At 36.4% G+C, this 72089-nt stretch overlaps 3 protein-coding genes and 1 pseudogene across 3 annotated transcripts; all 4 read left to right on the top strand.

The window, feature by feature from the left end:
* The first annotated feature begins 20478 nt into the window (after positions 1 to 20478).
* Positions 20479 to 22004, top strand: LOC124097173 (olfactory receptor 1B1). Its single transcript, XM_046451414.2, has one exon. It carries the CDS (start codon positions 20509 to 20511, stop codon positions 21460 to 21462), a length of 954 nt encoding a protein of 317 aa, XP_046307370.1. The 5' UTR covers positions 20479 to 20508; the 3' UTR covers positions 21463 to 22004.
* A 6179-nt stretch (positions 22005 to 28183) lies between these two features.
* On the top strand, positions 28184 to 30977 carry LOC124097330 (general transcription factor IIF subunit 2-like; annotated as a pseudogene).
* An 8997-nt stretch (positions 30978 to 39974) lies between these two features.
* Positions 39975 to 41748, top strand: LOC124097329 (olfactory receptor 1M1-like). The gene has a single exon (XM_046451765.2). The coding sequence runs from the start codon at positions 40283 to 40285 to the stop codon at positions 41264 to 41266; it is 984 nt and encodes a 327-aa protein (XP_046307721.1). The 5' UTR covers positions 39975 to 40282; the 3' UTR covers positions 41267 to 41748.
* Positions 41749 to 60175: 18427 nt separating this feature from the next.
* Positions 60176 to 61114, top strand: LOC124097384 (olfactory receptor 1J21-like). Its single transcript, XM_046451844.1, has one exon. It carries the CDS (start codon positions 60176 to 60178, stop codon positions 61112 to 61114), a length of 939 nt encoding a protein of 312 aa, XP_046307800.1.
* Positions 61115 to 72089: the final 10975 nt, after the last annotated feature.

The following is a 72089-nucleotide window of genomic DNA, read 5'->3' as shown; positions in this document are numbered from 1 at the left end:
CTGTTCTATGGCTGAATGAGCTGCCGTCAGTCGAAAACAGGTATGGTGACGTCAGCTTTCCAACATGGTGGCTGCTGGCCTCCTCTGTGGTCTGACCGGTGTGGAGAACCGAGATGGACCGCTTCCTTCCCCCGTCTCAAACCCAGAATTCAGCCCTGAGTACGGTGCTTGCACGGCTGGCAGAAACTGCAGCGCTGTATCCCTGCGTCGCTATCTCCTCGTTTCCCAGCGCGCGCTGCAGACTCTAGCCGCGGGGCGATTTGCTGAATAAGCAGTGTTACCCTCCGTGCGACAAACCTCTCGCGTTTGAGTCCCCGTAGCCTATCCTCGTGCAATGGAAATCCTTCCTCCAGGTTCCGGAGCACCCCACTATTCCTGGAAATTCCTAACAAGATATCCTTTAGCCGTCCTGACTTGTCATACTCCCACACAGTGAAGCAGCACACGGGGGCAATGCACTCCCCTCGCCGCCATCTTCCTCTCTCCCAATTATTGATTTCTTATTACATTCTTCAATTCAACCATTTCACTTCCTTTTATTTGTTTTCTCCAAGATTTATTGAGGTATAATTGACAAATTTATGTATTTGAACTACAATTTAAAGATATGATTTGATATACACATACCTCATGACACATCCACCACCACACATAGTTATCATTTTTTGTTGTGTGTGTGTGTGTGTGTGTGTGTGTATGATGAGGATATTTAAGACATATTATCTTAGCAAATTTCATAAAACAACATGATATTATTAACTATAGTCACCATGCTGTGCTTTATATATGTGGAACTTATTCATGTATAACTAATAAGTTTGTACCTTTTAGCAATATCTCCCCAGTTCCACCAACTCCCAGTCCTTGGGTAACTACCATTATACTCTGCTCCTTTGAGTTCAACTGTTCTGGTTTCACAGATAAGTGATATTAAGGTATTTGTAATTCTGTGTCTGGCTTTCTTCACTCAGAATAATGTCTTCTATGTTCACCCATGTTGTTGGAAATGACAGAATTTTCTTCTTTTTATGACTGGTTAATATCCTATTGCCGTGTGTGTGTATGTGTGTGTGTGCGTGCGAGAACGCCACGCATGCATGTATGATCTAGATATATAATCTATATATCTATCACATATTCTTTATCCTTTCATCCATTGATGGACAATTAGGTTGATTCCATATTTTGTTGAGTGTAATGCTGCAGTAACTGATTTTATTTGAGAGATACTGATTTAATTTTTTTGGATGTATATACCCAGAAATGGGACTGCTGGATTATATAGTAGTATTTTAGTCAGCTTTTGTGTTGCTGTGACCAAAAGTCCTGATGAGAACAGCTTAAAGGAGGAAAAGTTTATTTTGGCTCATGGTTTTTTAGTGGTTCGGTCCATGGTTGGCTGACTCCAAATCTGTGAGCCTGAGATGAGGCAAAAATTATGGCAGAAGGGTATAGTAAAGGAAAAAAAGCACAGGACATGGCAACCATGAATAAAGGGTAAGGGGGTTACTCTGCTCATCAAAGACAAAATATAATTCCCAAAGACATACCTGCCTACAGTTGTCATCCAGTTAATCCATTCAAGAAAATTAATCCATGGATTAGGTTATATCTTTCATATTCTAATCAGTGAATCTCTGAAAGTTCTTTCATTGTCTCACACATGAGATTTTGGGGGAACACCTCATATCTAAAGGTGTCCCTGGTTCTCTAAATTCATGCTCATCTCAAAATGCAAAATGCATGTAGTCCATTTCCAAGAGTCCCATACTCTTAATAGTTCCAGCATTGCCCCAAAATCCAAGTCCAAAACCTCATTTGAGACTTATGAAAACTCTTAACTAGAAGAGTTAAAATAAAAAGCAAGTCACATATAGCCAATATAAAATGGCACAGAATAAACATTTCCATTCAACAAGGGAGAAACAGGGAATAAAAGGAAGGAGTAGGATGAAAGAAAGAGCAAAATCCAGCTTGGCAAACAAGTCCTGTAGCTGTATGTCCAGCCTCTGGGGCACATGGGAATTATGATATTTTTTCCAAAGGGTTTGTGTAGCTTTTATGGCCTTGCCAGTTGCAGCCCACATGGACTCTCTTTTGGCTTATTTCTGCTTGATTCCTACAAACTTTCTTCAGCAGATATTTCATGTTACTGGAATCTCTTAGTCTCCATTGTAATCTTGTATTCTTTCTCATATCTTCATGAATCGCCCTCTCAGGGAGCCAGCAGGGATTCAAACCCTGATACACTTTGCTTGGCCTCCCATACCTTCCTTTGAAATCTTGTTGGAAGCCCCATGAGCCCATAACTTCAGCATCTGCAGAACCAGTACAACATGGTAAATGCCGAGGTCTGCCACCATCTTGATCAGTAGCCAAGTATCCTGAGATCACAGCTGCAGCAGCTGTGGCTGCCTGAACAGTTTCACACAATAAAACAACTTCCTAGACACCCCCATGGGCAAGTAGGGTGCCCCTATCTTTTCAGAGAAAATTTTACTTTTTTTATTCTTCAGCCTGAGATGGGTGTAAGTCTTGCCAATTCCTTTAATGTCTTCAATCCATATTTTCTATTGTCTCTGTGCAAAGCACTTAGCATCTTTTTAGTGGTTGTAATGTCTTTAACTAGCACAACTTACTTAGCTCTAGTTTTATTCTCACTTTTTTTAATAAATAAAGTTTTATTGGAACATGACCATACCTATTCATTTACAAATCGCTTGTGACTCTCACTTTTATGGCCAAACTGTAAGTTTTTAAAATCTGTCTGTTGTGTTCTCTGTTCCTGATTATCATGGTAAACTTTGCAAAAATCTGTCAGCAATATCTATGCCACTGCCTGAATGTTGTGCTGTCTTGCAGTTTCTTCCCCCATATTAATTTGTTCATCACCTTTAAATTCAGCCTCAAAGAAAGTCTCAGGTCATGGGCAAAGTGTAGGCAACTTCTTTGCTAGAATGTAACACAAATACTCTCTATCCCATTTTCAACAGTCTTCCTTCTCTGAAATCTTATGAGCACAGTCTTTACTATCCATAGTCCCAATGACATTCTGGTCTTTTGAGCATCCACCAGAATTGCCCATTAAGCGCTGTTTACAACATTATAAAGCTTTTCTAGCTAACATTTCTAAACTTTTCAAAATTCCTTCCTCTGAAAACCAGCTCCAAAGGCTTCTGAGCCATATGGTTAGTGTGTCACAGCAATAATCCCACTTCACAGTACCAATTTGTTTTAGTCAGCTTTTGCATTACTGTGACCAAAAGACATGATGATAAGAACAACTTAAAGGAGAAAAAGTTTATTTTGGCTCACGTTGCAGAAGTTCAGTCCATGGTTGGACTTACTCAGTAGCTCTGGGTCTGAGGTGAGGTGCAACATCATGGCAGAATGTTGTGGCAGAGAAAAGCAGCTCAAGACATGGCAATCAGGAAGTGGGGTGGGGGTGGAGAGAAAGAGAGAGAGAGAGAGAGAGAGAGAGAGAGAGAGACTACCAAAGGCCAAAGGGCATGCCCCATGACCTATTTTTCCAGACATACCCTATTTTCCTAGAGTTATCACCCTGTTAATTCTTTCAAGTGTATTAATCCACTGATTAGTTTATACCTCTAAATCTAATAATTTAACCTCTGAAATGATTGTCTCAACACATGATTTTTTGAAGGGTCACTAAGCCATAATAGATATATATTTTAATTAGGTGAATAGGAGGAAATTAAAACACATTGTTTAGTTCAATAACCTCTCAAATCATGGTTGACTCTCAACTTATAATAAGCAGTAACAATATTCATAGTAATACAAGTATTATATATGTATATTTATGCAACCCCATAATATATTAGCATAGGTTGCTGGTAACAGATAGGAACAGATAGTCTGTATGGTGGTTCTAATATTAGGAGAAGATGATTATATTTTTAGTATGTGAGATATTAGATATATTTTTGGCCCAGATGTTATGTGTCAGGGAAAAAGAAGAATCAAGGATAAACTGTGAAAATGGTGGATTTATTTTTCTCAATAAATCTAGGGGAAATAATAAAAAATAAATGAGGCAGTTGAATTGGATGATGTAATGCAAAATCAATAAATGACAGGAAATAAGCAGTATATATCAGGCAGAGCATAGTGCCTTCTACTTAGAGGGGAAGATTTGGTGAAGAAAATGTGAATTTGATAGACTTGGTCATGTTAATTTTGTGGTATCTATTAAATACTCAAATAGAGATGTTTTATAGGCAGTTGGATGTGTAAGTCCTGAGGCTCATGGAGAGTTTCTGAAGGTAGAAATGTCAGGAACAACAAAATGTAGATGATATTTGAATCCATGGACCTGGATAAAATTGCCTGCTAAGAGAGTATATAAAAGAAGAGTCCTGAGATGGGTAAGTAGTATAGCATTTAGAAGTCTAGAAGGCAAAGGAAACAGATAAGTGGCCATTGGTATGAGTAATGTCAGAACCCCCCCAAAAAGAATGCTTTTCTAATGGAGGAGTGATTGTTCTCTCTAGATGAGAGGTCATAAATGACAATGGAATTAATTATTTAGACATGCCTCCCCCACTGTACTTACTGTTTTTATGATGCAAACATTGAAAATTAACTTTTAAAATAATTTTGACATATATAATGCATTATTATTCATTCTAGTCACCATTCCGTGCAATACTCTTCAGCCTTAAAAGATGGGGGTAATCCTGCCATTTTTGTCAACATAGATGAACCTGGAGGACAAAGCTAAGTGAAGTAAGCCAAGCACAGAAAGACAAAATGCTACACAATCTCACTAGTATGTGGAATCTAAAAGAATTGAACTCAGAGAAGTAAAGAGTAGAGTGATGGTTACTAGTAGCTGGGGAGGGGGATGCTTGAGGAAAGGGGGAAATACTGACTGAAAGGTACAAAGTTTCAGTTAGAGAGGAAGATTGTGCTTTAGGGATGAAGGGTTTTGATGAGATAAGGGAGGGAGTGCAATCAACCTTATATAATCACGGCAGAAAGAAGGGGTATATTCTTGATGCAGGAGGACACTGAGTTCCCATGTAGAAGACAGGTCTAGTGGAAAGCAGTGGAGTCAGATGTTGTAGGCAAATCTCAGTGCACGTTCCAGGACTTGTGTGGAATCGCAAAAGACTTATTCCTTTTTATAGTTTCAGTCATGCATCTGTAAAGTGGGGCAAACCCCCCTTTTCTTTTCTATAATTATACTTCTATTGTTTGCATGATACTTGAGGTTTTCAATTGATAGTCAATTGAAAAATACACTGGGGACTGAAATGGAGAGAATTATATTCCAAGCATGTGTGATTAAGTCAAAATGAACCCCACTATTATGTAACTATATGCACTAATAAGTACATCCAACATACATAGATGAATGAATTTTCTAGTCAATTTTGAAGTAGACTCTCTAATACTTGAGAGGTCTCTTTCCTTTCTAGCTGAGTATCCAGACCATGAGTTGGTGGTGTATTATTCTTGTCATTTGAAAGCCTTTCCTCCTCAACAAGAATGCATTTCTCCAGGAATAACAAGGTAAATAGAGTGAAGATGGGGAAATATGTTTTACAACTCCATTTCAGCCATTGGAGAGCTGTGTGTTTAGAAACAGGCTTGTTTCAGACAGATTAGTTGTTTAAATGAAACTTGATCCTTTTTAAACTTTACACAAGACAGTGGAGACTCCCTAATACCCATGGCTGAAGGATTCCAATAGTAACAACAACCCTTAAATTGTGTTTAGTTCTTGTCAGTTCTTGTTCTAAACATTTTATTAAAACTTATATAATAGTAACAATGTTATAAAGCCAGGGTTATAATCCCTTTTGCATATGAGAAAATTGAGGCATTTATAAATTAAAATATTTATCCAAGATGACAAGGTTCGTATTAGAGCTGGGATTTCAACCTCAGCCCTGTTAGTGTAACCACTAAGTTATATGTCTTTTATGGCACTATTCCAAAATGGATTTGGAGCATGAACTGAAGAAAGCGTGTCCTATCTAGTGTCTGTCAGATGATCAGCACTCAGAAAACATTAACTCATATTTTGTAACCATTTCCTGCGCACTTATATTCCTCAGAAACTGTTCTGTCTTTGAGGAAAGTGTTCCTTTTAAATCTTGGTCAGTTTCCATGTTATCTGCCAAGTTTTCCTTCACGATTCCTATCCCTCACAAAGCATGGTGCTGGTCTTAGTCCTGAGTTTCTCTTTGGCTGCTTTGAACATAATAGTGCTGGGACTCAAAGTGGTTCTTACTCTGTAGGAAAAACAGCCTGCTCTCACAGGTACCTCAGAGGTCTTTGACTTATTCATGGTGATTATGGGATTGCTACATCCCATAATCTACAACTTGAGTAACCAAGAAATAAAATTTATTCCCCCACACCCTTCTGGTCTCTGGGGATTTAAGCCATATCATTAATCTAATCAGGGTAAATTTTGAATTACTCCTTGATAAATTATCTGGAACTGTAGTCATCAAACTCAAGCAATATATAGATTACTTTCAAAGGAAATATGAATCCCCCCAAAACATTGGGGTTAAAGTGTTTAATTTTAAAGTTAGTAAAAGATATATGAAGAGAAAATTATAAGGCCAAATATATTTACTAATATACCAGTTTAACTGTAACACTGTAATAAAGACACAAATTCAAATAAAATATTGCAGACATATTTCACAATAAGAACATTAATTCATGGAAAAGGTGATGTTGTTTAAATGAAACTAAATCAGTAGTGGTGTCATTAGTAGTGAGGATTTGAAATTCAAGTCCAGTTGGTAATGTTAATTAGTATAGTCACTATGGAAATCAGTTTGGAGTTTCCTCAATAAAACTAAAAAGGAACTACCAAGTGATCCAACTATACCATTCCTCAGTATGTATTCAAAAGAATTAAAAGCAGCATACTTTAGAGATACTACATTCCTGTGTTTATAGCAGTATAATTCACAATATGTTATAGAACAAATGTAGGTGTCATAGGAGTCCATCAATAGATGAATGGGTAAAGAAATCATTGTATATACACACACACAATGGGATTTTATTTAGCCATAAATATGCCATCTTTAGAAAATTGGTCATAACTGGAGATCATCATATTAAGCAAAATAAGCTGGAAGGACAAGTGTCTCATGTTTTTTTTTATATGTGGAAGCTGGAGAGATAAAAGGGGAAAAAGATTTTATGAAAATAGACGGGAGACCATTTGGATTGAAGAAGGGGATTAGGTGAGGGAGGAAGTAAAATTGGGGAGTGAAATTGATCAAATGACATTATGTGCATGTACGAGTACACTGCAATGAAACCCATTATTCTATGTAATTAATATGCACCAGTGAAAGGGAATGTTTATTTTAAAATGGTATAAATATCAAGCTTTTGTTTCTGATAATAAAACCTGATGTTTAGCCTAGACCTTTTCAGTAATCAAACATATAAAATCAACTTTAATGTATGTCAATTAACTCTAAGAAGTTAATAAGTTGCACTGTTACATAACTCTGTGTAATCAATATTCACAATTTATTCCTTGAATCAGTAATAGGAAAACAATATCTCAATTTATCTTCATTTCAGGCAGGTGTTGAGAAACACTTCTAACTTCAACATGGAATTTGCTGTACAACTTATGAATGGAATAAAATTTTGGAAATGATTATTTCAAAATTGAGCTTACAACAAATATAAGTTTTTATATTTCTTTCCTTTTTTCTTTTAATTAGAATGTGCCCATGAAGAAATTTCCGGTGTTCGATAGATGTATTATAAAGGATGTTGGATAATCGTTTCATGTTAAAAAGTCATGTTAGATTAAAAAATAAAGTGTACTGTCATGCATAACTAAAACAACAACAGCAACTGCAAAAAGACATAATTAAAACATGGGGAAGGAGCCCTTAGAAACAGAACTTGTGACCTTTGGAAAGACTGGAAAGAACTCACAAGGTCCCTTTTGCCTTTCTGTCACTTCTGCATATGAGGCCTACTTTGTGCTACCTTAAAGGACTTGGCCTTTATCTTGGAATTCCCCTCCTCTAGACCATGAAAAAATAAATTTCTCTTCTTTATAAAAAAAAATATTTAGAGGTTTTCAAGATGGCAGAATGGAGATCACTTTCCTGGCTGCTCCATGGAGTGAAACCAACAAGGGAGACAGGCGGCTTCTCAGCAAGGGAGGTGAACCAAAGGGTCGGGGGACTATACTGGGATTTAATAGTGGGCATTCAAAGGAAATTGGAGACTCAGGAGGTAGGATATAATAGAATAAGGAGGAAATCCTGAGTGGCACAGCCACTGCCATGGCTGGGTGGAAGCACAAGCCAGAGCAGACCCTCTGTGAGATAGTGGATGGAGGAATAAGGGAATTAAAGAAACCTGTACTTTTGGGAGGCCCAAGGCATGTCTGGGTATGGAGTGTCATGGAGAGATCAAGGACATTGCCTGGCAAACCTGGAAGATGTGCTGCACATTATCTGTGTGTGGGGAAAGAAGCTGCCATCTCTCTGGGTGACATGGGGAGGACTAAGGAAGGAAACTTTTTGAAGCCACTACACAGAAGCCAGCAGCTGAGGGGGTGGATTCCTGGAAAACCCAAGTTTGGTCTGAAATACAGGTCCAGTAAATACACACTGCATGCGATAGAGTGTGCTAAAGTGACCAGGGGAAAATCAAACGTGGAGAGAGGTTTACATAGGGGGCAACTGGTCACAGAAAACCATCTGGCTCTATCCCTCCCCTCCAATCTGGCTGCCTGCAGGACCAGCTGGGAGAGACACATCTGGGAGGGAACTCAGAAGGGAGAGATTGAATTTGGAGTATGAAACTGAGATCAGGAAACACGTAGAAGAATAAGAATTGGAACCCCAACACATGAGTGGACCCCAGGGGAGATCCCTGGGGTAGTCTTCCAGCATGGACCAGCAAGTACTGGACACTGGAGGTGTGTGATTTAAAATCTCCAGGCCAACTGGCATTCAGCAAAGAGTCTGGAGCCCCCGTAAGCCTAAACCCTGCTTTCGGGAATTCCACCTGTGGGATTACCTCTCTCACTCCAGCAATCCAGAGGATAGAGCATCACACTTGAGAAGACCCCACCTAAAACTGCTGAGAAGAGAAGCTGAGAATATTTTGAACTCCAACAGAAAGAATTCTTTAACTTTTCATCAAGATTTTTTAAAAATTCTTTTCCTCTGTTGTGACCTTAAAGGTGCCCATTTATACATATTCATATTTGTTTTTCTCATTTCTAGCATTTTTAAAGCCAGTTATTTTTTCATGGATTAGTTTTTTGTGAACTAGGATGTTTGATTAGCGTAAAACTAAAAAGTTTTGTTTTATATTCTTTTATTTTTAAGTTTTAAAATTTTTACCTTGTATATGTATATTTTCTCCTGTTTCCCTTGATTCTCTCTTTTCTTCTGCTAACAGCTAATCTCTATTGTTCTATCATTCACTCTTCCTTTAATTTTTTACTACTTCTTCTATCCTCCTCCCTCATAATCATCACATCCTATATCATTTCTGTTCTCTCCCTGTCCACTATTTGAAATTATAAACCCTTTTTCAAACTTGCTATTTTTATTGTAGGCAATCACTGATAGTATTATTTCTTCTTGTTGAGATAATTAACACTGTAGATGTCATAGTGGGAACTATTTGATTTAATGCTGTATATTTAATACTCTATTTGCATTGGTTGTTGTTATTATTTGTTGCCCCCTAAACAATGAGGTACTGGAAACTTTCAGGGACACTATAAGTCCACAGGGTAGAAACTCTACTTCCTCAGATCTATACTGTTAGATGGGTAGACACACAAATAATATGAAAAAGCAAGGGAACAAATTTCCCCAAACAAACAATACGATAACAAAACAAACCAAAACAATAACAGAATCCATCAACACCACATTGGAAGAAATGTCAGAGAAGGAGTTTAGAATGTACATATTTAAATTGATCTGTGAAGTAAAGTATGGTATAAGAAATGAAATCAGAAAGAAAATACAGGAAGTTAAAGATCAGCTCAATAAAGAGAGAGAGAGATTCTGAAAAAAAAAACAAGCAAAAATCCTCAAAATGAAGAAAACAATAAACCAAAATAAAAATTCAATAGAAAACATCACCATTTGGAAGATAGACCCTCAGGCAATTAAGATAAAATAAGTAATCTTGAAAATGAGTTGACCACAGAGAGAAGATGTTAAGAAACCATGAACAGAACTTCCAAAAACTGTGGGATAACATGAAAAGAACAAATTTAAGATATATTGGGATAGATGAAGGTACAGAGATACAAACCAAAGGAATGCACAATCTTTTCAATAATATATCAGAAAATTTCCCATACCTAAAGAATAAAATGGAAAATCAAATACAAGAGGCCTACAGGATCCCAAATGTACAAAATTAAAACAGACCCACACCAAGACATATTATAATGAAAATGCCTAACATACAGAATAAGAATTTTAAAGGCTTACAGAGAAAAATATCAGATTATGTGTAGGGGTAAAACAATTTGGATCTCAGCTGATTTCTCAACCCAGACCCTCAAAGCTCAGAGATCCTGGAACAACATATACCAAACTCTGAAAGAATGTGCATGCCAACCAAGAACCCTATATCCAGCAAAATTAAGCTTCAGATCTATAGATGAAATAAAACCTTATATGATGAACAAAAGTTTAAAAAATTCACAACTAGAAAATCTGCACTACAAAACACTCTCAACAAAATACTCCATGAAAATTAAATGAAAAAAAAAAAGTGAAAACCAGCAAAGGTAGGAACTACACTAATGGAATAGTCATTTAAAGAAGAAATTATTTCAAATTAAAAACTAGAAATAAACCTAAATGACAAAAATGAAATAAGGAAACTATAGAAGTAAAAAAATACAATTGATAATTTAGACTTACCAGATATATATAGAATATTTCATCCATTAATGATTGAATACACTTTCTTCTCAGTAGCACATGAATCCTTCTCTAGTTTAGACTATGTATGTAAGCTATCACATATGTTGGCATATAATTATAATATTACTTTAATATATTTTTAGCATCCATAGGGTTATTTTGATAGCCCCTTTTCCATTGACATTAGTTTTTGTGTTCTTGTTTTTTTTCTTCATTAGACTTGTTTATTTTATCAAATTTTAGCTGTATTATTTCTTCTCTATTTTGTGTATTTCTGCTCCTACTCTTTTTTTTCTTCTTAATACATAATTTGAAAGTAATTTGTTATTGTAACTTCTTTCTGATATAAGCATTTTAAGGTATAAATGTTCATCTGAGTATTGTTTCATCCCAGAAATCCTGATATTTTAAGCTTTTATTATCACTTAGTTCAAAGTGCTTTTTATTTATTTTTCTAGTGCTTTCTTCCTTGACCTCTGAGGTATTTATAAATGTGCATTTAATTTTGAAATAGTTGACATGTCAGGGTGGGGTTCTATATATCTTAAGATGATTGATTTCTAATGTAATAAATCATGCAGGTAACACAGTTTGCATGATTTCAAATTTGTTAAAAGTAACAGAAATGCGTTTTTAATATTGATTTTATTGGTTACATACATGTCAAATTGATCAAATTGCATACTTCAAATATGTGCTTTTTACTGTACTTTAATTTCACCTTAATAAAGCTATAGGAAAATTGTAAAAAAATAATATTTAGAATTCCTTAACAGTATTAAAATGAGATGATCTCATTTTATGTTATTCTTTGTTTTAGTTTCTATGGTAAATAAAATATATAAATGCCTACTCTGGAATTTCATTGAGTTTCTGAACAGAGGTTGCCAGAGCCAAATACAGCTCTTGCTGTCAGGGAGCATAGCACAGATTTTTGCCTCCCCTGATTTAATTGCATGAGCATTGTGTCTGTTTAGTCCCACTTATATATAGCTAGGATTCAAGTACCTTATAAGTGTTTAGGAGTACATTTTAATATTATCAAAACATTAATAATACATTGATTTCTATTTTTCAGAATTTTAGGCGTTTAGCCTGCTGTACAGATGGAAAAATGGATTAGTTAATTGGCTATGAAAACAGATGAAATAAAGAGAAAAATTACTCTCAGTTTTATTTAATCCTACACTGTGTGGGAAGATGATTGGCAAGATCTGGCATTTAATTATGTTTGGGAATTATGATTAATGGAAGAAGGATTGTCACTAATTAGCTATTTATCCAGCTTGGTAAATTTCTTGAGTGACTTCTTTGTGCTAGACACTGTGGTAGACATTGGATTTTGGAGGTGAATTCATCACAGCTCTTTCTTCCAGAGGCAGAGAATCAAGTATGGGAATTGAGTTACACATAGTGCACCTTAGTTACACCTGAAAAATCCAAATTCACTTTGGTTGGACAATATTTATCATTATTGGATCAACAACAGTGGCATTAACAAGAAATTATTATTTAGGTCTTTACTATCTGTCAGGATTTATGCTGAACCCTTCTTACATAATAGTCTAGTATTCATGACAATCATTATAAAAAGTGTTATTTGAAGTTTATGCATAAATAGAATAGAGCTCAGAGAGATTAATTAGTTGCCAGATTTATAAGCTTGTATTTACTTGACTTCAAAGCCTTGCTTGAGACCATTATGTCATCCTTATTCATCACACCATAGGAAGATAACCAGGTGATAACTTGTGATTTATTAGGGTAGTCTGACACAGTGTCTGCCATTTTGGGTTGCCTGGGCATTGATTAAATTGCCTTCTATCCCATTAGCACCAGTGGCAGAGTCATTGGAAGGGACTTGTGCTTTTAGCCTTCCCCTGAGAGTGTGTCCATGTTTTCCTGGTTTACGGGGTGGCAGGTATTGTACCTGGCCTCACCCAGGCAGCTCTAGGGGAAAGATCCCTTGGGCCTCACGACTTATAAATGTCACCAGGCCTCACCAGCCCTAATTTCCTGGTCTGTCCCCAGTCTGCCCTTCAGCACCATGGCCAGATCCCTGAGGTCCCACAGAGGCTGGAGCTACAGAGACCAGGGTGAGGGCAGCCCCTTCTTCCAGCTTGCTTCCTCCTGACCACGTCTTGTCTTTCTCTATCAACAACCTGTCTCTCACTCTGGACCCCACCATGCTCAACACCCCATCTTTTCTCCTTTTTGTCCTCATAGCCATTTCTTTTGTCCTTCCTCTTGCCATCCCTGCTTCCTTCTGTTCCTGTTCTTGATGCTCCATTTCTCACCCCTGCCCTCACTTCTCTCCTTTGCTCCATCCCACGACCCCTCCTTTCTGTTCTCCTTTTGTCCACATTCCCATCTGTTTCCCCTCCACATGTCCTTCTCCTTTCCCTGAAAATCTTAATTTCTTCCAATTGTCTCTTCCCTAATAATTTTCTTAAATTCCCATCCTCAATTATACTTCTGCCTCTTGTCATTTCAAACATTCTTCCTCTTGTTTTCCTTATGGTTTCTGAAAATCATTCAAAAACTCTCCCCCTGACCCCAGCCCTGGTGAATCCCCCTTCTGTTCTCCACTTGTGGGTGCCCTTGCATTCTTTCCACTCATCCGTTCAGTCTGCACTCTTCCTCTGCTCTGCATTCCCATTCTCACTCCCCCAGCACTTTGCATTTTTATGTTTTCTGTTGGTGTTCATTCTTCCCTCCATTGCATCTTCATTTCTGTCTTTGAAACCTCTCCATGCCTTTTAGTCGTCTTTCAAAGAGAATCACACAAGTTTCTTTTTGAGAAGCATAGAACTTTAGAAAGGAAAGTTTAAGAGACACAGCCAGTTAACACTGAATTCTTACTTTTCAAAATCAGTTTTTGAAATTTGTCACATAGAATTTAATATACACACACATGTTAACATGCACATAAGACTCAGAGTACACCCACCATTATTCATTCAGAGTAAAACAGAGGGTAGTTTTGGTATCTCACACCCTCTTGTGGTTGGGTTACCTCCTTGGCAATCTTTTTATAACTTCAGCCCACCATCCCTGACCCCAGCTAAGGCTGAAATGGAACCAGCTCCAAAGAAGCTTCACAAGACCCTTTGCTTATATTCATCACATTGCTCATTGCTCTGTTTTGTATTTAGTTTATTCTTCTTTCTTCTCATGCTGTGGCTTCTTTATGGCAGGGTCTTAGTGTTATTTGACATAATGTTTCAGTATAGCAGATTAATTGATCAATAGATGTATAAATAAGTGAACAATCTGACATCATATGAAACTTGTTGTACTTGGTCCAGCCAAAACTATCTTCTGGCACCCATAGGCAAATTCAGGCATTCAGAACAATTATCCAAAACTGCATCTGTTCTTTTATCTCAACTCTCAAGTATTTTCAGAGGCATGGCTTACAGTTGCCACTTGTTATTTAAAAGAACATTTGTGCTTTATAAGAAAAATAATTTTGGATAATTTCTTTATACATTACTGAAAATCAGTAAAAGGAATGGAAAAGAGATAACACTGGGGAGAATGAGGGAAAAATTAATTATTTTTAAGTATCATGGAATTTGAAAAAAATTATTACCAATAAGTTTGGGGATAGTAGTTAATAATGACATTCATTAGTGGAGAAGGAAAATGAAAAAGGTTCAGAAAAGTGGTTGTCAGGATGTCAAATGTTCTGGCCCCAGATGGCAGTTCTGCCAGTGACTAGCTGTATAACATTAAGAAAATTTCTTGATTTTTCTGTGCTTCAGAATTCTTAAAGTCAGAATAAAGCAGTGCCTGCCTCACAGAATTGAAAATTTAATAAAGTAACATACAGAATTGAAGGCTTAGTACAGTCACAAATGTGCAGTGCTTTGCATTGTATTTAGCATATAGCAAAAGGGCTCCACAGTTATTATCTAAGGCTACTGTTATTACAGATCATTGAATATGGTGAGGACAATTCACTGATAACCTTGGAAGGAAAAATCGAATAAAATACTTAATTTGAAAGCTGAGTGAATTATACTAGATATATGAAATGGGACAAATTGTTTATACTTGTGAATTATAATTTTTAAACACTAGTAAGCATTTTATTTAATTCTTCCAATAACTTTGCAAAAGTAGTTTCCATGTATGTCCATTTTATGGTTCAGTAATCTGAGACTCAGAAAAGTCAAGAAACTTGCCCATCTGTGAGAAGTAATAACTTGAAGCATTGAAATATAAACTATGTCGGCTTGTATCCATCCTCAGGGAAACAGAAACCAGTAAATAAACCAAAACATACATCACAGAGAAGGACTACATACTTTGTGGTATATTCATACAAACAGCTATTTTGTAACAGTGAAAAATAAGTGAGGCACAGCTATATCCAATCATGTCAGTGAATCTAAGTAATATAATACTGAGACTTAAGTCAAATGGCTTAAAGCTTGTTGCCTTTTCATAAATTTAAATCATCTCAAAATTAATAATATTCTTTTTGAAATATCTATAGATGTATCAAATCATAGGTATATATTACCACAGACATATATAAACAAAGCAAGAGAATGACTCCCTCAAGATTGTGAGGATTGGCTACCTCAGGCAGAGTAGCAAGGGTAAGTGTTGGAGAAGGTTGATACAAGTAGATAAGAATCACCATCAGTATTCTACTGTTTGTATAGAACAGTAAATTAATGTGAGTTTAATATATGCTCTTTAAAACCAAGGGAGAAAGAGTCAAGCAATGTTTGAACCAATAAAGATGGTGCAGCATGAGCCAAACACTACAATTAATCAATCTTGAGCTCCTGAGGTTGAAGAGATACAGGCAGTGAGGAGTGCTCCACCTCCATCTCCTCTAGTCTTGGTTTTATTTATATATTGCTGTTTTTGCAGTACTGAGGATGGAACCCAGGGCTTGGTACCTGCAACACAAGCGCTTTGCCACTGAACTACATCCCCAGCCCTCTCTCTTCTAGTTTTGTTGAAGATTTCTCTCCTCTGTTCCAGAGTCCTGTGAAAATGTTCTTTCCGACTCTGCATTCCTGAAATCAGGCTGAAGTAAGAGCTGCCATCATAAGCTTACTCTAGAGCTTATTACAGCAAGACAGGGAAATGGAAATGGTAATCAGAAATGTGGGACATGCCTGGATTTAGGGAAGGACAACCTAGGGTAGCATCATGGCACAGTGCACAGGTTCCAAGGTAGTGATTCACATGTATTGGGGCCTCTTTTTGCTTTCTATAATGTGTTAGAAAATTGCTTTGGAGGTAAATCTCTGATTCTACTAGTTCTAAGATAGATGTTACCTAATTCTGGATTTTCCATGATGTGATTTAATTAACTGAGGTTCATATTATTTTGGGATGGAAAGGTGTGCTTAGAAGGAATAAATAAAAACAACCATTAGAAAATAAAAGTTCTTATGTCTAAGTGTCTATCCTTAGCTTTTCCCTATATATCTTCATAGGAAAAGCTTCAAAATATAGAACAATGTGTAGAAAGACAATGAGCTACGTAAGTCAAAACCCCAACTTTAACAAAATTTGTGTTTTGCCATTTCTGGTTTCAATACAGATACAATTAAAACTCAAGCTGCTATTTCAACCTTGGTTATGTCTTTCCTCCTTTCCCAAAGGTACCTACTACACTAAACAGTGATTATTCTCATGCATATTTTTATAATTTCATTATATATGTCTTTTTTTAAATAAAAAAATAACAGAAGCCAGATGTGGTGATACACACCTGTAATCCCAGTGGATCAGGAGGTTGAGGCAGGAGGATCACAAATTCAAAACCAGCCTCAGCAACTTAGCAAGACCTTGTCTCAAAATAAAAAAATAAAAATGTCTGGGGATATAGCTTGGTGGTAAAGTGCCCCTGGGTTCAATCCCTGGCACAAAAACCCAAACCCAAACAAACAACAAAAACACCACAATAATTCTGCATGTTAAAAAAAATCATATTGGTTATACTTTTATATAATTTTGCAAAAGGTCTTTTTCAGCTGTGTTGTGGAGACTTACACTTATGAAAGCATGTGTCTATTTTCAAGTGGTCTATAGTATGGTAAATGACAAGTTAAAATATGTACCTACAGTTGTAGCACAATATTTAACTGAATAGTTTATCCTTCATCTACCAGGAATGCCAACCCTGTTTATATTTCTACAAATTGTTAGCTTTCAGGGCTGTCCTTGCCTGTCACAAGTCCATTTAGCTATATATCAGGTGATAATGTGAGTTTCCAAAAGCTTCAAAGCACTAACCTCATAGAGATTAAATTCTCTGCTTAGATTGCTATTAAATTAGGGATCAATAATAAAAAGACAGTTTAAGAAAATACATTTGGAAACTAAAAGTATGCTGCAAAATATTACTCAAGTTCTTAAAGGACGCTGTGGAAGGGACTCAGTGTAGACTCCTGCCAGGGTATGGGAACAATTTGCTGCATTTAAAAAATTAGTTGAGATAAAGACGCCTGAGTTTTCCTTTCTTGGCAATTATAAACCATGCTGCAGTGAACAGGAGAGTGCAGATATTTTGATTGGTGTTTCTCTAATGAGTAGTGATTTTGAGCACCTTTTAATATACCTGTTGGCCATTTGTGGATCTTCAGATCCTTTGTCCATTTTTAAAAATCAGAATGTTTTTTCTGTCAAAGGTGAGCTCCTTATACGTTTTGGATATTAACTTTTATTAGTTGTATAGTTCATAAACATTTTCTCTAAATCTGTAGGCCATCTATGCATTCTATTTTCTGTTTTCTTTGTTATATAGAAACTTTTGATGTCCCAGTTGTTTATTTGTCTTTTGAAGGATTTTGACAAGACCAATGTCAAGGAATTTTTCCCCCTATTTTTTCCCTAGAGTTTTATAGTTTCTGTTCTTATGTTTAAGTCTTTAAACCATTTGCATTGATTTTTATGTATGGTGTAAATTTAATTTTTACTTTCATTCTTTTGCATGTGAATACTATTTATTTATTTATTTACTTATTATTTTTTTAAGACTTTTTTCTTTTAATTTTTATTTATTTTTTAGTTAAAGATGGACACAATATCTTTACTTTATTTTTATGTGGTACTGAGGATCGAACCCAGGGCCTCACGCATGCTAGGCAAGTGCTTTATCTTTGAGCCCCAGCCCCAGCCTAATTTACTTATTTTTTTATGTATCTTTTTTAGTTATAGATGGACACAGCATCTTTATTTATTTATTTATTTATTTATTTATCTTTATGTGGTGCTGAGGCTCAAACCCAGGGCCTCACACCTGCGAGGCAAGTGCTCTAACACTGAGCTACAGCACCAGCCCCTGATTTATTTATTTATATATTTTTCTTTTTAGTAATACATGACAGTACACTGTATTTTGATATATTTATATAACTATGGAATATCTCTTATTCTGATTAGGATCTCAGTTTTGTGGATGTACCTGGTGTTGAGCTTCACTGTGGCGTATTCATGTATGTATACAGGAAAAGTCACATTGTTTGATATATATATGAGTCCTTTCCTTTTCTCTCTGCAATTCTTAATCCTCTTTTCACACCTTGGTTAATTTGTACTGTCTTCATGTCACCCTCCTTTCTTTTACATCTTTCTTCTGAATATGAATATTTTTATTTTCTAGTAATTTTTTTTTCAAATAGATTTAATTTATCTTTATAATGCCTTCATTATTATTATGTTTATTCCTTCTTTTAGACAATAAGCACTTTAAATATAATTTATAATTCCTAACAGATTGGTTAATTTTATGATGTTGGAGGGGGTTAATGCTATTGTTTGTTGATTGTTGATTATTGTCATAATTAGTAGATTTCATGTGTCTTTTGTAATTTTGAATAGTAAGCTTATCTTTAATAGATTTTTATTTATGGACTTCTGTGGATTGGAATCTGTAAGTCCCTGAGGAAAAATTTTATGTTTGCTTCTATAAGGTACCCCAATGTTTTTACCCATTTAAGCATATTTTTTAATGTTAATTTTCTATTTGAGGGTTTATTTGATTTGAAAATTAGCACTATCACTCTGCATATGGTAAAAACCCATAATTGGATTCCTTTGGGAGGTAATTTTTCCTCCAAATAGTGCATACTGAGAGATCTTGGTTTCCATTTCTTCTTTCTTTTCTTTTTAAAATATTTTTTCAAGTTCTTTCTTTCTTTCTATGTGGTGCTGAGGATTGAAACCAGTGCCTTCCATGTGCTAGGTGGGCGCTGTACCACTGAGCCACAACCTCAGCCCTCCATTCCTTCTTTCTTAGCCCAAAGAAATCCATATAATCTCTATCTATCTGTACCTATTACAGTTTGTGTATACTCTTTCCCTGAAAGCTTAACTTTGAATGTTTTCAGTTATGTGGTGGTTTCTACCCTCCCTCACACAGGACTAAGCCCTCTTCTCCTATACTACATGGATTTTATACTCAAGCTTTGGACTCTGAAGACTGATATAGTGTCCTTTCCCAACTACCTAATATCAGCACCAGCTCTACCACCATGAAGTTTAGATATTATTTTTATATCCTTCTTTGATTATAGGCCCCTAAATTTCCCTTACATTCTTGAAAGTTCTTTCAGTTATGAATTTGAAAGGATGATTATTATGTTTTCTTTAAATGTCTATCATTGTTGAATACGTGTGTGGGTATTTCTACTGTTTAGTAACTCTTACTTCAGAGGCTGAAATTCTCAAAATAATTAAGTATGTGCAGGGAGGGGTATGGGAACTTGACATGTTAATTTTGAGCACATGACTTAATAATAATACCCTGGACAGGGAAGTTAAGTACTAATAATGAAAATTCCATACAAGTCAGATCAACAGTTTGGATTTGAATCTCAAGTCCCCGACTAGTTAAATGTGAAGTCCCGCATCAAAAGTCTTACCGTGGCAACAGTGTGAAGACCTATTGGGGGAGACGAGTGGAGACAATAGTAATGAGGTTGTGGAAATTGGTATCGGTCAGAGATGCCAAAGCTTAAATAGTTTTATGAACAAAGAATAAAGGATGGATATAAGGAAAAACATAGATGGCAAGGAATGACTGGATGTGGGGAGACTAGGGAGGGTTCCTTAAGGTTTTTGTTTGTGCATCAGGCAGATGGTAATGATGGTACTATTTGCCAACATAAGGAATAAAGCAGAAAAATTATTTTATGACAATCTAAGGCAATTTCACTATAGAAGTCTACTACTTTTAAATAACCATTTCTTTACATGTTCTGGGTTTTAATGGTACATTATGCTCTGGACAGGTTCAAAGAGAATAAATCAGGATGGCTGTAGGATGAAGGATGTGAATGGAAGATGAGGAGCTGAAGACAGTTGATAGGTAATTATTTCTTGAAGCTTGTCTCTGCAGTGAACAAAAGGAAGAAATACTGGAGAAACTGTTGTAATAAGTTAAGGGAGTGACCTAGAGAAAGAAACGTAGAGTTGAATCTAGGTCTTTAAGGACCTTGCATAACATAACTATTATGTGCATATGTTATGATCCCTAATCTCTGACCTATTGCTTTTCGACTTAAATTTCTTCCAGGAGAACTCCTCAACACTCATCATGAGCTGTGCTCCTAATGCTTCACATTCTCCAGTCTTCTTGCTCCTTGGGTTCTTAAGATCGAGCATCCCTCACAGTCTCCTCTTTCTCCTCTTCCTGGCTATTTACCTGACCACCATATTGGGGAATGTGACTCTGGTACTGCTCATCTCCCGGGACTCCCGGCTCCACTCACCTATGTATTATCTACTCCGTGGCCTCTCCATAATAGACTTGGGGCTTTCCACAGTCACCCTGCCCCAGTTGTTGGTCCATCTGGCCTCTGATTACCCAGCCATTCCTGCTGCCCGCTGCTTGGCTCAGTTCTTTTTCTTCTATGCATTTGGAGTCACAGATACACTTGTCATTGCTGTCATGGCTCTAGACCGCTACGTGGCCATCTGCGACCCTCTGCACTATGCTTTGGTGATGAATCGCCAGCGCTGTGCCTGGCTACTGGCCTTGAGCTGGGCAGTGTCCATAGTGCATACTATGCTACATGTGGGTCTCCTTCTGCCCCTGTATTGGACTGCGGATGCCGGGGGGCATGTTCACATTCCCCATTTCTTTTGTGACCACCGACCACTTCTGAGAGCCTCTTGCTCAGACATACATTCCAATGAGCTGGCCATATTCTTGGAGGGCGGCTTCCTAATGCTGGGCCCCTGTGCCCTGATTGTACTCTCCTATGTCCGAATTGGGGCCACCATCTTACGTTTGCCTTCAGCAGCTGGTCGCCGCCGAGCAGTGTCTACTTGTGGATCCCACCTCACCATGGTTGGCTTCCTCTATGGCACCATCATTTGGGTCTACTTCCAGCCTCCCTCCCAGAACTCTCGGGACCAGGATATGGTGGCTGCAGTAATGTACACTACCATTACACCTTTGGCCAACCCGTTTGTTTATAGCCTTCGCAATAAGGATGTCAAGGGTGCACTCTGCAGGTTGCACAGACAGGGGAGAGTGGAATCCTGACCAGCTTGCTGTGGGCTGTAGTGGGAAGGTGAGGAAAGGTATGGGCAGAATTTTATCATGATTGGTTTGGGGAGATCAGAAGGAGGATTGGCCAAGATGACTTGACCAGATTTGGCCCTTGTTTGTGCTGTGCTCTGATGGAGCTGCAAATGTGTCACATTGATACACACATGTGATCAGGATGTTTATCTGCATGCCTTTATCTGCATGCCTCTGGGATCCTCCATCAGGCCATTCACCTTCAGTTATCAAAGTGGATATAAATAAGCCAGTAGGTCTTGTTAGCTTTAATTCTAGAGTTCTGAAGTAATATGAGGATAGGATTGTGGAATTATCAACTAAAACAAGGACAGAGAAGTTGGTTAGAGTGACAGTTTACTGTGGTGGGCTTTCTTGTGGGATCAGCTTGGTGCATATCAGAGAGCAAGTGAAAGACAGCAATTTAGACACACAGGGCTGGCAAGTTCATGACTTATTCCATTCAAAACAAGTAGATCCAGCAGTAAGCATGAAATGATAGTCAAGATCTTCGATTCCATATGTCAGCCCCAATTTCTGTGGGTCTGTCTCATAGTGTGAGTTTCAAACTCTGATGAATTTGAATTCTATTTTCTAATTCTATTATTTGAATTTCTATTTTGAATTATTTTCAGTATTAATTTTATAAGTAAAAACTAAAATTGAAAGTCAATGACTTTGTTGCATTAAAGAAGGATTGAGGAACTCTTTTAACAATGAAAAAAATGGCTTTGTTTAGGCTTTTGGTGGGTGGAAACTTGGCCTCTGTTTTGTTATCTCTTAATAGATTAAAATGGTAACTTTGAGCCAGATGTGGTGGTGCACACCTGTAATCCCAGCAGCTCAGGAGGCTGAGACAGGCTGATTGCAAGTTCAAGGCCAACTTCAGCAATTTAGGGAGGCCTGAAGCAACTTAGTGAGACACTGTCTCAAAAAAAAAATATATATATGTATATATATATATATATATATATATATATATATATATATATATATAGTCGAGGATATAGATCAGTGTAAAGCATTCCTGGGTTAAATCTTCAGTACCAAAAAAAAAAAGTAACCTTGATGCTACTCAGTTTCAACTTTATGCATTGATTTTAGTCCTCCACCCCATATGAGACAAAGAGTGACAGTGTCACTCAAACACGTTGTAATCAAGAATTTATTTTGCTGAGGATTTTTGGACATCTATAGATGCCAAGTTTTCGAGAACTCTAGAAGTCACCTTGAGAATCACCAGGTGTACTTGGGGCACCTTCAGCATCATTGAGCCAGCCAAGGTCTGGTCTTTTTTGCTTCCCTGTTTCAGAATTTTCCGACATCTGTTTCTATTCCTCTATAGATTCCAGATCCCCATACCAAGGCACTGCCTCAAGCCAAAGATCTCTCCACTCGGGTTCAATCCCTACACTCCCTTGATCCCTACCATACCATCTTCTCAACACCTCTCACCATTCTTCAACCTCTTGTAAAGTCCAGTGGTCTCATCTCAATTCTTATTCTGCATTATCTGTCTAATAATTTTTTAGGAACAGTCCCTTTGGCCACATGCCTAGCTCCCACGATATTGCACTACTCATGTCCTCTGACTTCAAAGATGTAGACCTTTACTGTATCCCTGACTGACATTTCGTCTCCTACGCTGAGTCCTCACCACATTGCCTGTGCTTGTCTTATTCTGTCACAGAACTTGTCTGCTCTTTTATTCGACATCTTTTATTCTTTCATTATAGTTGTACATACTGATGGGATTCATTGTTACATACTCACACATGCACATGATACACAAGATAAAAATGTGATTTGGCTGATATCACTCCCAATCACTCCCTCCTCCCTCCCTATTTTCTATCCCTTGATCCCTTTCTTCTTCTGATCTCCTTTTGATTTTCATGAGAACCCTGTCCCCTCCAACTTTCTTGTCCTTTTTCCTCTCTAGCTTCTGCATATGAGAGAAGACATATGACCCTTAACCTGAGTTTGACTTATTTCACTTAATATATTTGTTTCTAGTTCCATCCATTTTTTTTCTGAAAATGACAATCTAATATTTCTTTAAGGCAGAATAAAACTCCATTGTATATATATCACATTTTTATTTATCCTTTCATCTGTTGATGGACATCTAGGCTGGTTCTACAGTTTGTCTATCATGAATTGTGTTGCTATAAACATAGGTATGCATGTATCACTGTAGTATGATAACTTTAATTCCTCAAGACAAATGCTGAGGAGTGGTATAGCTGGGTCATATGGTGGTTCCATGCCTAGCCTTTTGAGGAAATTCCATACTGATTTCCATAGTGGTTGTACTAATTCACAATCCAACCAACATTGTAAAAGTATAATTTGTTCTCTCCAAAAATGTCACTTCTCTTTTCAGGTCTTCCAGAGTACTATTACTGTACAATGACAATATAGGAAATTAAATCCTCACTATAGGTTCATTCCCATAACTCAATGTATTTCCACTACCATCACTGATATGTAAAGTTCCAATAAGTCAACCCCAATTCTTCCTATCTATCTATATCAGTGCTTTTCAGCCTTTACTGTGCATCAGAATCACCTGGGAAGTTTTAAAAAATTCTGTTGTCTGCGTCCTGATTCTAGAGATTTGGACTCAATTATTATGAGGTGAAACTTAGGCACCAGCAACTTTAAAACATCCTCCAAGATGATTCTAACACATAGCTACAATTGAGACCATTGGTCTTAATTTCATGTACTTTGAAACTCCTCCTATTATCCTATTATCAAACTCCTCCTAAAACCTTTTACATTTGCACAGTAGCTAACTTACATAGTGCTTACTATGTGTCAGACACCATTTAAGGTTCTTTCCACATATCAACTCACTCTTTCCAACAACCTTATGATATGCTATTATTATCCTCATGAGGCATAGAGAGGATAAGTGACTTGCTTGGCCAAACCTTTGCAGTGAGTCTGTAAATCTTCTGTTCATGCAGGTGCTATATAGCCTCCCCAAACAGAACTGTACTCTCAGTCCTTATAATTTCCTCCAAGTCTCTGTCTTGCTCATATCCTATACAAATGACTACTGGGCCTCCCTGCTACCCATCTGCTCCATAGTTCATGGTGTTAACCCTACAGAGCACACTATCAATCTGCACTTGAGCAGCCCATGTGCATCGGACTTGGAGTCATCAGGCTTTTGATGAGCTCTTAATCCCATCACTTTCTTACTGTATCACTTTTTCTTTTAACTGTATCATTTTATTTGAGTCTGTGTAATCTATGAGCCTTGGTTTTCTCAGATATTAGGAAAACCAGAACTACCTTTTCATCTAACATCTTATATGTGATTGTGCTCTGTAAACTGTTAAGTGGTAAAGAAAAGTTGCCATTATTATGGTCTATTGTTTTCATCATTTCTGAAATTAGATTAGAGTGCTTGAAGATAGAAAAGGTTATGTAACATACTTCTGAATTACTTCTTATAGCTGCTAAACACAAAACAGGTGGAGATATTTATAAGTGCTCACTGACAGCTAGATTCTTTTTTGCTGGGCGATTCAACATTGGTACAACACCGGGAACAAGTTATGTTTTTTATTTCCCCCAAATTGTACACTTTTCCTAGAATCCTGCCCCTGTACCCTGAATTATCTTCTCTGTCCTCTTCTATTGTGTTTGCTTCTTCTGTTCTTCTGATGATGCTTGATATTTTATTAAAAAATTTTTTAAAGTTGTAAATGGACACAACACCTTTATTTTTTTATTTATTTTCATGTGGTTCTGAGGATCAAACCCAGTGCCCCATACCTGCAGGCAAGCGCTCTACCACTGAACCACAACCTCAGCCCTTGATATTTCATTTTTAAGTTAACGATTATACTTTACCTTTTTGGCAAACTTTGATTGTATTTTTAATTGGTTCTTTTTAGTTACATATAACATTAGGATTCATTTTGACATAATTATAAAAGCATGGAATATAAGTTGCTCTAATTCAGGTCCCAGGACTTCCCTTTTTCCTCTCCTCCTCTCTCCCCAAAGAGTTCCCTTCCCTCTATCCTACTGATCTTTCTGCTATTTACTTATAGTTTTTTTAATTCTATTTTTTATTTTTTTTAGTTAGTGTCTTGTATCATGTTTTTCAAACTTTATGGGAACTTGTATTTCTATCAATTTTCACTTGACACCAATACTGCTAACCAGTAGGCCACACATTGAGTAGCAAGGTCCTAGTGTGCTTTATTTGATTAAAAATTATTGTACTCCCTCTCCTTGGTCTATACCCAAAGAACTTAAAAACAGCATACTACAGGGACATAGCAGCACAATTCACAATAGCTAAACTGTGGAACCAACCTAGATGCCCTTCAGTAGAGAAATGGATAAAAAAAAATGTGGCATATATACACAATGGAATATTAGTCAGCAATAAAAGAGAATAAAATCATGGCATTTGCAGGTAAATGGATGGAGTTGGAGAAGATAATGCTAAGTGAAGTTAGCCAATCCCCAAAAGACAAATGCTGAATGTTTTCTCTGATTTAAGGTGACTGACTCATAGTGGGGTAGGGAGGGGGAGCATAGAAGGAACAGATGAACTCTGGATAGGGCAAAGGGGTGGGAGGGGAAGAGAGGGGGCAGGGGGTTAGCAAGGATGCTGGAATGTGATGGACATCATTATCCAAAGTACATGTATGAAGACATGAATTGGTGTGAACATACTTTATAAACAACCAGAAATATGAAAAATTGTTCTCTACATGTGTAATAAGAATTGTAATGCATCCCACTGGCATTCATTTAAAAAATAAAATCAATTAAAAATAAAGAAAATTATTGTACTACTGAACATAGACTTTTATCAATATGCTTATTTTTCATAATAGTAATAATATTTTATATATAATTTTGCACAATACTTAATATACTGCCAAAAAAGTTTCCATGTCATTACAATGTTCCTATCATGATAATATTCATGACTTCTTAATACCTGGTGGTGGGGACCATTTAATCCATGTACAGAACCAATCTTACCTCACTCTGCAGAAAAGATTGCCAAGAAATCTTCTTCATCCACCATTTATACACCAACTCTTTAATTAGTAATTCTTACATTCTTCTGGCCACAGCCTACATGTGAGTGCCTGAAATAAACTGCTTCCAAGCTATCATTCTCAACCCTGCAGCACATCAGAAGCATCTGGTAGCTGCAAAAACAGACTGATGTCTGGGCCTAATCCTAGACCAATTAATACAGAATCACTAATGTGGACAGTAATGTTTTTAGAAACTCTCCAGATTCATGGCCAGGATTGGGAATCATGGCTTTGTGCAGATATTTGACTATTAAGCCACATTTCTTTCTCTGTCCAGATACAGGGAAGGTTAAGGGGAAATTATCTTCAAGCAGGAGAAAAGGAGAGAGAATGGACTATTTCCCCAAGATTCATGTGTTAAAATCTTACTCCTAAGGCAAAGGGATTGGGAGCTGTATCTTTGGGATATAACAGAGTCAGGAAAGTAGAGCCCTCATGAATGGGATAGGTGCCTTCATGAGAAGAGGTCAGAGTGTGCTTGTTTACCTTTCCTCTTTGCTCTTTGTCTATGGGAATACAGTGAAAAGACACCATCTGCAAATCAGCAAGTGGGCCCTCTCCAGACTTCAGATTGCCAGCACCTCCACATTGGCCTTCTCATCTTCTGTAACTCTGAGAAATAAATTTCTGTGGTTTGCGATGTCCGCTCAATGGTAATTTGTTATATATCTGTAGATGACTAAGGCATGCTCTAATTCAGATTTACTTTTTTTAAAAAAAATATTTTTCGTTTTAATTTTAATTTTATTTTTAATTAAAAAAAATTTTTTTAAAGGTATACATGACAGTAGAGTGTATTTTGACATATTATGCATACATGGAGTATAACTTATTCTAATTAGGATCCCATTCCTGTGGTTGAACATGATGTGGAGTTCATATATGAACATAGGAAAGTGCTGTCTGATTTATTCAACAGATTTACTTTTAATAAAACTTTGATCCCATTGTCTGTTCAGATGGTTGGGAACTGAGTGGGACAGCTACTAATTTCCTACAATAATCTCTGAGCAGGTACATCACCCTATATTTCTCCTGTACATTAATGTCGCCTCCTTTTTTGTGACTATCATGTGCTTCCTCCATATTTTGGATTACTGCCAATCTTATTTTGGTTTTTATTTTCTTGTTTTTATTATATATCACAATTTTTGTTCTCTTTTTCCCCACCAGCTATCTAGAAGTGTATACATCTTACTTTTATTTGTTAATGGTCACCATCACATTTTTCAAAATTGTTCAGAAGTGTATTTATTTCTTTAATAATATCAAAAACATAGCTTAGATGTCTTCTCACATACACTGTGAGATTTATCATCCTTTTCTTCTATCATCCCACTGTACACAGTTTTTATTTATTTAAAATGTCTCAATATTTTATTTATTTGTTTTTTATTTTTAAGTTAACAATCACACTTCATCCTTTTGGAAAAATTTTATTTTATCTTTTTTAAAATTTATATATAGCATTAGGAACTCATTTTGACATAATTATAGATTCATGGAATGTCACAAGCCTCTGTGGGCTGTGTGTGGACTGTGTTGTACATAGCCTCTTGAGGAGATAAGCCTGGCACTGGGAATTCCCTGGGGCACCCCCCACAGGGACTGACTGCCTGATGCAGGTGAACTCCCGCCTCAAGCTCTACCTAAGATCCCACATAGCACCTGAGATGGGTATGACTTGCTGAGATGTCAATCAACCCGCTGACTGCAAGACATCAGGAAGCAAGACTTTGCCTTTGAAACATTATCCCTGCTTTTGATGTACCCCTTCAATAAACCACCGGGGCCATTTTCTCTTTGTCCAACCCATGTGGACTAGATCTATCAGGGGCTTCACTGTTTGTAAATATATTTCTATGTGTTTGTGTTTTATTATTTGTTAATTATTTGAGATATTAAGATTTAGGGTGGCTTGGACTCCTCTGGGCAGAAGAACCCCCCATGGGATGCTGGTCATTTTCCATCCTGAAAATAAAATATAATTTGCTCTAATTTAGTCCCCAGTACTCTTCCCTTTTCCTTTTCCTACTCTGTCCCCCTATTCCCTTTCCTCTACTGATTTTTCTGCTGTTTACTTTTAGGTTTTTGGTGTTGTTTTTTTTTTAAGCTGGCATCTTGTGGATATACGTGATGGTGAGATGCACTGTGATGTATTCATACACACACATGGGAAAGTTAGGTCAGATTCAGTCCTCTGTTCTTCCCTTCTCCTGTCCCTTCTCCCTCCCCCCAGTCCCTCTGTCTAGTCCACTGATCTTTCTTCTATTTTGATGGAATCACCCCTCTTCTCTTTCTCTCTCCCTCTTTTTCCCCTGATATTTTGGACTTATGATTGATATTTTAAAGCAGTTTTAGGTTCACAGCAAAACTGAACTGAGAGCACAGATTTCCCGTGGACTCCCTTCTCCCTTGCAGGCACAGCCATTCCCACCAACAGAGGCTCGCATCAGAGTAGGGTATTTGTCATGACTGATGAACCCACATTGAACACCTCCTCCCCACACCCGCAGTGTACATTTGGGTTCACTCTTGGTGGTGTACAATCTTTGGGTTTGGACAAATGTATAATGACACGTATCCACCACTACAGGATCATACCGGACAGCTTCAGTGCCTTCCAAGCTCTCTGTGCTCTTCCTGGTCTTCTCTCCCTCCCTAACCTTCTAATCAATCATGTATTATTCCTATTTTTAATTTTTTGAGGGATCCACATACCACTTTTCTAATGACCATGGTAATTTGCATTCCCTCCAATGGGGTGCAGGTGTTCCCTTTTCCCACATCCTCCCACCATTTGTTGTCTTTTATCTTTTTGATAACAGCCATTCTAACAGCGAGGAAGAGATATCTCATTGTGATTTTAATTTGCACTTCTCTGGTTATTAGTGATGTGGAGCATCATCTAGAGTTATTGTCTGAGTAATTTTGGTACAGAAAGTTAGAGTTCTTGTCTTGGATCCAATAACCCAATAATGAGGCTTTGAGGAAAAGGAGGAAGAAATTTTATTGCTTTGCTAGCAAAGGAGAAAGGCAATGGACTCACATCATGGAGGCTGCCGTTCTTAATGCCAGGGAAACCGAGGGCTTTAAAAAGGGGACAAGGGCCGTTTTCCAAATATTATCCATATCTGTAATTAGTGTTCAACTTTATCTTCAAGAGAGCTGTTTTACCACTTACAGGTCTGGGGGTTCTTTGTTCAAGGTGGCAGTAAATGAAAGGACAGATAACTCAGCTTAGGATAGGAAGAATGTTGATCTTGTTTTTCTGCAGTTGGGAGTGGGGGAGAAGGAGAGGGAGAAAGAAGAAGTCAGTTTCAACAAAGGCTTCCCATGGTCCATCAGCAAGGTTTACATTCAAGACATAAAGTAGAACCCTGTTACAATGTTCCTTATGAAAATCCTACGTATGTAAGACACATTTTGGATGCTTTACATATGCCATATTATTATGGATTTTGGTTTTTTAATAAAGGAATAGTTCTGGTAAAAAATTTCCATAAAAAAATAATAACCATCCCCCAGCCCTGGGTTCCCAGTATCCTGGCAGTGAGCCACTCTGGCTTTTGTCTGCCTTCCACCACCTTTCATCCTTTGCACACTCGCCCACAGCCCTCCATCTCCGAAGACCCCTGGTAGAGTACTGGGAACTTGACCTAACAAGTGCCAAGCACAACACCAGATTGTGGCTGGTCAAGGTTCCTAAATATTTGTCACAGCAGTGTGCTAAAGCCCCTGGAAGAGGTGAAGTTGGGAAATTGCGGATTGCCAAGAATCAAGGAAGGACTGAGGTGTCATTTACTTTGAATGAGGATCTTGCAAATATTCATGATGTTGGCAGAAAACCAGCTTCAGTCAATGCTCCTGGAGAACACCATTTGTCTTACAAAATGCTGGAGGACAGACATTAGCAGTATTTATTGAAGGCTCACCAGATAAACTCATTGGCAGGAACAGGGGTACAAAGAGCTGAATGTCAACCTCCTGGCAGTGAAACTATATGGGATTAAAGAGACTGCAGATAGAAGAATCTTCCAAACCTGTAAGGTTATCACATCAACTGGAGAAAGTTGTAACAACAAATGACAAATCTGTTTCTGTTGTCAATATGATATTGAATATGAAAGGAAAAAGAAGATGGAAAGTGAGCTAGTACATGATAAGCAACATGTACTAGTCATGCTGTTTTCAGTCTTTGAGAAACATCAGTATTATAATCTTAAGGACTTGGTGGACATCACAAAACCACCCGTGGGATACCTAAAGGACATCTTGAAAGAAAATGGAATTTAGACTGTAAAAGGGATCCACAAAAACACATGGGAGCTGAAGCCAGAGTACAGGCATTATCAGGGAGAAGAGAAGAGCGATGGAGAGGCCTTAAGCCAGCAGGCAGACAGAACAGCCTGAGGGTGATGCTACCCAGCACTGACATCGGGAAGCTTGAGGAGTATAACGACTGGTCCTTTAGTTTCTTTCAGTAAATTTTTTAACTCTATAATTCCATAGAGTTTCTTAAGTGTTTTTGAGAAAGGACAAATTTAGTTATAGACTTAACTTGTATTAAACTTGTAAGTTCATGATGGGGATAAGGGTTAGAGATTAAGAGGGCTTTTCATTTTAAGTGTTAACTTTTAAAATGTTAAGTTCAGGAAATGTTTGCTGAGTGAAGACTCTGTCTTTGCTGCCTCTCTGAGGAGCACGGATCCAAAGTGAATCATATAGTAAGGGAAAAAAAAAAGGTCAACTATAGAAATCATTAAAAGAATAAAAAGCAAACTTACTTTTTCTGAAATTGTTCAAAAATCAACTTGCCTTAAAAGATGATCATATTTCATTAATAAAAGAACATTTCAAAAAAAAGCTTCTTTACCAACTCATTGCCAATATTGTATCATCCCTACCTCAACCCACCCCTTTTCCTATTGTTTTCAACCAAATCTCATGTTTTATGATTTTATCCATAATAAATATATGAATGTGTTATATATACACACATATATATATATTTAAAACCAATTCCTAAAGATAGAGACTTTTAAAAAGTCAACCTCAATGCTATTATCATAACAAAATTTTAACAATTTCTTAATATCACTAAGGCCTCGTTAGTGTTGAAATACTCAATTTTCTCATTAAAATACAATGAAAAATTTTTTTATAGTTTAAAAGAATCACGATTCCAATAAGGTTCCCGCAGTGTGAGTAGTTCTTTAGTGTATTTTGTCTTTTTCTCTCTCTTCCTTCTTCTATCTCTTCTCTCCCTTTTTTTTTTGTCTTTTACAAATTGTGGAAGAAACTGGGTCATTTTCCTGTGGAATTTCCTACAGTCAGAATTTGTCTGGTTTTGTCACCATACTATAGTTTAACATATTTCTCTGCACTTGATATTTTCCATAAGTTGGAAGTCAGATGGGATCCATGCTTGATTTTGGAAGAGGGAGACCTGTCAAGGATAGTTCTGTGTTGTTCCTTGAGCAGGACACATAATATCTGGTTAGGGCACATTTTTGGTGAAATTAGCAGCTATTTCTCTCTAATATCTAGGCCTATTTATTAAAGCTGAAATAAAAATCAAGTCATAGGTGTGGGGTTACCAGAGTTCTAGGCCAGAAGCCTGATTCTAGGCATCTAACAAATCAGATCCGGCCACTCACCCCAAAAAACAAACAGAAAAGGCAATGGTGAGACCGGTGTGATTCTACATCATGTACAACCAGAAGAATGAGAAGTTATGCTCCATTTTTGTATGATGTGTGAAAATGCATTCTACTGTCATGTATAACTAATTAGGTCAACAACAACAAAAAGATAGTGGTGAACAGCACGAGAGGAACTTTAATCAGTGGGTGACACTGGAAAGACAAAGGGATCCGTGTCCTTGACATGGCGTCAAGGGTTAAATGACCCTGATGTTTTATGGAAAGGGAACTGACGCCAAGAGTTTGGGGGTCTGTATAGCTGGGAGCTTTTCACGGCAGCCAAAGCAGGTGATCTTGAGCAGGTGTGGTCTGTCCGTCATTATCTCAGGATTTGTCAGCCAGGGCCTTTTCCCTGATAAGAAAGTTACTGTTCTGGAAGTTATTTTAATTCATCACAAGATGTTTATTGGATCAGACCTTGTTCCTGGAATCCAAGGTGACGTAGAACAAAGGAATAGAAGCAAAATTGAGGTAGAGATGCTGAATGTTTAATCCTATTTGTAGCCACCCTGCAAACATTTGCATGCAAAAGTGAAGAATCTTAAGTCCTTGTTAGATGGGCAGGGGTGTGGAGAGGGTGGGAGGAAGAAGAATTGTAATTGGTCACCCTGCCAAGGGACCCTATCTCAATCCCAGATGACTGGATTTGGCTGCCTGCCTATCTGCATAAGAAATAAACAAAATATGGAAAAAAGGAAAAGGGAACTTTATGCAGTTGATCAGACTGGGAGAAGCAGCTATCTTCTCTTTTCTGGTCCCACAGAAACAGCTATAATTTATGAAAACAAAACCAGGCATATACATATATAGATTTATAGTTGGCCTGAGGAGGGACAAAATGGGCCAACAGGCAGGAAGTACACTCAGGGGATGTAGTTAGCCTGTGCTAGACAGGCCAGGGCAGGGGCAATCTCTGTTCTTCACCTCTTTGGCACTCTAATGAGTGGGGAATTGTACCTCTTCAGCTTTTCTTCTTAGCATGAAAAATATTGCTCTTAATTCAGAGGGGGCCCCAAATTTATCCTGTTTCAGAAACAGTTGAAACTCCAGGATGATCTGCTCAAAGTGAGACTAGTGAAAATGAACCACATCCAGGCCTTTTCAATCTCTCCGTTGCCTCCTTGGAATTCTGGGGGGAGGGGATTGGACAGTGAAATTATGATTTAGTCACTGTAATACTTTATTCCCTAAAGTAATAAAGGTGCTACCAGAAACTCAAGTAAATCCTCTGCAAACAAAAACAACAAATGTCACTCCATGGCTTTTGATAAGTACAATTCATTTTGGGTCGGGGGTAGGGAGAATATTGGTTAAATCTTTTTATTTCCACTAGAATTTGGTCAGCCTTATCAACTAGTAATTTGGCTTTCTAGCTGGTGATTAACTTTCTCTCATGCAGGCAAATGGTGGAAAAAAATACCACTGTTTCCATTTTGAGGTTATTTCCATGACACATAATCTATATCAATAAGGCATATGTCATTATTATGTCATACAGACCAAGGATCTCTCCATTTGCAAATAATCTTACATTTTTCAATATAGTCCTCCATCTCCTGCTGTTAATTTTATTTCTCAAAGACTTGTTTAAGTCAGATCTTCTAAGAATGGTAGTTGTAAAATAACAAAACGGCCAGATTAAACATAGCCAAAGGATGAGGTGAGCACAGGAAAGCAGAAAATCTTTAGAGAGTAGGATGGAGACACAATAGCAACGGTCAGCACATTCCTATTGCAATCTTGTGAATCTTCATGCTTTGCATCTAATTCACCTGAGTTAAGTAACAACCAGTCATTAATTACAGAGAGGATAGGTTAGGAGAGATGGCTTCTTGAGATGATGAAATGGGAATCCTCTTGGGTTTCTCCTTGCATGGCTGTTGATAGTATACAAGGCCATGGTGCCCCCTGAAGGGTAGAACTTCCCTGCAGGCCCAATTGTTCACAGAGGTTTCATGGGATTTGCTTGGCAATATCTAGGTACAAGGAAGGAGAATGAGTCACAGACCCAGTTGATACAGGGAGGTGGAAGGGCTCAGCCCCCTCCAATTAGTATTTCATCTGAATGCAATTGGAGCCTCCTGGGGTTAGTAGGGTCCCAGAGTGAGTGCATCTCAGTGAGTCTGCTTCATTGTGATGAGCTACCCTCCAGGAAGGCTTTTGTGGAAAATGATAAAAAAAGGCATCCCTAATGGGCAAGAGGGAGGGAAGCTCTGCCAGACTTTCTAACTTGGTTTATGATATTAGGTACAGAGAACAGGTGAGGTTAGTGTTACACCCTGCCCTAGTAGTAAATGGAAAAGGACAGAAAATAAAATACCACATTCATTTTGTAGAAAATAGCATGATGTTAGTACCAAGAAGACCAAAGAGAATAGCATAAGGTACAAATATCATAGTTAAGGAGCAATAGGTTGGAGGAATTATGAATTAAAACTTGGAAAGATATATTTTTTTCAGTGAGAAGTGAAGGATGAGATGGAAAATATGGTCGTGTCACTGGGAAAGTAATGGAAGATGTTTTATGGTTCCCAGATGCTAGAAATATATAATAGAGGGTCAAATTTATTTTTTTATTTTTTGAGAATTTAGATGACCTATTTATGAGACAGTAAAAAAGGAGGTACTTATTTATACATCTCAGATTCAACCTTTGTGATACAAAGGTTGTGAGCATACTAGAAATAGAGTTTAGATCATGAAGGCACTAATAGATCATATTCCTAATGTTCATGTCAACAGCTAAGCATGGCTCTGACTTGTCTGAGCCATAAGATCACACAAGCATATTGTTTGAACTATACCCAGTAACACAAAAGGATACAGGAAGAAATAAAGGCTAAAGTCTAGACACTGGAAAAAGTAAGTTTTCATTCTCTTTTAAGCTCCTACCTTAAAGATGTGATCCATTAAGTAAAGATGGTCTGAACTTATATGATTGAGGAGATTTATGTGATGTATTTGTGATGAAAGACAAAGCAAATGTTTTGCCTGCAGATAAGTAAAGAGAGTTCAAAAGGCAACCATGTTTTAGAGTCGTCAGCACTATTCAGGGGAAATGTCCCTTACTAGTAGACTTGAATATCTACTCCTTTTTGTGACTTATTTCCTACTGTGGAGGTGAGGCATCTTAGAATTTTAGAGCTAGGAGTGTTGGGTTTATCATATATTTTTGTTCTTCCAACTCTCTAGAGATAGCAATAAAATAACAACAAAGGGAAAGTTTCATAATAGTAATAGGAAGGGGAATCATTAGCAGATGTGATATTTCAGTGAGTTTCCAAGAGACAGAAATAAAGTAGTAATAAGATAAAAATTGCTTAGAATACAGGGAATGGATTTCAGTAGAGGAGAGGGCTGATCTTCCTGGCAGCAATCCAAGGCCCAGAGGGAACCAGTTCAAGAAAAGAGTAAGATGGAGGATGGGGAAAGGGTGAGAAACATGGGTGGTAACCAAAATGAACACTACAATACAACTAAGCCAGCCATTCTATAAATGTCCTTCTCTCTTCCCCTAACTTAAGACTCAGATCATGGTAGCCTGCATTTTATCCCAAAGAAAACTTGAAGATTCTTCTCTGGAATGAGAAAGAGTTAGGGCTAACAAATTGGCCATTATATCTTAAAGGAAAGTTCTCATTTATATTTGGGATAAATAGCAAAAGGATAAACTCCTCACAAGGTATTAAGTTTTCTTATTTCTGGTAGACACTAATATAGGCTCATATATGCAAATACAATTCCATGAGGAATCGGCACTTACTACCTAACAAGCTACTCCAGTGCACCAAAAATGGCAAATCAGCAGCATCAAAGAGAAATACAGTATGAATAAAAGAAAAATTTGATTCCAGAATAAATTTCCGTCATGCAAGATACAAAGGATAACATAAAAATGTATTTTTTTTCAGAGAAATGCACCCACAAAACAAGAATAGAATACTCCTGTAAGGAAACACACAAAATGATAAAGAGCTCATGGATATGAGTGAAACACAATTGTAAGTATGAAAGAAATAATGATGATGGATTACTATGGTTATAATCTGGGGCATAGGCTATAAAGACAAAGAGGAAACATGAAGAAAAAAGATTAATAAAGATTAATAAACAGAAAGAGATTTAAAAAGTCCTAGGTAGAAAGTTAAAGCAACTGCACAAAAAAGATCTCAGAGTTGAAGAGGGGCACATATCTTCATGTTCAAAAGATCTCCTAAATGCATCACAGAATTCATAAAAAACATCTACAAGCAGCACCATCTTTATAAAGTTTAGGGATGAGAGGAATTAATATCCTAAAAAATTACCAGGTGGAAACCCAGACAAGGAATAGGAGTCAGACTGGCAGCAGACTTATCATCATCAACCTTGAATAGGAAATAAGAACCAATGGTTATTATAAATAAGTGTAAAATGAAAAGAACTTTAGACAGGAAAAGTCTGAGAAAGATTTATGCCCATGATTACATTATTTGATAGTTTCTTAAATATATATAAAGAAAAAGTGGATGAAAGCCAGGAATTAAAGAACTAAAATAATCATCAGAAATTGGGGAAATGAGAAGATTGCCAGCACAGTGCACAGATCATATACCATATCCCTGGTAGATGGGGAACTACCTCAAATCCCAGCCTCAGGTGACATCTCCCTGCCTTAGGACTCTCAGTCAGCTTCAGTGAGGTAATAGAGCTGGACCAGGAAGCACCAATACCATATCAGTAACATTCCAGATCTAGTCTACCATCTAACCTACACTCAGCTAGCAACTCAGCTGACTGGAGCGGAACAGATTAGGACAGTAGGCTAGCTCAAAGATCATGACTTGTACAGCCTGTGCCTAAAGGAGTTCATAACACTGGAGGAGATGGACCAGAAAAAAGATGCCAGAGTGTGGGATCTGTTTGAGGACTTGTTCATGGGGACCAATTAGATTTCTGCTGGTGCATAAACTTCCATTACTTGGACCTTACAGATACCCGTTGATGAGGTCCTCTGTCCCTCCTGCATGGAGCCAGTTGATGCAGCCCTGCTTTCACCCGAGGAGACTCATTGAACTAGGGTCTCTCCTCTGACCTCAAGTGAGCCATAATTTTTGGTGGTTTTGATCTCTGTCATTGAGCCCAGTGAGCCAGGGATTAGGAATTAAGATCATGAACAAGTTTTCTAAACATTCCTAGATGGCTGCAGATGTTGAGGAAAGTATGTGATTTTTAGAAATTTAAGGGTAAGGGAAAGTAGGATGTATTTTAAAGTAAATCCTTGACCCATTGTTTATAAATGTAATTGTATTTAGAGCTTGTTGTTGCTCTAGTACATAGGAATTGATAAAATATTACAGTAGCTGTATGTTTAAATTGTGTATTGAAGATTAGGAAAAAATTTTTTTTCCCCTAAATGAAAAAAAACCTTCTCCCCTCCACCATTTTTTTTTTTAAAAGTTATTGGTATTTGGGTTAAGATTTTATTATAAATTACATTTTATACTGCGGACACATAAAAAGTAATTTTAAGCTTGTTTGCACAGTTGTTTTTTTTTCCATTGGAAATGAAATTCATTGCCTTAGGCCATTTTATTAATTATTATTATTATTATTATTACTTATTGAGAACACTTTGCTCTTTGAATGCTATTTTATCTACATTTCTCAAGAAATTTTAAATTTAATTAAAAAATTTAAATGGCCATTTTAAATGGTGTGTTATTATCATTGGCTCTGGCTCTATGCTTGAAAACCAGTTTATTTATAAACTATAAGTGCTACCTCCTTTTTTTCCCAGTTAGGAAATGCAGAATTAAAAAAAGATTTTTTTATTTTTTCTTTTTAGTTATACATGACAGTAGAATGTATTTTGACATATCATACATACATAGAGTATAACTTCCCATTTTTGTGGTTGTACATGATGTGGAGTTACACTGATTGTGTATTCATATATGAACATAGGAAAGTTATGTCCGAATCATTCTACTGTCTTTCCTGTTCCCATCCTCCCTCTATTCCACCCATTCCTCCTTGTGTTATCTGGTGAACTTTAACTACCCCCCAACCCCCAACCTGAGTATTATGAGTCAGCATCTGCATATCCAAGAGAACATTAGGCCTTTTGTTTTACAGGATTGGTTTATTTCACTTAGCATGATACTCTCCAGTTCCATCCATTTACTGGCAAATGCCATAAAGAAATACAGAATTTGAAGTAATCTCCTAGCTTGTAAGCACACTGAGATGCACTATCCCTTTTCTAAAAAAAAAAAAAAAAAAGAGTTAATATGTCAAGAAACCAACCCTATCAAAGTGGGTTTAATATTACCTTTTCCTGTGTGCTTGATCTAATTATTTTGGTTGTTAATATGGTGATAATTGAAAGTCTAGATAAATTCAAAATACTATAGTTACTGATTTATTGACCTTGATTTATACCAGCATGTTTATGTAAAAATAGAGATGGCACCATCACAAAACTTAACGAGTCAGTTCTAACATTTTGATTTGTTTTCTTTCCTGTGACCTCCTTCCCTGTTGTCCTGAACCAGAGCAAAAGGATACTTCATCTTGCATTTGCTGTAGTACTGAGGTTATTGGAGTTTATAAGTACATCTTGGTGTCTGTTTCTTGAAAAGGAATTAAGTCCTGATAGGTGACTGTGAAGATCAACCTGGGAGAATAGAGGTAAATATGCTTCAGATTTTGCACAGAAATGAATAATTTGTATAATCAGATGACCTCACAGTTGTGATTTTAGGAATTTATTCTTTATTATGTCTTAATGATGTAAGACTACTCTCAATCTTGAAACTTCTGAAGTGTTAGAGATAGAGGTGGTCTAGGTGAGATGTTACAGTAATGGTTTATATGTTTAACATATAAATTTTTAACATGTTCCTTGGATAAATGTCTTCAGATCCTTTTCCCGTTTTTAGTTGAGTTGTTTTCTTCTCTATGTATTCAAAGATGATTTGTTTGTTTAGCTCAGTCAGTGATGTTACAGCTAAAAATCTAACATTAGCAAAACAAGAAGCAGTCTCCATCTAACAAAGAAAACAGAAATGTTTCTTATTATTTTATATTGTGCCAAATATTTGGCTTTAACACATTTCTACATGTAAAAGCAAAAGTTGTTTTGAGGTTCCTCAAAATTGCATTATAGAAAAATTTAATATATTATAAGTACTTAATTTGACATTCAACAAAGTGATCATTAATTTCTATTATGGAAAGACTCAAAGATGAATCTGACAAAAATTGAAAGAAATAATATTATCAAATAATGTAAAATTGCTACACATATCTTATATTTTCCCAAACTTATACCATACTATTTTAAAATTATTTTTATTACATTTATATAAAAATACAGTATTTCATCAAAATTACTTGTATAGCAACATCAAAGTTTCTCTCTTTGTTTTACTTTCCTGATTTGCCTGTGGGGAAAACCAATCAAAAAGGCATGAGAATCCCATTCATTGACAGGTTCGATTTTTCATTGAAAATTAATAATTAATAAAGTCTATGATTAATCACTTCTACTTTCATCACAGATAAGTTTTAGTTGACTTAACGGAATAGAAAAATCCATACTGAAAGAACAAAATTGAGTTTCTTTTTTTTAAAAAAAATTTATTTGTTATTTTTAGATATACATAACAGTAGAGTCTATTTTGACATATTATACCTACTTGAAAGGGAGGGAGAGGGAAGAATAAAAGTATATTGGATTAGACAAAGGGGAATGAAGGGAAGGGAGAGGGATAGGAATAAGAAAGACAGTAAAATGAATTGGACATAATTTTCCTATATTCATATATGAATAAATGACCAGTGAAAGTCCATATCACATACAACTGAAAAAATCCAGTTTCTTGACATCCAAAGTTAGGACCAGATAGATCTTCACTGCAATGGCCCATTGAAGGGTAGAGACTTTGAGATCTGGTTGAGTCTTGACATCATTCTCATCCCTTTCCAACTCTGATCCTCCGTCTTTGCAGGTGATGTAAACCATATTTTATGGCCACTAAAAATAGGACAGAAGTGACTGAATTTGTCTTATTGGGCTTGTCCAGCAGGCCAGAAATGCAGCCAGTTATTTTTGGAATAGTCCTTGCCATGTACCTGGTTGCAGTTATGGGCAATGCCCTTCTAGTAACTGTTGCTTGCTCAGATCCCAAACTTCATACTCCCATGTATTTCCTTCTCAGCCAGCTTTCCTTTATTGACATATTTCTGACAACCATCACTGTTCCTCAGATGCTTGTGCACACACTATCCACGAATCGAATCATTTCCTACAATTGCTGTATGATCCAGCTGTTCTTCTTTATGGCTGTGGGCAGCATGGAAGGCCACTTGCTGGCTGCGATGGCATATGACCGCTGTGTTGCCATCTGTGACCCCTTAAGATACTCTGCCATTGTCAGCCATCGCCTCTGTCTGCGCATAACATTGACCTCCTGGGTGATTGTCAGCCTTAACAGTCTTCTTTACAGTGTGTTAGTCACACACTTAACCTTCTGTGGCAACCAGGTCACCCACTTCTTCTGTGACATAACTCCCCTGCTGCAGCTCTCCTGCACTCGGCCAGTGGTCAATGAAATGCTAATATTCACAGAGGGTGTAGCTGTTGTGGTCAGCCCCTTCTTCTTTATTTTGGGTTCCTATGCCCGCATTGGCATTGCCATAGCCCACATGCACTCAATTGCTGCCCTGCGCAAAGCTCTGTCAACCTGTAGCTCCCACATTTTGGTTGTGTTGCTCTTGTATGGCTCTGTGATCCGCATGTACCTCCGGCCGTCCTCCAGCTATGACTTGGATCAGGATCGTCAGGTTGCCATCTTCTACACAGTGGTCACCCCTATGCTAAATCCACTAATCTACAGCCTCAGAAACCAGGAAGTTAAAGGAGCTCTGAGAAGACTTTTTAGGAAACTCTGGATCTCAGGAAACTTCCAGCCTGGTTCCCAGGCAAATAGAGAATGGAAACATGAATCCTGAGACCAGAGAGTTATGATCTAACCTGAACATGTTTCAGAGAGATGGGTTGTACCCCTAATAACCATATGAACTACCTTCCTATGGAATAATCTTCACTGTTGACCCCCTTGGTTGGATTATGGAAGAAGTGAGTTCATGAATAAATGTTTCTGGTCCCTATTAACTGATTTAGAATATCATCGGATTGGAAATGAGAAGATACTTAAAAGTCACTAAACCTAAGGGGATGGGAAATACTGGGGAATGATATTAACCATATTATAATGTTAAATTTTGTGCACTTATGAAATGTAACAACAAATCCTACAGTATGGACAACTGTAATACATCAATAAAAATGTGGAAAAATGCACTAAATATTCTCTAAGCCTGAATGTCTCATATTTCAGGAATAATATGTAACACAGAGAACTACTAAGCAAATGAAAACAATCACATGGCTTGCAGAACTTTGATCATTTTAGTGATGGTTTGTCATGCACTGAATCTAATTTCAACAACCTCTTGACTTACGATAATAACAAAAATCAGATCAATGCTTATAGGTCCTCTCAATATTCTACACATAGATTGATTTAATCACAAAATTTCTGTGTTTGAGAGCTGCAAAGATGTCTCACTATGAGACATATCACATGTTTGGGGTGAATGAAAGTTTATATTAAGGTACCCCTTTCCTCAATGTGATTCAAATTATATTTTTAAATTCACAATACTTGTAATCTCACTATATTAAGAATACTGTTAATGGGATCTATTACCTGAGATGAATTATACTTTCAGTTATGTCCCTCATTACCATGTGATTAACCATCAGCCTATCACAATGAAAATGGCAATAAAGGTTGTTTATAATATTTTTTTCTATTTCCAATAGTGTTGCAATAAATAATGTTATTAAATGTCATTTTGTAAGATAGCATATGTGTCTGTAGGATAAATTCATAGAAATAGAATCAGAATCTATAGTCATGATTTTGATGGAGGGTCAAATTGTGGAAAACTACAATGATGATGATGTCTATTTTTACATGTACTTTAAAAGATTTTCTGTCAAAAGAAGATTATAAAAATGGGCACTGCAATGTTTGGAGAGGACATGGCTAGGGCATTTGAGGAATAGAGAAAATTCAAGACCATGGGCAGCCTGGGAAGGATATGGGTTTGTGAATTATTGAGGATCTAGAGTATATAAGCATTTTCTGACATAATGGAAAGTTTCAATTGTATTCTCAGGGCAATAGTACACCCAAGAAAAAATTTCAGCAAAGAAATGACTGACAAATTTAAGTAATTTATAGTTTACTGAGTAGAGATCAGATTGGAGGAATAGAAGGAATTTACCTCAACATTGTAAAGGCAAACTCAAGGCCAACATCATAGTGAATGGAAAAAAAAATAGAACACATTTCCTCTAAAAACAAAAAACAAGACAAAGATGTCCACTCTCATCTCTCCTATTAAACATGGTTCTTGAAACTCTAGCTAGAACAATCAGGAAAGAGAAGGAAATTAAAGAGATATAAATAGGAAACTAGGAGCTCAAATTGTCTGCTTGCTGCTAGTATCATCCTATATCTAGAAGAATAAAAGACACAAAAACCTCCACCTGAAGACTTCTAGAGCTAATGAACAAATTGAACAAAGAAAGGGGATATAAGATACACATAGATAAATCAATTGCTTTCCTGTACTCCAATAATCAATCTACTGAAAATAAATTGGGAAAACTATTCCATTCATAATAATCTCAAAAAATAAAATAATTTGGAATTACTCTAACCAAAGACATGAAAAACTTCTGTATAACAGTGAAGAAAGAAATTGAAGAAGACCTTATAAAATGGATAGATCTCCCATGTTCTTGAATAGACAGAATTAATATTTTCAAAATGACATACTATCAAAAGTTTTATACAGATTCAAAATACCAATGGCATTTTTCACAAATAGAAAAAGCAGTCCTAAAATTCATTTGGAAGAATAAAAGACCCATGGCAGTATGTAAAAAAGTGGATGTGTAACCGATGTGATTCTGCAATCTGTATATGGGGTAAAAATGGGAGTTCATAATCCACTTGAATCAAAGGTATGAAATATGATATGTCAAGAGCTTTGTAATGTTTTGAACAAATAATAATAATAATAATAATAATAATAATAATAAAAGAATAAAAGACACAGAATAGTCAATACAATACTGATCAAGAAGAAGATGCTGGAAGCATCACAATACTTGCTCTCAAATTATACTACAGAGCTATAATAACCAAAACAGCATGGTATTGGCACCAAAACAGACATGAAGACTAAGAGAAGACAGCTACCCACATAATTACAGTTTTAACTGACCCACATAGTTACAGTTATCTGATTCTGAACAAAGATTCAAAAACATACGTTGGAGAAAAGATTTTTTTTTAACAAAAGGTGCTGGGAATATTGGTTATCCATATGTAGTGGATGAAACTAGATTCCAATCTTTCAACCTACACAAAAGTCAACTCAAATTGGATCAAAGACATGGGAATTAGAGCAGAAACTCTGCAACTGCTAGAGGAAAACAGACTCAACATTTCCACATATTGGCATATGCATTGTAATAGTTAATTTGAATTGTCAAACTTGATTGGATTAATAGATACAAGAGATCAGGAGGCTTATGGGTGTGTCAATGAGGGTGTGTCTAGGAATGATTGGCATGTGGAATAGCCAACTGAAATGGAGACCCTCCCTAAACATGTGCAACGCTGTCCAATAGGATGATGGCTTGAATGGAATAAAATTTGAAAGAATAAGGAAGCAGCAGAAGATGGAAGCTCAGTTCTTGGTGAATGGGTTCTTGATTGCTGCTGCGATTGTCTGAGGATATAGGACTCTCACTTACTCACTCTTCCAAAGCAGAATCTACCAGTGATTCTCCAGAAGCCTTCAGTCTCAGACTAAGGTAGCACTGTTGGTCCCTCTTGTTCTTGGGTTTCAGTCTCTTGGACTGTGCAGCTACTGATTCTTCCAGCTCTCCAGCCTACAGACAGCCATTGTCGACTATCCAGCTAACTGGTCATGTAAGCCAACCTGATAAATCTCCTTTTTATAATTATACTTCCTGTTGATTCTGTTCCTATAGAGAACCCTGACTAATACTAACACCAACTCTCTTAACAAAACCCCTAAAGCTCAAGAAATAAAACCAAGAATTAGTAAGTGGGACAGAATCACATTTAAAAGCTTCTGCACAGCAAAGGAAACCAGAGCACAAAGGGGGAGCCTACAGAATGGGAGATTATCTTTGCCAGGTAATCCTCCAGTAGGAGATTAATATCCAGAATATATATTAAAAAAAACTTAACACCAAAAAAAAAAAAAAAAAAAACCAAACAAAAAATTCCCAAATAATGCAGTCAGTAAATGGGCAAAAGAACTAAACAGGCATTTTTCAAAAGAAGAAATACAAATGGCCAAAAAAAAATGAAAAAAAAAATGTTTAACATTTCTAAAAATCAGGGAAATTGAAATCAAATTTACATTGAGATTTTAATCTCTCTTTAGCTAGAATAGCTAGAATAGCAATCATCAAAAAATACAAATGATAATCCCCTCTCCCATTTAGGGACTGTGTGAATTTATACATTTCTAGATTTTTAAATAATTTGCTCCATGACCCTTCAAACCCTTCAGCTCCCAATATTGTTATCACTCTTGCTTGGTGAGTGTTTATGTGGACTAAAGTTGAGTGAGAACGTATATACTAGTATATGCCCTATTGGTATGCGGTTTTCTTTCTTATATGTCAGCCTCACTATCCAAAAGAACCCCCCAAACTACAAGCCCATGACTCTGAGCTTTTGTTCCTCTGATTGATGTAGAGTAACTTTCAGAAAGCTCTCTGATGTTCTTGAGAATCTATTCTTATTCTTTTTTAAATTGTTTTATTTATTCTTTTTAGTTATACAAGAGAGTAGAGTCTATTTTGAAGATAGTGCATTATGAGTGTCATGTTCTCTTTACCAACCAAAGAACATTTTGTTCATTTTCAAATGGAGAAATGAATAAAAGAATCACTTTATTTAAAAAAAATCAAAAAAATTGTGATTAAATTAATCTATGTGTAGAATATTGATTCTAATTTTTGGTAAACATATCATCATGTTCTCTTTACATATTATTTTGTGATTGTTCACATGGATAAGTCTATGACCAACTGACTCAACACAGAAAGATGGAGGAATGATCAGATAAAAGTATTAGAAATATGACAAGAAAAACATTAGTGAAAAATCAGTGGCATACAAACTGAATTAGGAACCAAGAGGCGATTAAGAGGTTTTTTGGTTGATGCTAGACAGGCACTTATAAAGAATTCTTTATTGTTCCTAGTGTTCTGATGACTTGAATAAAAATGATACGCTTTGAGATAAGAGAATACAGGATGTAGAATTTGAAAGAGACTGTACATATTTTTTCCGCATTACAGAAAAATTCTTAAAGAAAGAATGTTGGAAAATTGAAAATGTTGAGTGAATTGGTTGAATGAAAGAATTTTATTAGTGGGGAAAAACTTTTGGGTGTATTGTAAGACATGTCACTAGATATTTTATGATCTTGACATAGATTTATTCCTTTAATACCAAAATTAGATTCTGATTTGGAAATAGAAAAATATTACAAACAAATGCAGAAAACTTGTGATTAAGCCCCCCCCCCGCCCCGCCCCCGCTTCTTCTGTGACTTCTCTACTTAAGCTGTCTAGGTCAGATCAGCTAGTTATCCTCAGCATAGAATTGATAGTCAAAACTGTGCCATTTTGATATTTCGTTCTCTTATCCCACATTGGGGACACCATCCTGAGAAGACCCTTAATCGAAGGGATCTACAAAACCTTGTCCACATGTGGCTTCCACATCTCTGTGGTTTCACTGTACTATGGAACAGTTATTTGGCTATATTTCTTTGCTCTCATCCAATAATGCCAGTGACCATATGTCATTGTGTCTGTGTTGTACTCTCTGGTCACCCCCATGGTGAATCCTTTTATTCACACTCTGAGGAATTGATATGAAAGTAGCTCTGAGTAACTTTCTCAGTAGAGGAATATTTTCAGCATGATGGGGATTTTGTTTCCTATTATGGATATTAGACTTCTCAGTCCCTTACATGCATCATTTTCTCTCTGAATTTCTATTTCTTGGTAAATCCTGATGTGGGAGTCTTTATTCAGCCTTGTTTCAATTTGAATTTAGTTTTTGTCTCATTTAATTTTCTTGTGGATCTTAGAGTCTCAGGAAAGGTTTTCACAAACATGTCTGCACATTTTTACTTTTCACTTGGTATCCTTTTTTATGGGCCAGGCTATATGGGCAATGACCAAACAGACTCCATTTTACCCTGAGACTCCATATCATGTAAGAAATGCTCCTCCCATGGGAAAGGCCCGCCTCTGTACTCATTAATAATTACCTAGTATAACATACTTGCAACACAAAATAGCAATTTTTATACAATGTAAAATTGTTCTCTTTGGTTTCCATTTTTCTGGGGCAATGTACCTTGTCAGAGATTGATTGTCTAGACGTTAGTAACCATTCTCTAACGTGTATTGAACGAGGGTCATTTTGATCCCCTTCCCTTCTGCTTGCTTGCTGCTATGCCAACCTGGAAAATGTGTGGGAAATACCAGTGTACCCATTGCATTGTCTCGCTAACTGCCCAATCCAGCTTCTGTACCTGCTTGCTTATAGCTACGTCAACCCAGATTTGGTTTTAGCCTTTAAATATCCTAAAATGCTCAGGCTTGTGGCTTTTCCTTGCAAAGACAGTTATGGGTCCTGTGGGGAGTAGTCACCAGCTGGCTGGCTAAATAACTCTTCAATTTGGACAAAATTGGGACTTGGTGTGTTTTCTCAGCAACCTGCCCCACAACACCTTGTCTTACCAACATTGGAATTTTCATGTAGTCAAAGCCATTATTCTTTTAAAAATATTGCATGGTTTTCTTTTTATAGCAAAGTTTTTTGACTCTTACAAGATAACACATTTAATTACAAATTTTTTTGTGAATAGTATGTATAAATTTATTTTTATTTAAAATTGATACATAAAGTTGTACATATTTACAGGTACTCTCATTCTTTTTTGTATTTATTAGTTCCTTGTACATATTACATAATGTTTAAATGCAGGTAGGCATATCTATTTTCTCAAATATTTAAAATTTATCCTGATAAAAACATTCCAAATCCTTTCTTGTAGGTTTTTTTGTGTTTTGAATTATGCAGTATGGTATGACTATCTTTAGTCAAGCTACAGTGCAATAAAACACAGAACTTATGTAACTAACTTATGATTCATTAATCCACTTTTCTCCTTCCCTCTTCTCCCATATTTTTATCATCTATTTATAATTTCTTACTCAATATCCAATTATTAAGTTATTTTACTAGAGAAATGGTAACCAGGTACATAACCTTTTTTTTTTCCCAAAAAGAGATGACATGGTCATAAATGTAAGTGAGACGGATCGATGCAAAAAGCCATGGTAATTTTTCAAACAAAATAAATAGGTACAGGACAAAAGTGTGAACAGAAACCTGGTTGGAGCACTCAAGGATCTAGAAAGTTAAACTGGGTGTGAGATACAGTATCAATAGTAGAGATTTTGAAAAGACCTACCAGGTGATGTGGTAATTATGAGAAATCTGAAATGGGGGGTTCAGCTTCTGAAGGTGTGGGCTGAAGAATGGGTTGGCAGGATGTGAGGAAGTGTAGGCCACCTAAATTGAGTTCAATCAGTTCTTCAGGGGAGTTTAATCCACCTGTAATTTGTTACAAACGAAAAAAAGGTACCTTCCTGCACCCAATATGTTATGTGCAACAGATCTGGTCATTTGTATTCTCAGGAAAATAATGGGATTGTAGAATATGCATTTATTTCATTTAACTATTACTGCTGCATTATTCTACAAAATAGATACACTAAGAAGCCTGTCTGAAAAAGTTACATACAAAATCATTATAACTGACAATAACATCATAGAAAATGCAAAATAATCAAGATAATAAAATGATCAGTGAATGCCAAGACTTTAGTGTATGGGATGGGAGGGATGAATAGGCAGAGCAAAGAGGATGTTAGGGTAGAAAATCTATTCTGTCTGATGGTGTAGCAGTGGGTATATGTCACTATGCGTTAGTCAAAAACAAAGCTGAAACAACCAACCAAGGGGAAAGTAACTACAACTGTACAGTCCCAAGCATGAATCCTAATGTAAGCTATAGATTTTAGTTAATAATGTAACAATTTTGGTTCAATTGTAACAAATGTGTTACAACAAAGCAAGATGTCAATAGAAGGGGGAAAGATATCAACAGAGGAACTGGGGCTAGGGGTTAGGAAAAGAGCTGTATGAACAATTTCTGTTCAATTTTTCCATAAATTTAAAGCATATCTTAAAAATATTTTTTTTAAAAAAATTATACTATTTTAAACCTGTATCCTCCGAGTTCCTACTACTTTACCTCTTAAACAAGTGGTATTGATAAGGAGATTTTTAAAAATGTTCTGCAAGTATGATGAATGACAAATTAAATGTCATTGTACTTTTATTTTCTACTTCACTGATTGTCAATGCTATGAAGCATCTGACTCTATGTTTGCTGGCTATTTTGGACAGAGATATCTGGCTATTCACTCAAATTTCACCATTTGTGAAGTTTCACTAGGAGAGAGCTTCTACATTTTCAATTAGTCTAGGTCTCAGTGACATTGTTCCTAGTGGAAGAAAATGTGTGTTATTTCCTGGTCAAGATTTTTAAAAACAAACAAACAACAACAACAAAAAAGATTTTGAAAAACAAATGGATCTACTTATCTATTGGAGGGAAGCAGATTATCCTCATTGCTTAGAGATAATGGAGCCTGGTTCCTGAATTTCCACATGATGAAAATTCATCTACCCACCAGGAGATCTACCCTTTACCATTACAGCAGCCATCATTACCCTTTTTACTACAAAATTCCTTCATGTGAAATAAATGATCTTATCTTTCTCTTGCTTTTCTATTAGGTGGTTTGTCTTTTACTTATTGTATTGTAGACAGTCTTCATATAATGTGGATATTAATCCTTTGCCCTTTCTATATAATGCAAATGTCTCCCATTATTTTGATATTGTTACTTTAAAATATATAACAATGTCTCAATTTTAATGTGCTTAAAGTAATTAATTCATCTATTTAGTTGTTCTTGATTTTAATGGGATCCGTTGAGGAAATCACTTTGCAATAGCCACCATTGTGTTTTCTAGACACTAAGGAAGAGACATGGCATCAGGAAGAGCACAATCTGATAAAAATGAACTTCTTTTCAAGAAAATGCCTTTCATTTGCTTATAGTAGACATATCCCAGTGAAATCCCTTCTAGCACAACTCCATATTAACCCCAATTCAACACACACAATGCTTTATGAACAATTTAGTTGTGCAAGATATTGTCAGAGTCTAGGGGATATTTGTGTCTATGGAAAATAGGAGTCAATTGAGCCCCTTGAATAAAACACATGCACTCAGCCTAATAAATACTGTGACAAGAAAGTGAGCCAGATTTCATAAGTTAGCATATCACTACAGATATGTTTTGATAATTATTCAACATTACCCATTTATGATAGCACTTGAACAGTCCCATCCCTGGATAGAATTTTAGAGTAGCTTTGCCCAGTTAATCATGTCATTGTTTCAACCAAATATCTCTGAAGTATTAAAAATAAAAATATAGGACATCTCGTCTTATGTACCTAATGAGAGTTAGTTGTATTTTCACGTGAAATTTTAAATCTTTCCTTCTAGGCCTTAAAAATCCTTAAAATACATGCAGTTGATTATTGTTAGTGTAATGTGAAGTATAAAGTCATTTAATCATTTTAAATGTTAATAATGAAGTATTTAAAATTATTTTTATAGTTTATTCTTTCCTCACTCCTCTGATATGCTAACTGCAACATATCTGATTTTTGTAGATGTATCAGTTGTTTCTAATGTAGCTGTTATGTCTACATGGTTCTTATACCATATCCTAATTTGTTAATATGCATTATTACCCTATTAAAAACTTTTAATTTATGATAACTTCTCTTATGAGGCAAGATGACTGAAAAGTAATGTAGACTCGACTGTATGACTCATCCTTTCTACTGCTGGCTATAAAGAAATAAAAAACTGAGTGCTTGTGCTGAATACATTGAATACATGAAATGGTTTTTAGAAGCATTGCTTCTTTTTATTTTGTAAGGGGGGGAGAGAGAGAGAGAAAGAGAGAGAGAGAGAGAGAGAGAGAGAGAGAGAGAGAGAGAGAGAGAGAGAGAGAGAGAGAATATGAATCTTTTTTGTAGATGGACACAACACAATGCCTTTATTTTTATGTGGTGCTGAGAATTGAACCCGGGTCCTGCCTGTGCTAGGCGAGCGCTCTACCGTTGAGCCACAATCCCAGCCCCTACAAGCATTGTTATAGATAAATAGAATTGCATAAATACTTATACATGCAAGCATATGAGAGAAATTAAACTTTTATTTCATGGAATAATTTGAGAAGGATTGGCATTGGTTCTTCTTAAATGATCTGTTAGAACTTCATGAGAATCCTGGGCTTTTCTTTTTTAGAAGACTTTTTGTTACTGCTTTAGTGTTGTTGCTTGTTACTGGTTTGTTTAGGTTTTCACCCCAAGTTCAGGCATGGGGTGCCCTGGCACCTGGGGTGAAGAGGAGCTGCTGGGCACAAGAGGGCAGAGCTCAGGGATGTGTTCAGGGCTGAGGTCTGCTGTAGAGGGCAAGCTGGGACATGGTGGTAGCTATGTTCTCTGTTCTCCCACTCATCCCTCCCTGTGCCAGATGCTGAGTGTGGCGGAGCCCTCCGCAGATGCATGCAGATTCCCAGGCGTGGCTCTCTCTGAACAAGGTTGTGGCGGTGGCTTCAGGGATCAGATGTTTGAGCCATCTCTTGGCCCTGCCCTCTCTGGCAGCTGTGCTCTATCAATGCACCTACAAAGGTGCAGAGTTGCATGTTGCTTTCTGTCTTTGCCCCTCCTAGTGGAGACTCACAGAGGGAGGGAGGCAGTGGAGGTGCATTCTGATTCCCGGGAGTGGCTCTCGCTGTCAGAGGTAGTTGCAATGACTGCCAGCATCCGAGGTGTGCGCTTCTCTGTAACCTCAGCCCTCTCTAGAAGAGGTTCTGGGGTTGGAGGAGGCCCTCAGTAGATGTGTGAAGCTTCCAAAGCCTGACCCTCCCTACCAGAGGCTCTCACTTTGGCTGTGTTGGTGATGCATGCCACAATCCTTCCTTCCTTCCTTCCTTCCTTTTTCTTTAAATGAAGCTAAATAACTTTTATTTATTTTTTTTCTTTCCACATTTTTATTGGTGCATTATAGTTGTACATAATGATGGAATTTGTTGTTATATATTCATACATGCACACAATATAACAATGTAATTTGGCAAATATCACTTGGATGCCACTCTCTTGGCACAACCTCTTTGGCAGATGTGCTTGATGGAGGTGCAGGGGTGCATGACATGTCTCAGGCTTCACTTTTCTTGGCTTAGACCACAGGCAGCCCACTTTCATCTTACTAAGTCAGCCTGCCTCAGAGGCATCCTCAATGATATTAACTAGTGTTCAACCCAGGACTTTAAACATTCCAGCATATTGTCTTCTGACCCCAAAGGAAGAACTTGTAGGACTCAACAGAGAGATTTTGGACATGTTATTATCCACTTCTAGGGATACCCTCCCATCACCTCTCAGGAGGAAACAGCTAGTCCAAATTTCAAATTTGGTTTTGTAATTTATTCCCATATGTATTTGTTTATCTCTGAAACATATATTTATATTTCATATGTCTATGACCATGACTTTACTTGCTTGGGGCTATCATAAAATTAGATGATGGTCTAGTTGGCTTAGACAAAGACAATAAAGAATTATTTTTCCACTGTTCATGAGGCTATAAACACATGATCAATGTTTCAACTCATTTGGTTTCTTGTTGAGGACCCTCTCTACCTGCCATACCATACCATAAGTTGCCTTCTCATGATGTCTTTCTATCAGAGATATTTCCCTTAATATTATTTAATAATTAGCAACACTGATAGGTAGGGCTTCAATTTATAAATCTATGGGGAGGGAGAGACAAACATTCAGTCTCTAATAATATATTTACATGAAATTTTTTGTTTCTCTGTTCTGCCATATTATTGGAGACTTGCATTTTTCTTCCATTATTATTTTTAAAAATTTATTTAGTATGACATAGAATTGTCATACTACAGTATCTCTTCTGTAAAATTATCACAACTTATTGATTGCTGAACTTTCCTCCACCCCTGCTTTTCTAATAGAATTGTCAATGTTGCTGTGAATCTGCTTATTTGTTTTCAATTGTACATTTTCAGGACATATTTGGGGCTTAAACTGATGTTAGAATGCATGATCCATGGCAATGTAAGTTTTTCAATTCTCAATTATAGTACTACATTGTTTCTATATTAAAATGATTATGACATCCAAATAATACATACTATTGTCTTCAAAGACAATCTTCAAAGCAAATTTTCAATCCATTGATATAAAAAGGATTGTTACTGAGGTTTCAGTATGGCTTTTTTGGTTAATTTTTAGGTTGATCATCTTTGTAGGTAGGGATTAGCTCATTTGAAGTTTGTTTTTCTGAAATCCCTGTTCATCTTATTTGCCAGTTTTTCAATTTTGCTGTGGCTGAAACTTTGAGTGCATTCTATTACTGAATCACAAGCTAAAGCATAGGGCATGTTTTGAATAAAATTCAGAAAGATGAGAGAAACCTGCTGTGGAAGAAGACATAGATGAAGATCATCTAGGTAATGATATTAAGTACCTGGGGAAGTAATAATGTCATTTGTCAATTCAAGGAGATACTTTTCCTCATGCTGTTAAATGAGAAACCAAGCAAAGTCATGAACTTACTGTTTTCTTTTCTAAGGGTGTAGTTGGAATCATTTTGACATAATCATACATGGATAAAATTTAGCTTACTCCATCTCACTCCCCAGTTCCCCAGGTTGCCTTTTCCCTCCACTAATCCTCTTCCTCTTTTCTACTTGTCTACCTTCCACTCAATTATTCATTTATTTATTTGTTTTTGGTACTGGGGATTGAACTCAGGGGCCCTCAGCCACTGAGCCCCATACTCAGTCGTTTTTTGTATTTTATTTAGAGACAGAATTTCCCTGAGTTGCTTAGGGCCTCACTGATTGCTGAGGCTACCTTTGAACTCATGATTTTCCTGTCTCAGCCTTCTGAGCCACTGGGATTACACGTGTGCACCACCGCACCTGGCTTCATTCATTTATTTTTAATTAGTACTTTTTGCACATACATAAAGGTGGAATTCACTGGCATATTTATGCATAATATAATTTTGTCAAATTAATTCCACATTTTCTTCCATTTCTAAGACCTTCTCCCTCCCCCTCAATCTCCTTCTACTCCACTGACCTATCCTGTCTTTATGATATTAAACACCCCCTGCTTTGTTACACTCTTGCTTCTACATATAAGAGAAAATATTCAATTCTTGATTTTCTGCATCTGGCTTATTTTAGTTAGCATGATATTCTCTAGTTCCACTCATTTACCTGCAAATGCCATAATTTTGTTTTTCTCGATGGCTAAGTAAAACTCTCTTGTGTATATGTACCATATCTTATTCATCACATAGGCTAGATCTATATTTTGGCTCTTGTGAGTTGCACTGCTATAAACATTGATGTGGCTGTATCTCTATAGAATGCTGATTTAAGTTCCTTTGAATAAATGCCAAGGTGTGGGATAGCTGAGTCATATGGTGGTTCCATTGCTAGCTTTTTGAGGAATCTCCAAAATGCTTTCCAGGATGGTTTTACTAGTTTGCAGTCCCATCAACAATTTTCCCCCACATCCTTACCAGCATTTCTTATTATTTGTATTCTTCTAATTGTCATTCTGATTGCATTGAGATGAAATCTCAGTGTGGTTTTTATTTATAGTTTCTTGATTGTGGGGGATATTGAATATTTTTCCTATACTTGTTGGCTGCTTGTGTTCCATCTTTTGAGCAATGTCTGTTTAGTCCATTTGTCCATTTCTTGATATGTTATTATCATTTTTTTGGGGGGGTTAAACTTTTTGAATTTTTTTAATATATTCTGAATATTATCCTCTGTCAGAGGATTCTTTTGTCAACACCATAAGCTCTGTCTTCAATCTCTTTATCATTTCCTTTGTTATGCAGAAGGATTTTAATTTTATGCTGACCCCATTTATTGATTCTTGTATTTGCTTTCAAGGTCTTGTTAAGGAAGTTGGTCCCTGCATCAAAAAGTTGGAGTATTGACCTTAGGTTTTCTTCTAGTAGTTGCAGAGTTTCTGGTTTTAATCCTAGGTTTTCTGAGTCATTGATCAACTTTGATTTGACTTTTGTGCAGGGTTAGGGACAGGGATCTAGTTTCATTCTTCCACATGTGAAATCCCATTGTCCAGCAATATTTGTTGAAAGGCTGTCTTTCCTGCGACATATATTTTTGGCATCTTTGTTAAGTATCAGATGACTGTCACTATGTGAGTTGTCTCTGTCTTCTGTTCCATTGGTTTTAATGTCTGTATTAATGACAATACAATGCTGTTTTTATTACTATAGCTCTGTAGTATAATCTGTGATGCCTCCAGGATCATTCTTTTTATTCAAGATTTAATTTGTTATTCTGGATCTTTTATTCCTCCAAATGAATTTTAGGACTGTTTTTTTCCCTATTTCTGTGAAGGAAGTCACTGATATTTTGATGGAGATGACATTAACTCTGTATAGCATTTTGACAATATTAATTCTGCTAACCCAAGAACTTGGAAGTTTTTCCATCTTCCAAGTTCTTCTTTAATTTATTTATCCAGTATTCTGTAGTTTTCATTATAGAGGTCTTTGACTTCCTTGGTTAAATTCATTCCCAAGTCTTTTATTATATTTTTGGTGTTATTGTAAATGGGACAGTTTTCCTGATCTCCTTCTCAGCAGAATTACTATTGGAGTAGAGAAAAGCTATTGATTTATGAATGTTCATCATTTATTCTTCTACTTTACTGAAATTATTTATCAGCTCTAGAAGTCTTCTGGTGGAGTTATTTGGATTTTCTAGATAGAGGAAAGTTCCATCAGCAAACGATAATTTGACTTCTTTTCATAGTTGTATCATTTTAATTTCCTTTGCTTGTATGATTGCTCTGATGAGAGTTTCAAAAACTACATTGAAGAGGAGTGGTGAGTTGGACATCAGACCTAGTTGTCAGACTGGCTACTGGAATCTTTGTAGAGCTCATATGGGATGCCAGCACCAAGATGGGCTCTCTCCTCACTATGGCCACCCAGTGCCACCCAGCACTGTCCTCTCTGTGCTGTTTCAATCACGTTGGCCCAGGCATACTCTGGACCCTACAATCAGCAACTGCTGGGTCAGGCTGGTGTCTTCCTATGGTTTCCTAATCTCACAAATCTGCTCACTGTCACATGGTTATTCAAAACTGGTTCCTGCACAGGAACTCTGACTGCTGTGGACAATCTGCCCTTCAGGGAGTGAATTGAAATACTCTTCACCCAACTTCTCCCACCATCTCTGTATCAGTTCACATCAAACCCCCTCTCTATTCCACAGGTTCTCCCAAGTCAATTTTATTCACCAAGGTTTTCTCTCTCTCTCTGTGCTTCCCATCCCCTCAGTGGTGGGAAGTGCATCTGTAACGTACTGTTCCTATGTTATGATCAAAGTTTCTACCTTTCTGTGTCTCTGAGATTATTTTGCTGTCCAACATTAGATTTCAGTTCATTCTCTTGTTTGCCCACCTTGCTGAGGAGCAGTTTTCCCACTTTTAATTTCTTGAGCTACAGAACTGCTGTGGAACTGTTCCTCTAATCTGCCATCTCATGAACTTTTTTTTTTATATATTCTTTAATGTCAGAAAAGAGGGAGGTGTCAATGATATTGTTGTGTTTGAGATAAAAGTTTTTTGTCTACCTGTGACTTCTACAAAACAGACAAATTAACTGGAGTATTATCATAAGGGAAACAGATGATCAACCATGATTGACAGGAGCTAGAAACCATTCTGGAAGTTTAAATATCTTATAGGACATTTCTACTTGAATAGCAGTTCTCAGTAAAACTTGAATTTAACATAAATAGAAAAAAATTAACAACATCTACAAATATTCAAACATCTTCACATGAACAATGAATGCATGATATTCATTTTCTACCATCATTGAAGAAATTCTAGGATGTACAAAATGGATTAGGGATTGATTTTGTAAGTTGGGTGAAAAAATAAGCATTAAAGATTATTTCATGTTATCGTAGGAAATGTGCATGTTCATGGTATCTAGAAATGTACATTTCTTGAATAGACTAGAATAGAATGCTTTTAAGAAAGAGATTGAAATTTATAGAGACTATATTTTATTCATTTTTAATCCATTATTAATAATGATGATATTTAATGTTCTAAATTCTTTTAATCATAGTGATAGTATTTGAGTTTTTCTGAAGTTCTTGAAATAGCATAGGGTCAAAAGCAAGAAACTTTTGTTCTCAATCTCAACCTCCAGCCTGGCTTGTTATAGAATCTTTTCTCTTTTTTTAAAAATTTTTTTTTAAGAGAGAGAGAGAGAGAGAATTTTTAATATTTATTTTTTAGTTTTCGGTGGACACAACATCTTTATTTTATTTTTATGTGGTGCTGAGGATTGAACCCAGCACCCCGAGCATGTCAAATGAGTGCGTTACCGCTTGAGTCACATCCCCAGCCCTTGTTATAGAATCTTAATCATACTTTCTCCAAGGTCAATTGAGATGACAAAAAGAATTATGAATCACCAAGTTCCTAACGCCTGTTTTGTGGTTATTGTCATTATTCCTCCAAGGATGAACTCTTACTCCTGCTTCAGCCTCTGACCCCAAGAGAGCCAAAGACAATGAAGCAATTAGATCTTATTGGTCTCTAATTTAGATCTGGGATGGGGGATTGCCACCCCTCCCCAGGTCCTCCCCATGGTTTGAAAATCAGAGTTCACACTGATTTCTCAGGAGTTGTGAACAAATGTATATCCTATGCGCATTCTAAATGGTTTAGAAAAACCTGTCTCCTTGTTGCAATGGACCATTAAGCTCTTTAGAAATGCCACCTGCTTACTCTATTTTGTGCCTTCCAGAAGAAATGGAAGAACCTTCTTATGACTTGCTGCTGAAGATATCTCTGTTCATCATGTAAGGGACGATGTCATAGCAGATATAGAATTTACATTCAGTAGTACAATCTTCTGGGTTTTATGTCTATGTGTATTTGTCCAGTTTGTACAACTGATGCCTAAACACTACCCCACTCATAGCACACTCTGACAGACAGCTCCATGTAGAGTGATTTATTTTGAATTGAGTGTTGATCCAAAATTTAAGATAACAGGAAAAAACTTCACATAGCATAGTTTATCTCTAAGCTTTGAGAAAGATGTGGGAAAACATACTTCATTTTCTTAACTTTAACCCCATTAGGTTTGTTGGGGTTTCTTCCAAATTGTATCATAAGTCTCTATTATTTTCTTCATCTCTGCTGCCATAATACAGGTACAGGTAGGTATTATTTTGTATTATTATTTTGTACCTGCTATAATTGTACCTGAGCTGCTATAATTACCTCCTACTCAGATTCCTGCTGACACTCTTTCCTTGATATAATATGATCCCTATCTAGCCAGCAAGATTAATCCCTTCTTTATTTAATTCTTTACTTGAGTGTACTACTGTTATAGAATAGATTAAAATTTCTGTGATAGTGTAAAGGGTTTTATATACTCTGACTTCTCAATTCTCCACCTTGTGTATTTCCCAGACTGACTATGGTCTACTATTTTCTGTTTCTTAAATGCTCCGGCTCTGTTGTCTCCATATACTAAACTGGAATTCCCATTTTCATAATCTTCTGGTTATATGTTCTTCTATTACAGACTCCTTTTTAAACAATAATAAAAATTGACTTCCTTTTCACATTAGCCACTGGTAATTTGGCACTCTATCAAAACCATGAATATTTTCCCTCAAATTCCATTCCTAAGAATTCCAGATATATATGCTGTTTGTGAAAAATGATATAAGAACAATGTTTATCATATGCTGAAAATAGAAAAATATTAGAAAAAATCAATATGCCCAACTGAGAGCTAATTACTATTTTCATTGTGATGAACTTGATTGTTACTAACATGGTGATGAGTAACAACCAAAAGTATAATCCATATCAGCTCACAAGGTCACATTAATATAATTTTTAACATAGTGTGCTGGAGGAGATAAGAATTTTATAGATAATTTCAATCAAGTTGTGAGAGTTGTTATGTAAACTTTAGTTAAATTCCCCAAATGAGTTTATGAGTTTATGATAAGGCAGATAGTGAGACACTTCCTTAGCTATCAAATGATAATTTCCTTCACTTTCCCCCACATTTTCTATTGGTACATTATGATTGTATATATTAACAGGATATATCATTACATATTTGTACATGCACACAATATAAGAATAGAATTTAGCCAATATCATTCCCCAACAATTTAAACAAATTTTACAAACATTACAGTTTAAATAAACATTACAAAGAATATGTATTTTAATTTTTAGTATACAGATTATAATCTATTTTCCTATTATTTTGTGTTAGCTTACATGGGTAGGTCCAAGACTAACTGCCCTGAAGGAGTAAAAGAGAGGAATGATAATTTATGCAATGTAGAAAATATTGAAATATAACAAAGATACTGGTTAAGATTCTTTGGTATAGCATCAAAGGATGAATGGATAAAGGATATATAGTATGTTTTAACATGTGTGAATATGCCATAATGAAACCTATTATTATATATAATTAAAATGTGATAATTAAAAAGAATCAAACCTAGGCTAAGAATCATGAAGAAGAATTGTATCATTTGTTTTTGTTTTTGCTAGGCAGACACCAAGAAACTCTGGCAGATTCAAGAAGTGACTGGAAAAGTCAAGTATTTCCCAATGTTATAAAGACTTCAACAGGGTGATTTGGTTTGATTGAGGGAATTCCCAAGGTGGTTAATTTTGGGTTTTCTAGGTGGACAAATAACATGAACAGAAGTTTTATCCTCACCCCTTGAAAATTCCATTAGAAAGAGAGATGGAAAATTAAGAACCTTCAGTGGAAAAGGACTTTCTTAAAAGAAGAACAGATAAACCTATTGCAAGGTGTGTCATTAGATATTTTATGTTATAGACATTGATTCATAACTTAGCATTCATGCCTCAACCTGTCCATATGATACTTCCACCAAGTCTTCAGATCTTAATATCCTGTAGATCCAAAGCAGTCCACTGTGTGCTCTTGATTCAGTCCGTGGAAACAAATCATTAGCCAAAGTGTATTTCAGAGGCATGCGGAAGGCTAAGAGAGGTCAAAAACCACTAGACATCACACCATCTAATAGTCTTTCCATTAGCTGATTACTGACCTGGTCATGCACACTAATTCCCTAATCTCAAATTTCCATACTGAGCTCCTCAAGTGGAACTTGGTGTGATTCGATATTCATTCTGATGTTTCATGGTACCTCAAAAGATGTTCAGTTATTTTATAGGTGGACAAATATCATCCTTTCCCTGACCCTCACTAGCCAATCAGTATGGCAAAAAGCCTGAGAGATTCAGGTTAAAATGCACTTACTGACTAGTTCAAAACCATGATTTTCTTGTATAATATTCCCAAGGACTTCTAATTCTTTCACATTTCCATCTCTTATTTTGTCTCCAGAAAAAGGTAACAAGAAGAGCATGAGGAGGGATAATCAGAGCAGCATATCTGAGTTCCTCCTCCTGGGGCTCCCCATCCAGCCAGAGCAGCAAGGCATGTACTATGCCCTGTTCCTGGGCATGTACCTGACCACGGTGCTGGGGAACCTGCTCATCATCCTGCTCATCAGGCTGGACTCTCGCCTGCACACCCCCATGTACTTCTTCCTCAGCCACTTGGCCCTCACTGACATCTCTTTCTCCTCAGTCACGGCCCCAAAGATGCTCATGAACATGCTGACCCAGACTCAATCCATCTCCTATGCTGGGTGCATTTGCCAGGAATTTTTTTACGTATTGTTTGCAGATCTTGACAGCTTCCTTCTGACCTCAATGGCCTATGACAGGTATGTGGCCATCTGTCACCCACTGCACTATCCCAGAATCATGAGTCAGAACCTCTGCTTTCTGTTAGTAATTGTGTCTTGGGTTTTATCCTCTGCCAATGCCCTTTTCCAAACTCTCCTTCTAGCCCGTCTCTCTTTCCTTAGAAGCAACATTCTTCACCACTTCTTCTGTGACCTCTCTGCCTTACTCAAGCTGTCCAGCTCAGACACCACCATCAATCAGCTAGCTGTCCTTACTGCAGGATCAGCAGTTGTTACCCTCCCCATCATATGCATTCTGGTCTCTTATGGACACATTGGGGCCACCATCCTGAGAAGACCCTCAGTCAAGGGCATCTGCAAGGCCTTGTCCACATGTGGCTCCCATCTCTCTGTGGTTTCAATGTACTATGGAGCCATTATTGCACTATACTTTGTCCCCTCATCTAATAGCACTAATGACAAGGATGTCATTGTGTCTGTGTTGTACACTCTGGTCACCCCCATGCTGAATCCCTTTATCTACAGTCTGAGGAATCGGGATATGAAAGGAGCTCTCAGAAACATCATCAGGAGAGGAACCATTTCAACATGATGAGCATTATCTTCCTTATGAGGTGTATCAGTCTTTTAAAAATTTGTTAGTTTGTAGACTTTTGTGACAGTTTTCTCATTTCTTAAATAATAAGTCATCTTTATCCTAGCTTTATAATTTTATTTTTGTCTTTAATTATATTCCCTTTGAATTAATTTTTGGGTGTAACCTTAATTAGAAATCTAGATTTACTTTTGTTTTTAATAACTTTTTGTATTTTTAATATATTTTTATTTTATATATTTATTTATAAAAATATATATTTTACATGTTTTTACTTTTAATTGACAAATAAAAATGGTACATATTTATAGGGCAACATATGATGTTTTCATACATGATATATATCACGTATACTATCCAAATCAAAGAAAGTGTATCTATCTCCTCAAATATTTATCACTTTCTTGGGATAATTTTTTTGAAATTATTTTTGAAATTATTCAGGACTGTTTCTTCTAGCTTTTTGAAATACATAATATTGTATCATTATCACAGTTACTATGCTGTGCCATAGGACACAAGTTATTTCTCCTACTATAACTTAATATTCATTGAACAATATTTACCCATCCTCTCCCTTTTAGTCTTTCCAGGTGATTATAATTTCATATTCATTTTCCAAAACATTTTTACTAACTGACAGAGGATGGCTTTCTGTCTGTGGAATGCCAGGACAATGGTACCCAGATACAGGCGCATGCCCCAAATGTCAAACATAAACTTGAACGGAGCCCTTGAGGTCTCAGATGTTGTGTGGGTGTGAGGCAAAGTTGTGAGAGGAGAGAGTTTTAAAGTCCTTCCAGGTGGTGATGTAATCATGGGGGATGAAGCCCATTCAGATCAGGGGCTTCAGCGAATCTGGGTCAGGACTGGAGAATGGCTAGAAAGGATGTTAGGAAGTCTAGGCAACCTGAACCGAGTTCAAGTCAGGCATCAGTGTAATTTAATTCACTATATTTTATTATGAAAAGAAAAAAGATATTTCCCTCCTTCAACTATCTAAATGTTCTGGTTTCCATCTGAAATGGTAGTGTGTTGTTTTAGTCTTTGAGAAACTGCCTCTACTCAAGGCAAAGTTACTTAACTTCATTGCTAAACATTCATTACTGTGACAAACATGTTTGTCATGCAAGCATGACAAAAATTGTTATTTACTTTAACTCTAGTATTTGGTATGAAAAAGGCAATTCAAATTTATTAGAAGTTTTTTTTTTTTAACTAGGCATCTAGCACTAAGTTAGCAATATCATAAAACTGGAAATCAGACTACTGTATGTAAAGTCAAGTCCTGAGACCTACAAGCCACTTGAATAATTTTCAAATCCGAGTAATATTTTTACCAATTTTATTGGAAATTTTACTTTAATCTCTACTAAATATTGAAATAACATATAGGCAAAATAACATATATAATATAATTACAGTTTATATACATGTGCCAGGCATATTTTTTCTTATTATTTGGGGATTTTGACGTCTGTAGCATGCTTATATATAGTATGTATTCATATATAGATGATATATGATCACATTTTAAAGAAAAATATTAAAATAAATATTCATTAAAAAATATCTTGGCTAGAAATATCTAGAAAATTAACAATATGTTGAAGTTCCTTTGGTCATTTCTGAATTGTAGTTTCATTCCTTTTGAAGTTACCTGGTATTTTTACTATCTTCTCTGTTCCTTTACTTTTTGTAAGAATTTTAACATTTAAAAAATCTTTCCTACTCTGTAATGCGTGTGTATAAAATAAAAGATTTATTCTATTTTCCTTTATTTTTCTTACTATCCTTGTCAAATTCATTTAAATATTTTCAACTTCCGCTGTGAGACTATAACACATTTATGTCCTCTATTTTTTGGGATCATTTTTTTGATTCACTGTATTGGTATTATGAACATTGATGCTACCAATTTACATGCATTCATACAGTGTGTATATGCAAAGGGTTATGTAAATTATATATACAGAAGAATTACTTGATTGTACTGCAAGGTATATACAAATTATCACTGCTAAATTCTTCTAGAAAATAGTTATACCAAGAAACCTTTCTGAAAAGGCTACACAGGATATGATTACAGCTACATATGACATTCTAGAAAATGCAAAACAAGAATCAGCGATTACCAAGGTTTTGTATGGGAAAGGGCAGGATGAATAAGTAGAACAAAGGGAATTTTTAGGGCCAAAAGTTATTCTGTATGAACCTGTAACTTTAGATACATGTAATTATGCAGTTGTCAAAACCAAACTAAGAGAGAAACAATTCAAAGCAAAACCCTGTAGAAGAGTGATTCACCCTAGTGTAAACTATGGACTTTCACCAATTTTAGCTTACCAATATTGATTCAATTGTAACAAAGTCACTATACCAATGTAAAATATTAATCATGGAAATGATAGGCCCACAGGGAAAATTTTCTGCTAAATTTTTCATATCTCTGGTTGTATACAAAGTATATTCACACCAATTTGTGTCTTTATACATGAACTTTGGATAATAATGTCCATCACATTCCACCATCATTTCAAACCCCATACCTCCTCCCTTCCCCTCCTACCCCTAAATTGGTGCTTTATAGATATACATAAAGGTGGAATTCACTGTGGTGTGTGCATATGTGGAAACAGCATAATTTGGTTAATTCATTTGTTTCCCCCTTTTTCTGTCCTTCTTCTCTCCTCCAGTTTCCTTCCTCTGCTCCATTTATTGGCCTCCTATTTTCATGTAACCTCCACTCCTTTTTTCCCCTTGTTTCACTCATTTCCACAGATGAGAGAAAACATTCAACCTTTGATTTTCTAAGTCTGCCACATTTCACTTAGCATAATGTTCTCTGGTTCCATCCATTTACCAGCAAATGTCATAATTTCATTCTTCTTTATGAATGAGTAAAATTTCATTGTGTGTATACCACATTTTGTTTATCCATTCATCTGTTGAAGGGGACTTGGGTTGGTTTCATAACTTGGCTACTGTGAATTGTGCTTCTATAGATATTGGTATCTATGAATCATTATCCTATGCTGATTTTAGTTCTTTTGGATAAATACCAAGAGGTGGCATAGTTGGGTCATCTTACTCCCATTAGAATGATAATCATCAAGAAATACAGATAGTAATAAGTGCGACAAGGATGTGAGGGAAAGGGATACTCAATCATTGTTGGTAAGACTGTAAATTAATATAACTACTTTGGGAATAGGATGGAGATTCCTCAAAAGACTAGGACCATTTCTATTTGTTAAATTACACTAATTTAAACATGTATCTACAGGGCTTGAGAGTTCCTATTACTTTTTTCTCAAGACTTTAAATCAAAGATTTCACTTTTGATTTTTTGCAAATGTAGCAAATGGCAAATTACATCTCAGTATGCTTTTACTTTCTATTCCCATGATCATTAATGCAATAAAACTTCTAACCTTATGTTTCCTGTCTATTTATGACAGAGATGACTGACTGCCCACCCAACTCATGATCTGTAAATTTGTCACTGGGAAGAAGCTGCTACATCTTCCCCCCTCCCCTGTTCTAGGGAGTCTAAGAAACACATTCTCAACAGTGGAAAAGAATGTGTGCTATTTCTGGCCAGAATTTTGAAGAAGCAGATGGATCTTCTCTATTGAGAGGAAACAAATTACCTGCTTCTCTCAGAAAAATTGAGCCTGGCTCTTGAATTGCCAGATAGTGAAAAGCCTTCTACCTACTGGGAGACTCACACTGGATCATGAGAACAAGCACCATTATCCTTGTTGTTCTAGAATTTCTTCATGTAAAATGTATGATCATGTTTTTTTTTCCTGCTTTTCTATTGGGTGGTTTGTCTTTTATTTATTGCATATAGACTTTACATAATTTGGAAATTAGTCTTTCGTCCATTTTTAAAATTTTAATTTTATTTTTTATTTATTCTTTTTAGATAAACCTGACGGTAGGGTAGATTTTGACATATTCTAATTAGGATCCTATTTTTGTGGTTGTACATGATGTGGAGTTTCACTGGTGGTGTAGTCATATATGAACACAGGAAATTTGTGTCCAATTCATTCTACTCTCTTTCCTATTTCCCATCCCTTCCCTTCATTCCCCTTTGTCTAATCTGCTGAACTTCTGTTCTTCCCTGTGGAGAGTGGTGATTCAAACTATGGTTTCTGATTTCCTCATGGCTGCACTTGCAGTGGGAGCTGCCTATGTAATAGTGTGGGGTGAGATGCCCCAGTTGCCATGGTAATGCCAGCCAGGGGTGGCTACGTGCAAAGGTGAGCAGCTCTAACAGTTGGAACCTTGGATTCAGACACCAACTCCCCGGGGTAGAGAATTCTGGGCATAACAAGAGGACCTTGATGTCTTACAAGTTTCCTGTGTCCTTTAGACTGCCTGCTTGGCCAAAACTTTCTCACAAATAACCTGATGACAAAACCTGTATAATAAACATGTCAGTCAAACCTCATCAGGGCGTGGCTACCCACCTGGTCCCAGCTTTTTTTCTATGTGTGTCTGTCTTTTCTTCATCCCCTCATGGCCCTCTGGTTTCTCAATTAATGGCCATGCTGGTGGGGGCACTTCTCTTCCCCGCTGGTTGTGTGTTAGCATCCACATATCAAAGAGAACATTCAACCTTTGGTTTGGGGGGTTTAGCTTGTTCACTTACTTGACAGTCTCTAGATCCATCCACTTACTGGAAAAAGTTATAAAGTCATTCTTTTTATATTGCAAGTGTGTTCATATAAAGATTTTGACTTTTTAATCTACCAGTAGTAAAAATAGTTAATTTTAATGTGTTTGAAGTTATTAATTCATCATTTTATCATGAATTGGTGTTTTTTAAGTGATTTTTTTAAGGAAATCACCCTGACAATGGCAATCATAATATTTTCAAGACAATAAGTAAGGGATGTGGCATCAGGAGAAATGCAGAAGCTGGGGAAGGGTAGATTTATATTCCTGGTATGTATGCAAATGTAGGGGTGCATTGTTTGCTTCAGTAGTAGGAATACCCCAGTGGAATCCCTTCTAGAACACTTCATATTAATACCAATTCAACACACACACACACACACACACACAATGACAGACAGTTTATATGTGCAACAGATTCTTGAGAATCAAGGGGAAGTTTGTGACTTTTGAAAATAGAAGTGAATTGTGTCCCTAGACTAAAACACATGCACCCGATCTAATCAATACCATGTAATAAGAAATAAGCTAGATGTCATCAGGAGTTAGTAAAATTGAACATAAATAGTATCTGCTTTGGTAACAATTCAACAAGACTCGGCGATTATATCACTTTGAGATTTCCATCTCAAAAGAATATTGTTCTGGCATTAGCTAGTAAAATAATGTGATTTGAACTATTGTTTAACCAAATATATGTGCGATTTTTTTTTTAACAAAAGTACTCCCTTAGCCTATGTACCTAATGAATAGTGTGCCATGATTTTAAGTAAAAATTTTAAACTTTATCTTTAGTCCCTGGAAATCTTTGAAATAAAGGAGTTGATTATTTTTACTGTAGTGTGAGGTAAAAATTCCTTTAAATATTTTTTCTTATGCATAATGAAAGACCTCAAATTAATTTTACTATTTCAACATTTCTCCACTCTTTTATAATGCCAACACTATCATTTAAAAATTTATGTATATAAATTATTTATCATGTATGTATACTTCTGTATAATCTGTGTATCATGCTTTTATATTTTGATATGTATTACTCCTTAATTTGCTTAAAAACAGGGAATTTATAATATGTGGGAAGATGACTAACGATGAACAATCTATACCATGACTCAACATTTCCACTCTGTATATAAAACTATAGGCTTTGTAATTAAATTGCATGTATTTTTATGCACATACATATAATAAACCTCTTATTAATCTTCAAAGCTGGTAGTCGTGTTTATTTATTATCACAGCATGACTCAGTGTATTCTTTTTCATAGCAACAGATTTTTCAAATGTAGAAAACAACATTAACAACAAATGTGTTTCTTTTTTCAAGTCTCCTATAATTTAAAAAAATATTAACACATATTTGTTGACCGTATGTATTTATTTTTTTGAGAAGTGTCTGTTTAGTTCTTTTGTTCATTTTTTGATTATGTTATTTGTGTTTTGGTGTCGAGTGTTTTGAGTTGTTTATATGTTCTGCATGTTAATCCCCTGTTGGAGGAGTAGCTGGCAAAGATCTTCTCCTTCTACAGGCTCTCTCTATGTGTTTGTGTTCCTTTGCTGTGCAGAAGCTTTTTAATATGATGCCATTCCACTTATTGATCTTTGGTTTTATTTCTTGCACTTTTAGAGTCCTGCTAAGGAATTTGGTGTCTGTTCCAGTATGTTGGGGTGTTGTTTTTGTCTCTCAACAGTTGCAGTTTATGGTCTAATTTGTAAGTCTTTGATCCACTTTGAGTTGACTTTGTGCAGAGTGAGAGATAGGAATCTAGTTTCATTTTTCGACATATGGAAATCCAGTTTCCCTGGCACCATTCATTAAAAAAGGGCTATCATTTCTCCAATGCATATTTTTGGCATTTATAATTTTTTTTTAGTTGTTGATGGACTTTTATTTCATTCATTTATTTATATGTGGTGCTGAGTCTTGAACCCAGTGCCTCACATGTGCTAGGAAGTGCTCTACTACTGAGTCACAACCCCAGCTATTTTTGGCACTTTTGTCAAGTTTGAGATGGCTGTATACATGTGAGTTTGTCTCTGTGTCTCCTATGCCATTGGTTGTCATGTCTGCTTTGATGACAATACCGTGCTGTTTTTATTACTATAGCTCTTTAGTGTAATGTGAGCTTCTGCAAGTTCAGGTATGTTCCTTTTTCACATTCATTTCTCTCAAGAAAATTTTCCACTTCCTCAATGACCCACATTGCTTGTTCAAAAGTGTGTTGTTCATGGCAATTTGTTGATATAATTTCTCAAGGTTGTCCTGCTGTTGACTTCTAGGTCTACATTGTGACTAGAAAAGACCCAGGACATGACTTCATTTAAAAAAAAATTGTTAATTCCTATTTTGTGGCCTAACCTATGGTCTATTCTGAAGCTGTTGGATGGAATATTCTGTAAATGCTTGTTAAGATGGTTTGATCTGCCAGATCTGACCAGATGGCGGCTTGCAGAGGCGCTCCCCTAATGTGACCCAAGGATGGCTGCCCATTGGCGGCCCACCGGCCTCACTGCCGCCTCCCAGGCTCCCTGAGTGCCCAGCAAGCAGGCCAGGGCGGGGGCAGAGGCCCTGGAGGACTGGGCACAGGGACAGCAGGCTGGCGGGCGGTGGGAGCTCCAGTCTCTATATGGCCGCGGCTCTGTAGGGCCGGGTTGCCGGCTCCTGTGGGGTCTTGTGCAAGGGGCTGACCGCACACTGCTTATCTTTTTCCACCTGGCCTCGCGGCTGCGATCAACTTCCCCTACCTCTACTGGTGGCTTCCATGATGCTCAACGGGCAGGTTGTTATTGAGATCCCCGGAAGTCCCTCTCCTGATTGACAAGGTGTCACTCTGAGCTCACCGCATCAAAGAACACAAAGCATGAGGGAAGGAGGAGGGACCCTGGGCACCTGCCTGACAGAAGCAAAGGGAGAGGGACAGTGATGTAGCCCTAAGGAAAGATCACCGAAGGGGAGCCCTTGCCTGCAGATGTGCCCTTTTGGATGGATAAGTCTGTGGTTGATGTAAATGGAAATTCACAGAGTAAGTCGTTATCATTGGAATGAAAAACGAGCCGAGTGACACTAATCTCTTGCTTCACGATGGCAGAAAGAGCTTCCATATTTGAAGAAATCAATGGCAACAAATTTAGCTCCCGCAGCTGCTCCAACCAAAGCCATGGGTCTGTTCTCAGCTCTGTGTGACCAGGCAGGGAGTCAGCCGAGTTCACTCACCAAAAGCTGATGGATGCAGAAGGAAATTTTTTTTAGCATGTTTGAAATTGTACTTAAAAGACACCCAGAATTGGGAAGCCCTTTCAGGTGATTATTGATATAGCCAGTTTAAAATCAGAGGAGCACATGGTGATTTAACATGAAATCCTTTATGCATCTTGAGATCTCTACTCTTTCCAAGGACTATTGTCCCAGACATCATCTTGTCTCCTCAGCTTGTCTCTGATCACCTCCTGCATGTGAATGTTTGTAAAGTCTACCCACTGTACTTTTATTGAACCTTGCTGAGCGCATGGCGAGTGGTTGCCATTTCTGCAACTCATAGAATAATTTTGATCTGCAGCAAAATTTGATTTTTTTTCTCATACTCCTTCCACTTGAAATGCTGTTTAAATGTGGGCTCTATGGTGAAAGTTGCAATATTAAATTTAATCCTCTCAAACTAGGAACCTAGCAGTCAGCGTTACCTTAAGTAAAAAGGAACTTGAGACTCTTTGCTCTGGCTCAGACATAGAGAGGCAAATCAAGAATCTTCTTTACAAAAGTCCTAAGTGTTGAGGTCTTTTACAGTAAGATTTTTTTTGAAGTGACTCTTTGTTTGTTCATTGATAATTTTATTAATAAAGGTCATTTAAAAGTATAAGTTTTTAAGGACTTAAAAGAGCTATTTGTGGGATAATTATTGCATATGTTAATTTATATCGTGTGTTGTGCTATTTTTAGTGTTTGGGGAAAATGGAGAATAAAATCTGTTCTTTATCATAATAAGTGTCTTATTTTATGTGTGTAAAAAGGATTATAGATCTATAGTATAGATATATTATCATGTTTCTTTGTAGATTTTTTAAAGTCTGGATGGTTTACCCATTAGTGATAATAAGGTAGATCACTATTGTTTTATTGGAGCCTATCTTTCTCTTAAGGTCTAATAGTGTTTGGGTTTTTTTTTTATAAAAATGGGTGCTCTGACATTTGCTGTATATAGATCTGTTGATCCCTTGATCATTATGTATTCATGTCCCTTATTTTTTTTGTCTTAAAATCTGTTTTGTTATATATATGACAAAATACTCCTGCTTGCTTTAGTTTTCTATTGGCTTAGATTATTATTTTCCATATTTCCCTTTTACTCTGAGTGTGTCTTTACTGGTAAAGTGACTTTTTTATTGTCAGCACATTATTGAGTCTGTTTTTAAAATTTATTCAGCCACTGTGAAAATTTTAATTTAAGAATTAAGAGCACTTACATTCAGAGTTATTGTTAAAATGTATGGATTTTTTGCCTGTCATTTTGTTGATTTTCTTGCAGTTGTTTTGAATATGCTTTGTTCATTTTTCCACTCTTACTGTTTGATGGTTTACTGTATTGATAATGTTTGATTATTTTCTATTACTGTTTTCTGTGTCTACTCCTCTTGTGGGATTTATACTTTTTTATACTTCTTTCTTCTAGTTCTGAGTATAGTATTCCCTCAAGCATTTTTCTAGGGTTCTTTGGTTGGGTATGAATTTCCTCAATTTTTGCTTATTTTCAAATGTCTTTATTTCAACTTTATTTCTCAAGCATAACCTTGCTGTGTATAGTAATCTTACTTGACAGTTATTTCTCTCAGGACTCAAAATGTGTCATTCCATGTCCTCTTGGCCTGTAGGATTTCTGTTGAGAGATCTGCTGTTAGTCTACTGGATTGAAATTAAATGATTTCATGTCAACTGAAACTGTAGTTTCAAACTAGAACCACGCCTGGCATCAGTATAGTACTAGCTATGGAGCTAGTGCTGGCTCCAGTACAAATTCTACATCCAGTACCAGAGCCACAGACCCCCCCAACTTTAATGCATTAATGTATTGTTAAAGCAGTAAAATTGCTGGTGCTTCTGGATGATATTGGCTGAGAAGGAGCTCAACAAAACTTTCTGAAGTGATGTCGATATTTTGTGTATTGATATGTATTTCCCCAATTGGATGGACTGGTTCATTGGTATCTGAGCACATACTTACATGAAATTATATAAAACGGTTTAAAATATAAAAAGAATACAGACTTTGTTTGCATTTCATTTTATGAGGTAAAAATCAGCCAAGAGTAATTGTGGTAGTAGAATAAGATATTTACATTCAGAAGAAATGACTAGGAGGAACAATCTGGAGGATTATTTCATTATCCAGCTGATATTTACATAGTGTATTTCTATTGTCATAATTCATGAACTTGTGCATTTCCTGCATGCTCATTTTTATCTATGAATATTAACTTCCATTAACAAATGTTTATTTTGAAAAAAGCTTCATTTGAATCTACTTTTGAGTTATCCACATACTATCTTCCTGTCTCTCTGCAGGAAGAAAGAACCAGGCAGAATTTAATTATTTTATTCTATTGATTATTTTCAATTTATTGCTATGTATATGCATATCTAAAATATATACTTGTACAAATGTACATACATAACTCCATTTTCTTGGTCTGAGAGCAATACACCATACACTGGTTTGCTTAAACAACATAAATTTATTTTCTCAGTTATGGAGGTGGTAAATCCAAGATCAAATTTTTAACTGATTTGATGCTCTTGTCTTTGTTTTCAGATAGGTAACTTATTATATCCTCACACTGAAGAGAGAGAGAGAGAGAGGAAGAAGAAAAAGATGAAGATGAAGAAGAAGAGGAAGAAGAAGAAGAAGAAGAAGATGAAGATAAAGATGAAGGAGGAGGAGGTGGGGGAAGAGGAGGAGAGAAGAAAGAGAATGATCACTGGCATAGTCATTGAATCAAAAAGAAATTAGGAAAACTATCCCATTTACAAAAGTCTCAAAAAAATTGGGAAATCAATCTAACAAAAGAGTTGAAAAACCTCTACAATGAAAACTACAGAACACTAAAGAAAGAAATTGAAGAAGACCTCAGAAGATGGAAAGATCTCCCAGGTTCTTGGAGAGGCAGAATTAATATTGTCAAAATGGCCATACTTCCAAAAGTGCTATATGGATTTAATGCAATTCCTATTAAGATTCTGATGACATTCGTCATAGAAATAGAAGAAGCAGTCATGAAATTCATTTGG

The sequence above is a fragment of the Marmota monax genome, unplaced genomic scaffold (genome assembly GCF_021218885.2).
Source record: "Marmota monax isolate L192 unplaced genomic scaffold, Marmota_monax_Labrador192_F-V1.1 WCK01_AAM20220418_F8-fsc00020, whole genome shotgun sequence".
NCBI classification, from domain to species: domain Eukaryota; kingdom Metazoa; phylum Chordata; class Mammalia; order Rodentia; family Sciuridae; genus Marmota; species Marmota monax.
This window is presented reverse-complemented; position numbering and strand designations above follow the sequence as displayed.

Bases quoted from the DNA above. Each gene is read 5' to 3' on its own strand.
- LOC124097384 (XM_046451844.1), top strand. From the start codon at position 60,176: ATGAGGAGGGATAATCAGAGCAGCATATCTGAGTTCCTCCTCCTGGGG.
- LOC124097329 (XM_046451765.2), top strand. From the start codon at position 40,283: ATGGCCACTAAAAATAGGACAGAAGTGACTGAATTTGTCTTATTGGGC.
- LOC124097173 (XM_046451414.2), top strand. From the start codon at position 20,509: ATGAGCTGTGCTCCTAATGCTTCACATTCTCCAGTCTTCTTGCTCCTT.